Source organism: Musca autumnalis, unplaced genomic scaffold (genome assembly GCF_047663935.1).
Source record: "Musca autumnalis isolate F117 unplaced genomic scaffold, ASM4766393v1 scaffold_1, whole genome shotgun sequence".
Taxonomy (NCBI): Eukaryota; Metazoa; Arthropoda; class Insecta; order Diptera; family Muscidae; genus Musca; species Musca autumnalis.
Window position 1 is genome coordinate 202,710,777 of NW_027411644.1, and position 72,089 is coordinate 202,782,865.

At 36.7% G+C, this 72,089-nt stretch overlaps 1 long non-coding RNA gene across 1 annotated transcript; it reads left to right on the top strand.

Moving 5' to 3' along the window:
- Positions 1-7,519: 7,519 nt before the first annotated feature.
- Positions 7,520-47,141, top strand: LOC141388989 (uncharacterized). Its single transcript, XR_012408964.1, has 2 exons — positions 7,520-7,727; positions 46,797-47,141. It is a non-coding gene; the product is annotated as an uncharacterized lncRNA (long non-coding RNA).
- The last annotated feature ends 24,948 nt before the right edge of the window (positions 47,142-72,089 follow it).

Sequence of the window (72,089 nt, forward strand, 5' to 3'; positions counted from 1 at the left end):
TAACAATAGGTGTCTATTCTGGTCTGAACCCGACCTCCATGTACAATTTCGTGACGATCGGTCCATAATTGCGGCCTGGAGTTTGATTACAATTTATAATGGACAGACGGACGGACACACATCTCAAAATCGTTTTATCTCGTCGAGATATGAAGATTGGTATACCACATTGGGGTCGCCGACGAATATTTCGCGGTTTTACATAGTGGTGTAGGGTATAAATATTGGGAATAATATTTTAACAATAAGTTTTTTCTCTTTTGTTGTTGCTATAATATGCAATTTATAAAGCCAATGTAGCAATTCCGTAGGCCACAATAATAGTCCGATCTGCGCGAAATTTTAAGTAAAGTTTGGATTTACAATAAAGAAGAAGCTTGCAATTTAACACGATTATGCGGTAATATTAAGCGGGTTAAATGGAACGAAACTTTTGTGTGAAAATTGATAAAATTTTTAATATTCATATTATATCTTCATTTCTGGAAGATACTTTCCGTCTCCGTAAGTCATATTCGGAAGACGAATTTTTAACCTTTCCATTGGTGTCAATTATGCTGATGTACGAGGTCAGATTACAGAGATATATCCTAATACATGCAGGAATTCCAAAATTTTAACTGTGTAGTGTAACCATAATCACGCTAGAAGTCGCAATTATAGCTCACGACTGACAAAATTTTGCACAAGGTAAGAGTTTTAGTCAAGGAAAATTCCGATATATTTAGATAATGATAAGATATTATTTTGCGATTGAAATTGACCATAACTTTTGTAGGAAAAATATCCTAATTTAACTTTTGGAACATATTTTCATTTCTGGGTGACATATTCCGGCAAATGACAAATACGAATCTTGAAAATCAATTCTTGACCTCTCCCTTGATGTAAATTGCATCTATGTAGCTGTTAGATAACTAAACTACTGTCTAATATACACTCCGTTTCATGTCAATAGCACATTTCAAATTGTTTTTTGTTACTTCATTTTAGTCGATATCCGTGGAATAACATCGGGAATGTTTATATATCTTGGTTTGTAATCTTATGAACTATCATTCAACAAAAAGTTTGGTTCGACCGTTATAATGTCTTTTTTTCTAAAAGCGGAGTGTATTTGTAAATTTGTTCCTTTATTTTTTTAGGTAGTTTGTAAGGAAATACATTTGCCTTGCATAATACAAAATGTCATGATAGACAATTTTTATGTCTTGATAGAGAAATTCCTAGTTTTTAAATTGAGGTGAACTACAGTTTTGTGTCCCTTTGGGCAAAATTAATATAATACCACCTAATATAGGTCGTTTTTGTATTGGTCGGTTCCGTAAAAATACCCGAAAGCTATTATAAAGGTCTTTTTATTTTATTTTTTAATAAGAAATAAGGGAAATACCATCTTACGTTTCCAGTAATGACGATATATCTCTGGTGTGTTATCATTAGGGTTGTTTTAAAAAATCGATGTCGAATTTGTTAGGTGGCACACCCCTAAAAGTTTGAGCACAAATGGAAGATGTTTACACAAGACACTGAGACCTCAAAATTTCCATAGTAATTTGTATGAGGTCAGGGAGGATTTTACACTAAATTGCTCTAAAGACCACGTTTATTGTCCAATCGATGAATTTTTTTTACAAATTTGACTAATTTTAGGTCACAATCCAACAAAACTAATAATTTTATAGGGTGTCGCCTAAAAAATCCAACATCAATTTCCCTTTGAACTAAAACCAGCCTAGTTATCATGTATGTATAGCCGGAAGGGTAACCCATATCTCAGTCATATAAAATAAATTCCGTGGACAACTAATACCCAGGGTTAGAGGTGTAGGGTATCACATGGTCGGCCCCGCCCGACTATAGCCCTCTCTTACTTGTTAGTGATCGTTGGGGGTATAAAACTTTCCACCTTAAATACCTCGGTATAGGTTCACGTCTTCATATAGCCCCCATAGATCGTACCTCCGGATTTCTGGTATTTAGAAGGTTGTGGCCTCAAAACCCCACCGAAATGGGTGAAAGTTGTTATTAAGTCTTCCTTGGGGGTACAAAACTTTCCACTTGAAATTTGTCGGTATAGGTCCACGTCTTCATGTAGCCCCAATAGTACGGTACCTCCCGATTTCCGGTATTTTGAAGGTTGTGGCCTCAATATCCCACCAAAATGGCTGAAATTTGGTATTAGGTCATACGTGGGGGTCAAAAACTTTCCACCTAAAATTTTTCGGTTTAGGTTCAGGCCTTCATATAGCCCCCATAGAACGATACCTCCCGATCTTCGGTATTTTGAAGGATGAGGCTGTGGTTCTCTATTTTATTGACTTGTTTGAAAAGAATTTTATAAATATTTTTCGCATAAGAAAATATGTAAAATGCATAAATATTGCATATGCAAAAACTAATGCATTTTGCATAATTTTGGGTATGTCAAATTTTTCGATTGCAATTTAATCAGAAGCCAAAAATATTCCCAGTCCCAAAATTTGACATGAATCGGACCAAAAATAGGGGTTGCATAAAATTCCGCTATCTAATTATTAGTGAATAAGTTTCGTGACCACAGGGAACCTCAAATGACAAATTACAGCTAGTTCGGTTAAACATTGTAGGTAAAACCCTCAAGATACGGAAAATCGGGAGGTACCGTTATATAGTAGCTGTACCAAAACCTGGACCTACATTGACGAAATTTGGTGGAGAGGTTTGGCGCTCTTTGAGCACCTCAAATGTCAAACTACACCTAGTTCGGTTAAAAATTATAGCTAAAATCCTCAAAATACCGAAAATAGGGACATACCGTTATATGGGGGCTATACCTAAACATTTCGTGACCACTAAAAACCTCTAATGTTTTTATTTGACGTAGTTTGGTTAACAATTTTAGTTAAAATTCTCAAAATGCCGAAGATCAGGAGGTACCATTCATTATATAGGGGCTATACCAAAACATGTACCTATGCCCATGGGCGTAGCCAGGAATGTTTTTTGATCGATTTTTGATGATTTATACCCTCCACCATATAGAAGGTATAAATTAATTTGTCATTCCGTCTGTAACACTTTGAAATATTCGTCGAAGACCCTATAAAATATATATATTATTGATCGGCATAAAATTCTATGTCGATTTAACCATGTCTGTCCGTCCGTCCTTCTGTCTGTTGAAATCAAGATACAGCTCGCAATTTTAAAGGTAGAGAGTCAATATTTGGTACAGAAGTTTTTATTACTTGCATGATGGTTGGTATTGAAAATGGGATATATCGGTCCACGTTTTGAAATAGCCCCCTCCCGATTCTCGGTATTTTTAAGGTTCTGGCTTCATTATCCTACCAAAATGGCTGAAGTTTGGTACGTTGTCTTCTTTAGGGATATAAAACTTTCCCCCAGAATTTTGTCGGCATCGGCCCACGCTTTCATATAGCCCCCATAGAACGGTACCTGCCGATTTTCGGTATTTTGAATGTTGTTGCCTCCATATTCCACCGAAATGGCTGAAATTTGGTATTTAGTCTTCAATGTGATATAAAACTGTTCGCCAGAAATTTGTCTGTACAGGTCCACGCTTTCATATTGCCCATTTCCGACTAAAATTCGTCGGTATAGGTCCACGTTTCGATATAGCCCCCTTAGAACGGTACCTCCCAATTTTCGTAATACCGAAGATTGTGACGTCAATATCCCACCAAAATAGCTGAAATTCGTTATTTAGTCTTCCAAGAGTTATAAAATATTCCACAAGAGTGTTATCAGTATAGGTCCATTTCTTCCTATATCCCCATAGAAGCGTACTTCTTGATTTTCGGTATTTTTTAAGTTTTAGCCACATTCTCTTACCGAAATATAGGAAATTTGGTATTTAGTCTTCTTTGAGTCTAAAAACTTTCCGTCAGAAATTTGTCGGTCGGACGTTTTGAAATAGCCCCCATAGAACGGTGCCTCACATTGTTTTACCGAAATTGATGAAATTTAGTATTAAGTCTTCTTCATTCACGAAAGGAAACTAATTATTCCATTTTACTGCAATACAACTTGTGTTGGAGGGTATAACAAGTTCGGCCCGGCCGAAGTTAACGCCTTTCTTACTTGTTTTTTTTTTTTTTACATACAAATGAACTGATTTATAGGATCTATGGGGGCAGCTGCCCCTCACTAGCTATTCCTGGATATGCCTATGCCCATAATTTTTGAAATTATAACTTATTCGGTTAGCAAATGTGACAGAAAACGTCAAAATACCTGAAATCGGGCGGTACCGTTATATGGGGGCTACACCAAAACTTGAACCGATATAGCCCATCATCGAACTTGGCCTGCCTGCAAACAAAAGACTCATCTACCAAAAATGTCAGCGTCCTATCGCCATTTTTGTTGATGCTGAGTGATTACCAATGACGGACGGACGGACCTACATGCATAGATCTACTCAGAATTTCACCCTGATTGCGCGGAGTCTCCGGCTCCGACCTAGCAAAATTGATCGACTCCGACACGTAGACTCCGACTCTGGTTTCGAAACCCTGATATGAACATTGACCACATTGTGGCGTTGAATATAATCATGCTGGATTTAAAATACTTGCAAAGATGGTACACAAGAAACATATTTAATTTTCGTTGCACTGTGTAAATTTCATTGTTTAAATTCAGATAGATAATTGCGCATTACCGATTTTGATTCATGCATTTTAACTCAAAATATCAATGAGTTTGGAAAAACAAACAATCAAGTACATGAGAAAAAATCAAATTAAAAAAACAGCATAAACTAAGAGTCAATGGCAGACATCTCTCAACATTCGACAAAAATTTTGCTGAATATAAAATTCTCTCCCAAAGTTTCAAGAGATTCAGTTTAAAAAAAAAAAGAAATATAAAATCAAAATATTTAGAGAGAGATGTTTCAGTTCAAATCAATTTGAAATTGTTTTCAAACAAAATTGAGATTCCCGTGTTATTTGTTTTCTCCTTTCTTTGTAGTACTACATGTATACATCAGTCTTTGGCCTATGTCAGCAGGCATTTCTCCCATTCCTGGTCTTTTTGGTTTGTGTTGACGTCGGCAATTCTAAATTAAACATCACCGATTGTTTATAATTAATTTTATAGATTTTTTTTTCTAATTGTATTCTTTGTGGTGCTGTTCTTTTTATACCCTCCACCATAGTATGGAGGGTATATTAAGTTTGTCATTCCGTTTGTAACACATCGAAGTAATCATTTGCGACCCTATAAAGTATATATATTCTTGATCAGGATAAAATTCTAAGACGATCTAGCCATGTCCGTCTGTCCGTCTGTCTGTCCGTCTGTCCGTCTGTTGTAATCACTCTAGCGTCCGCAATAATTGAGATAGAGTGCTGAAATTTTGCACCCGAGGGTCTTTTTTCCATAGGCAGGTCAAGTTCGAAGATGGGCTATATCGGTCCACTATTGGGTATAGCCCCCATATAACGGTACCTCCGGATTTGAGGTATTTTGACGTTTTTCGCCACATTTGCAGACCGAATTAGCTATAATTTGGCACTTAGGGTTCCTAGTGATCAACAAACTTATATCCCAAAGGATATGGGCATAGGTCCATGTTTTGGTATAGTCCCCATATAACGGTACCTCCCGATTTTCGGTATTTTGAGAATTTTAGCCACAATTTGTAACTGAACTATCTGCAATTGGACATTTGAGGTTCTCAGTGGTCATGAAACATCTCCACGAAACATCGTCAACATAGGTCCATGTTTTGGTATAGCCCCCATATATCGGTACCTCCCGATTTTCGGTATTTTGAGAATTTTAGCTACAAATTTTAACCGAACTAGCTGTAATTTGCCATTTGAGGTTCTCAGTGGCCATGAAATATCTCCACCAAACATCGTCAACATAGGTCCACGTTTTGGTATAGCCCCCATATAACGGTACCTCCCGATTTTCGGTATTTTGAGAATTTTAGCCACAATTTGTATCCGAACTATCTGCAATTTGATATTTGAGGTTCTCAGTGGTCATGAAACATCTCCACCAAACATCGTCAACATAGGACCATGTTTCGGTATGGCCCGCTTATAACCGTACCTCCCGATTTTCGGTATTTTGAGCATTTTAGTTACAATTTTTAACCGAACTATCTTCAATTTGACATTTGAGGTTCTCAGTGGTCAAGAAGCATCTCCACGAAACATCTTAAACATAGGTCCATGTTTTGGTATAGCCCCCATATATCGGTACCTCCCGATTTTCGGTATTTTGAGAATTTTAGCTACAATTTTTAACCGAACTAGCTGTAATTTGCCATTTGAGGTTCTCAGTGGTCATGAAACATATCCACCAAACATCGTCAACATAGGTCCATGTTTTGGTATAGCCCCCATATAACGGTACCCCCCGATTTTCGGTATTTTGAGAATTTTAACTACAGTTTTTTACCGAAATAGCTGTAATTTGACATTTAAAGTTCTCAGTGGTCATAAAACATCTCCAACGAAACATCGTCAACACAGGTCCATGTTTTGGTATAGCCCCCATATAACGGTATATCCCGATTTTCGGTATTTTGAGAATTTTAGCTGAAATATTTAACCGAACTAGCTGTAATGATCGGTATTTTGAGAATTTTAGGTACAATTTTGTCTATTCAAAAATACTCGTCAATATAGGTCCATGTTTTGATATCCCCCCATATAACTGTACCTCCCGATTTTCGGGAATTTTCAGTGGTCATGAAATTTCTTCACTAAAATTCGTCAACATTGGTCCATTTTTGAGGGTCTACATTGTTTTGATGAAACTACCCTCAATTTGACTCTTGAAGTTCCCTGCAGCTATAAAACTTTTCCGCCAACAAAATTTAAAGATATATTGACTCTTTGATATAGCCCCGTTAGTGGTACCTTTCACCTAGCTGAACACATTTTTTAGATTAGATTAGATAACACTGTGCAACAAAATGGAGGTGAAAGTCTGGGGCACGTAAAATTCCTCTTGGGGAAGAAAGGCCTTGGTGAGTATATTATGAACCCCGAAGGACAGATCCGCCGTGAGTCGAACTTCCGCGTTATGGCGTGATGAAATTTTTGTTAGAGACCCTGTGGGCCATCAGGAATTAGCGTTATATCTTTGTTCACTGTTGCTTAAGTGCTCTACAAAATCAACAAACAAAGATATAATGCTAATTCATGATGGCTTACAGGGTCTCTTGTAAAACCTTCATCACGCCATAACGCGGAAGTTCGACTCACGGCGCATCTGTCCTTCGGGGTTTTTAATATACACACACCAAGGGCTTTCATCTTCAAAAGGAAATATCTCTGCCCCAAAACATTTGTGCTCACAGTGTAATTTAAGCAATAGTGGGAGGCAGTAGTAGTCTATCCTTTGTCGAAAAGTTGTTCCACCTAAAATTGTGAAAGGACCCTAATTATTCCATTTTAATTAAGACTATTTTATGGTGGAGGGTATAAAAAGTTCGGCCCGGCCGAACTTAACGACTTTATACTTGTTTCTTTATTAAGTTTATTTTTGCGATTTATTTGAAAGGAAAATAACAGAACACAAGATTGGAAAACAAAGCATTGGCTATTTACATACGAGTACATACATATACGGACATTGGAAGTAATGAGGAGCATATCAAATTTGGATGAAAAGTAATTTATTTACAATGAAAATAAATTGTATACACGTGTTTGGAATCAGTCGCAGGAAAGCGTTCTTTTTTCCGCACAAATATGGTAATATCAAAATGAGTTTTTAGAACAGTGATGTGATCGGTTCTACAGTGTTCCTCTGTAAATACGTAAATGTTGTTTACAATTTATTTTAATATTGATATTAATATTTAAGTTGTTGTAAAACGTTTGCATATAACATAAAATGAATCAAATAAGAAAAGGACTAATGTGAGTGACTCCTTATTGCGGCCATGTGTCCTTTTTGTCTTTCGCTGTAGGCTTTTGTAGGGCTCTTGGACCATTATGTCAGGAAATTTTAAGCTTTTGTGAGTAAGGTACCTGAAGAGGTTGCACGATATAGAGCTTGGTGGATGTTGTCGTACGTTTCGAAGGTATTTTACGGTTTGTAGAGTTTCAGCCAATTTTGATATTCAATTCGTAATTTATCGTTCTCATCGGTTGTTGTTGCTATAGCAACGCAAACATATTTGCTGGTATGTTCGGTAATCTGGTTCCTATTTATCCTGATTCAAAATTCAGCAAACAGGACTGGCTGTGTCCATAAATAACTCTGTGCAGCAGCATTTTTGGGGGGTGGAAAATTTCATTTGGAGATGAAAGCCCTTGATGAATATACTAAGAACCCAAAAGGAAATTTTCGCAATAGGTCAAGTTTCTGAGATATCGCGCGATGAAGTTTTTGATTTTTTCCCTATAATACTTGGGAAAATTGCTCCATATCTCTGCTTGGCGTTGTTGTAGCTCCGGTTTGAGGTACTACGCGATCGGACAATAGATCGTAATTGACGTGATTGAGCAAAGTATCCAACAGTTCAATCAACAGGACTGCTCCAATTGTGTAAGGAACATGTCCATTGAGAATTCTCTAAGCAGCAAATCGTGAACCACTTTATTAGGTAATACAATTAGCGCCTGTTATTATTTGGAATTTTTTAAACCTAAATTCTCTCTTGATGCCAAGAAATGATAAAATGTTTAAGTGCAAGGAAGCAAAACATGCAGCGAGTTACACTTTTATGTCATTACTTAAGATTGGAATTTAAGTCAAAAATTGTTGAAAACCCATATAATTTTTTATTTCTTTCTCTTTTCAAAACAGCCCGGCTTTTTTCTTTCAATAAAAATAAAGGTTTCATTCAATTTGGAAAAGGTTTCATTTGATTTGGAAAAGGTTTCATTTGATTTGGAAAAGGTTTCATTTAATTTGGAAAAGGTTTCATTCAATTTGGAAAAGGTTTCATTCAATTTGGAAAAAGTTTCATTCAATTTGGAAAAGGTTTCATTTAATTTGGAAATGCTATAACAACCAAGTATGTACCGGTAAAATCTTCGCCAACTTATGAAGATGGTCCACTGGTGTCATGATGAGGCATCCTGTTGCAGACCTTAGCGTAGCGCAAACCACACTGTGGCAGCATAGCTTACCATAGACCGGCAACAAAGTTTCTTTGTCAGCACAGCAAGGGCTGCCGGCTAGCAACTTGGGAAGCTTGTCAGATACTTACTTTTGCTGCAACAAGGTGGTGGTCCGAGCCTATGTTTGCTTCTCGAAACGATCTTACATACATCTATCACAACGTGGTCAATTTGATTTCTTGTTTTTGGTCTGGAGACAGGCAGGAGACCTTATGAATGTCGGGATGCTTAAATCTGGTACTGCTAACTACAATGTTTTTTTGCCGCTGCGAAGTCTATCAGCCTCATTTCATGGGCAGATGAAACCACTGTGGTGACTGAATTTTCCGTGTAATGGCCCAAACATATTCTCCTTTCCAATTTTGGCTTTAAAATCACCTAGTATAATTTTAATGTCATGGGCAGGACAACGGTCATATGTTTCTTCTAAGCGCTCGTAAATATATGTTTGGTCCGCTCGTCCTTGTGTTCAGTAGGAGTATGAGCGCAAATAAAGCTGATGCTGAAGGATTTTGCTTTTATCCGTATTGCAACAAGTTCTTTATTCACTGGGGCGAAGCTGATGTTTTAACCTCCGGCCAACTACAAATTCGCAGCAAAACTATGCTTTATGTCATGGCAGCTATAATACAGTGCGTCAACTTTAGGTGTTGTTGTGACGCCTTTCCCAATACTTAGTGTTTACTACATGGCAGTATTATCGGCCTTGTATTTTTCAAGTAAATCTGCCAATGCTTAAACTACACTTTCTTTATGAAGAAAGCGAACATTCCATTCGGAGATAATTTCTTTTAGAGAAATTTGTTTTTTTTCCTTTGTTTTTTATTGTATGTTGTTGCTTATGGGAGAACGCGCGGCATATGTTAGCTCACTACTTTAAATGGGTGTTAAAGGCAGATCCCATGATCCCATACCGAATTTTTTTTGAAATAATTACTTTAGATTTGTTTTTTTATTATTATTACTAGCTGACCCGGTTCCGCGTTGCTGGCCCGTCGTTTTGGATTTCCATGTAAGCCTTAGTAATCTATCAACAATTTATCTATCTAATATTAATACCTCTAGATTTTCGAACTGAATCGACAATGTCGATGTTTTGGTGTAACCCTCATACAATGGTATCTCCAGATGTAGAGTAGAAAGTTACTTAAATTATAGCTTCCACCACACGATGTGTAAGGGTATAATTAACTTTGTGATTCTGTTTGCAACACATCGGAATATTCATCGGAGAACCTATAAAGTATGTATAAATTTGTGATCAACATAAAAAATAAGTCGATATAACGATATCCGTCTATCTGTTGAAATCAATATACAGCTTGCGATATTTAACATAGAACTCTTCAATTTGGTACAGAAGTTTCTTTTTATTACTCGTAGCATGTTTGGTATTGAAAAGTTATTATATCAGTCCACATTTTGATATAGCCGCCATACCACTGACCGCCCGATTTGCAATATTTTCAAGGTTTTATCAGCATTATCTTACTGAAATGACAATAATTTGGTATTTAGTCCCCTTGGAGGCATAAAATATTTCTGGAATAAATTATCGACATAGGTCCACGTTTTGATAGAGCTACTCTAAAACGGTACCTCCCGAGTCTCGATATTTTGAACGTTTTAGTCTCATAATCCCACGGAAATGGCTACAATTTGGTATTAAGTGTTCAGTGCGGGTATAAAATATAGAATATTCGGTACAGGTCCAGGTTTTGTAATTGAACGATACCTTCCGGTTCCCGGTATTTTCAAGGTTTTAGCGGCATTATTCAACATTATTTGGAGGTATCAAATATTTTAGCAGAGAATTGTCGGTAAAATCCACGTTTCCATATAGCCCCCATAAAACGATACCTACCGATTTTTGGGGATTTTTTTTTCAACCGAAATATCTGAAACCTGATTTCAATATAATTTATGCTGGTGGGTAACATCGTTTTTACTTGTATTTAACAAAGTGTTGTTTCATTGAGCACGTTATTATTTTACACTTTTAAACATGAAACTTCAGTGATTCATAAAAAATTACTTCAAAATGCTAGTTGAATTTATCTAGACTCTGCTGTATTTCAAGCCCTAAAGTTAATGTTCACGGCGTGTTTGTTGCCCCTTATTAAATTAGTAAATCTAATCAGAAAGAATAAAGTTATCAAAAATTGGACGCAATCGCGATATTCTGATTCATTATTGACAGAGGCCACAATTACTATTGTTTTTACTGATACGTCTAATAATCTCTGAGTTTCGCGATTTGTTAAAACCTGTTATGGGAGAGGTCCCCCATCCCCTCCATTTTCTGTATTCAACCACCTTATGAACCTGCACACACGGAAGTCTAATTTAGAACATCATGTCAGTCTTAAAGAATTTATATACATTTAGATAGATCATAGCATAGTTTACCCGTCGTTTTAGTGACCATTTCACATTTTTAGACGTTCCAGTTATTTAACCATCATTGAAATTACGTTTTGCCTGATTTCTCAATCAATTTTTTGGAATTTCGCAGCATTTTACATTATCGAGGTTGTACTGTATTCCAAAATGTGGGCTTGATCGTACTTTCCCACTTATTGAAGCCAGTGTTATAGCGTTTTTGTAGTCACGCTTACTATTATTAAGTATATTATCTATAACACATTTTGAAAAATTGGGCTGACCGCGATATACCACTTCCGAGATGACCATTCAGGCTCGAGGCAGTATTTACCATAGTATTGCAAGTAATTTTTAAACAATACGTTCAAAAATATCCTTATTTTCACGCTTTCTTAAAAAAGTTTTGTGGGGGAGGTACCCTGGTCACTCCACTGACCAGTATAAAACATAGCTAAAAACCTATTCTCAGACCTAAAAACTCCACATACAAAATTTCATCGAATTCGGTCCAGCCGTTTCGGAGGAGTTTAATTTCGAACATCATGGCAGACTCGAAGAATTTTATATATATATGGCGAATAACAAAATTCCTTTACAATTCCATTTGAAAAAAATTAAAAAATTTTTTTACGAGCACATCTACGATTTTTGGTACAGAGGTAAAGGAAAAAAATCCGGTTTCAAATCTGCTCGCGTTCACGAAATTGGCCAATGCGCGCAAAAGTTATAGCGGTTTTTATTCTCATATAAAGAAAAAATATTTAAAAATATCTTTTTTGTTGTTATGAGAAAATGTATGCATAAATCGTTAACAGCAGTCCATATCTATTCGTAGATGTTTAAATAGTTATTAAATTTATTATTATTTTCGCGGAAAGTCAACAAATAATAAAAAAATTTTGAAGTAAATCCAAATTATCCTGTCCCAGAATCCGTACAAACCCTCAAAAAATAAATTAAAGAATATATGCGGAATCTAGACAATGCGTAGAAAAATATGATACCAAATTTATAGAGATTGGGTACATAAATTGCATATTATAGCAACAACAAAAGAGAAAAACTTATTGTTGGAAAATATTGTTGCAAATATTTTTTTGGTTTGATTCTAAAAATTAGAACAAAATATTTGGGAGTTCTCCAACTATTTTGCTAAAATCCCATCGAATAATGAATGTATACTGTTAAAACTTCATCAAAAAATATGGTTTACCATCGCGAGAGTTTTACTGATTACTGTGATAACTTATAAGGGTAGGAAATTAAGAGTAATATTGAAATTACAATCATTCAATTAATTTTAAAATTAAAAAGCCTGTTATTCGCGAATTAGTTAAAGTCGGTTGATGCGCATCCGTTTTTGGATACAGCGAATCAATCTCTGTCAAAATTTATGCATATTTCGATGTTTCACTCAGGGGCCATTGTGTGCCACCAGTTGCATCATACACTGGAAAAAACCTTAAAGTTGGTAAAAGTCGCGCAATGTGCATACGATTTTGATGCGCATCCGGTTTCGTCAGCGCCTATCAAAAATACGTCCCAATATACCAATTTTAATTAGATTCTTCAAGAACCGCGGATGTGCCTCCACATTCTATTTTTGGTGAAAAACCCATATTACACGCGAATCTCTGTAATTTATGACACGCGTTTTCGCAAATATTATAATCGCGTATAAAGGATTCCATTTACGTAAAAAAATTTCAAGAAAATCGCGGTTTAGTACGCGGATTTGTCGAAATAATTTTTTGCTGCTTTTCCTATTTTCAGGGTATCTATATCCGCGGTTTTAGTGGATGGATTCGATCGCAGAAGGTCTCATTAGATCCGTCGCGTAAAAAAACTAAATTCACGCGGGGTACAAAGGAATTTGAATGGCACTTGTAAATTTTAAACGCAAAAAAATAGGTTTTTTAAAAAAATCACGCATCAAATATTGGCCTTTAGACTCCAATTACTAGGATGCTGTAAGGAGCACACTCATGAGATATGCATTAAACGACGTAGAATCACGAGTTTTATAATCCTAATGTGAGTTTTGAATATTATCTTGTTGCGCGTCCGAATTATTAAAACAATTCAAAAAACCCCGAAATTCCGGCTTCAAAATGTCAGCATCAATTTTAGGTGGATGCAGTGGATATATCGAAAAATGATACACTAGTATCATATTGCCCATGAAGTATTCTTTGAGTCTTTCTTTGGGCATATGTCTATAAAATGTAAGGTTAAGCCTAAAATCGGAAGGGAGCATAAAAAAACTTGTTGGCTTCAACCCATTTTTACCTATTTTTCTACATTGATGCCAACACAGCTACCACGTAAATTAATTTTAATGGTCGACCTTATGGGATTACTCCTAAAACACTTCAGTTTAAAGAATGTATATCATACTATATAGAATATGTTAACAGTTCGCGAATTCTTAAAGGGTGAAACTCGGATTCATCGATTGTAAAAAATTTTTGTTTTTCGCCATATATAGATTATAACAGTGTTTTTATTATTATTATTACAGTGTTTTATTTAACTTGCTATGGTGTGTGTTTAGTTCAAATCTGGTAACTCATTTTTAACACGGTTGAAGTTGACCAATCGACCTAAAACTTTGCACACTTTTCAGATTTGGATGACCAATATTGGTCCATTTTTACACTGTTTTACAGTTTTTTATCTAATTTGCTTTTCAAATCTGGTAACTAATTTTTCACACAGTTGCAGTTGACCAATCGAACTTAAAATTTTCACACATTTCAGATTTGGATGACAATACATGAATACGAAATCAAAACCAATATTGGTCCATTCTTACGGTGTCTAACTTAACCCCCTTTTCAAATCTGGTAACTGATTTTTAAAACGGTTGCAGTTGACCAATCGAAGTAAAACTTTGCACACTTTTCAGATTTAGCTGACAATACGTGAATATAAAACCAAAATCAATATGGGTCCATTTTCTCCTATAGCCCCCATATAACGGTACCACCCGATTTCCGGTATTTTGCTTTTCAAATCTGGTAAATCATTTTTCACACAGTTGCAGTTGACCAATCGAACTAAAACTTTGCAAATTTTTCAGATTTGGATGACAATACATGAATATGAAATCAAAACCAATATTGGTCCATTTTTACAGTGTTGTACAGTGTTCAATTTTACATGCTTTTCAAATCTGGTAACTCATTTTTAACACAGTTGTAATTGACCAAGCGAACTAAAACTTTGCACACTTTTCAGATATGGATGAAAATACATGAATATGAAATCAAAACCATCCAGCGGTACCACTCGATTTAAGGTACTTTATCGTCAATTTAAGTCCGTATTGGCTGTTTCTGACAACTAGGTTTTCCAATGGTACAGAAACGAACCCATTAAAAATTATAGATAGGTATAGCCCCCATATAGCGGTACCGCCCGATTTCAAGTGTTTTAAGGATTATATCTTCATTTGTAAACCGAATTGCGTGTGGCATTTGGAGATCCCAGTGAAACAGAAATTTCTCCACCAAAAATTGTGACATAGGTCCAAGTATTGGTATAGCCCCCATATTACGGCTCCACCCGATTTCAAGTGTTTTTTGTCTTAATTTTTGGGCCGAAATAGTTGTAACTTTGATATCGAGTTCCCAATTTCTCCACCAAAAATTGTGGACATAGGTACAGGTTTTGATATAACCCTTATAAATGGTACCACCCAATTTCAGCCCCCCTATTCAGTATCTTTTTAACAACTTCACTCATTGTTTATTTTACAACAATTTCATTTGTTTGTTTTGTAGTTGTTACAAAAACAAAAGAAATTTTAACAAATTTTTAATCCATAAAAGTTACAGAATAGGCCTACAGGCATTTTTACAGTGTTTTTATTCTATTTTTATTTATTTAAATATTTATTACAATTAAAATTATAATAAACTTATAGCTAAAAGCACTAGCGACTACGGCTATCGGCTTTAAGTAGATTAAATTAGGCGTTTAATATACACAATCATGATATATAAAAAAAACTAGATTTTATAATGGAGATTTAAAAGACTGAGGAAATTGTAGATGTTGGTGATGTTCTGGTGTGACGGATTTTTCAGTGTTTCCAATGCATTGACAGGTGAAAAGCACCTTGATCGAAGGTTATGAAGGGCTGAACATTCGACGATTAGATTATGGGTCGATAAGGGGGAAATTCTGCAATAACTGCATATTGGTGGTGATTCTTTCTTGAAAAGGTGTGAATGCGTTAAGCAGCTATGCGATAATCTCAATCGTGTATAGCATTTATTTTGATGAATATTCGTGGTTGACGGCAAAAACAGTGGTTTTATGTTGGGATTGATTTCTTTGTAAATATGACTGTATTCCGCCCAAAGATTTTCGGTTTCGGTGTCAATTAGATGATTAGCAGCTTTTATAATATTTTTTTTTTTCGTAGATGGAATAAAAGTATGGGCAGGAAATCTCTGAGGAATTCTTTTGGCAACCGAGTCTGCGGCTTCGTTTCCAGGTATACCAACATGACTGGGTATCCACATCAGCTTTATTTTTGATTTGGCGTTTACAGTGTTTTATTTAACTTGCTTTGGTCCGTTTAGTTCAAATCTGGTAACTCATTTTTAACACAGTTGCAGTTGACCAATCGAACTGAAACTTTACACACTTTTCAGATTTAGATGACAATACATGAATATGGGCCCAATTTTTCCTACAGCCCCCATATAGAGGTACCACCCTATTTCAGGCAGTTTGAGGATTCATTTTTAGCCGGAATTGGCTGTAGCTTGGCTTTTGGAGTCCCCAATGGTACTGAAACTTCCCCACCAAAAATTATGGACATATGTCCAGGTTTTGGTAGAGCCTTTATATAACGGTACTACACGATTTCAGGCATTTTAAAGTTTTTATCTAAATTTTCGGCCTAAATTGACTATAATTTTCTTCTCAGCGGTCAAAAAATGTAATTACTAAAAAGTTAAAAATAAAATATTATTTAAAAACAAGTAAGCAAAGGCTATAGTCGGACGGGGCCGACCATGTGATACCCTACACCACAACCTGTCGGAGTATTTCAGCCATGAAAAACGTCTCTACAAGTGGCAACTTAGGACACTATCAATAACTTAATATGAATCCATTGATATAAGAGAAGCCTCTCTTGTCTTTACTGGGATGTTTGTGGAAAAATATATAAATTATACTTTTCTAAATAATATTCGAAAATTGGAAAATTCACATTGATTAGCCCCTCCTGTTACATCTTCAAATTGTCTTTGAGTATCAGGTTCCTCTTTAGAATACACTTAAAATAAATACATATATACCACGCAATTTGGTATATTTCATAATTGGGAAAAGTTTATTGAAGATCTAGCGTCCAAAATTGTGCACTTGTACCTCACATATGCTTCGAAAGTAGTTCATTGTGGGCATATTTTGTGATATCTGAAATATATTTTATACCGGCAGAAATAACTAACAATGAATAGAAATTCAAAAATTTTGCATGCAAACAAATTTATAAATCCCAAAATTACTCATATTCAATTAAGAGCAAAGAAGGGAGTATAAGTCAGCGGCGCTAATGGTGATATACCTTTAGCCTCTACAAATATATTTATTTTGTAACACGAATTTGCTTCAAAATACGTGGAATCGTAATATGGGGATATACCAAATTAATTTTAGTAAGCTAAATTCTATTAGAATTATTATTATTTATTTTTTCAAATTTGTAATATTAGTTGGAGCCGGCAGGGGTTTTTGGAACTTCTGAATGATTATCTCAGGAAGTATGACTTACCCCGGGAAAGGGACCAGAATACGGAACGTAAAAAGAACCTTCTTCAAAAAGAAAATAATAATCAAATATATCCGATACGGCTCTTCAAACTGCACTTTCCCAAATTTTGTGTGGAAGGTACTCGAAGGACGGACATATATAGTCCATAATCCGACCTGACACATGACTGAATGAAATAATACGATGTGTAAAGTTTCGACCAATCAGAAAATCCCCTTGAGAGTTAACTTGCGGATTTGCGGCGCAAGTACAATCTGCTGAAAAAAATCATAACGATTCAAAAGGACTCTTAAATTTCCCTTTTTCCCGAATTTTGTGTGGGAGGTACCCTAAGCACCGATATAGTCTCTTATCCGATCTATATCTGGAAGGAATAATAATATATGGAAAGTTTTTAGCGAATCGATTGCTCACTTCGCCAGTTATCGTTCACACAAATTTTCGAAAACAATTTTGAACTTTTTTTGGGATAGGTGTGTACCAACATCGCCTACATTCGAACTTAAACAAAGCTTGGGCAAAATATTACGAATTATAAAATTTGGTTCTAATCGGTAGATCCGTCCGAGAGTTATCGTCCGCACTAGCCAGCTAGACATTAAGAGAGACAGATGAACGGACAGGGCTAAATAGACTCCAAATTGTCTGAAACGAATTTCGTCCAAATATACTTGGGGTCTAAAACCTATATTTCGATGAGACACATCTTTGGTCGTATTTTGTTTGTATCCCCTTTACCCTAAATCATGAGGTATAAAATAGGTGGCGAGGCGACCCCATGTTGCAATATTTGTATAAAAATCCAATTTGACAACTGAACTGAAAATTTCTCTGTCATGATAGATAGATAGATAGATAGATAGATAGATAGATAGATAGATAGATAGATAGATAGATAGATAGATAGATAGATAGATAGATAGATAGATAGATAGATAGATAGATAGATAGATAGATAGATAGCTAGATAGATAGATAGATAGATAGATAGATAGATAGATAGATAGATAGATAGATAGATAGATAGATAGATAGATAGATAGATAGATAGATAGATAGATAGATGATAGATAGATAGATAGATAGATAGATAGATAGATAGATAGATAGATAGATAGATAGATAGATATTGTGGTTCTCTACACAAAACACATTATATTCAGGCAGAAGGTGCGATGTCTAGCAGACACATTATTGCAATTTGCATCATTTTTCCATATGTAGGCTCCTTTGCCGGTATATGCCCTCCAGGAATGAAAATATGGACCAAAAATAAAATTTGTATATTTTTCATACAAAAGTAATGGTCTATGTCAACCGCTAAATAATATCAGATAATCATGCAAACTTATAGGCATTTTCTTCAACCTAAACACTTACCGCGTGCAAAATTTCGTGACTATTGAGCTATAGTTGCGACCTCTAGCGGGTTTATGATTACATTACAAACAAAAAATGGATATATTAGGCTGTAACTCTGTTATCTGATCACGTTCATCAGTATAATTGACATCAATTGAAAGGTCAAGAGATCGTCTTCCAAATATAATTCACGAGTGGGGAAGGTGTCTTTCAGGAACAGAGATATAAGCTGTTTATTAAAAATTTTCACAATTTTCACACAAAAGTTGTGGTCCATTTAACCCTCTAAATAGTATCTGATCGCCATCTCAAATTGCAAGCTTCTTCTTTGTCATATACTCTTACCTTATTTAAAATTTTTAGGCGATCGGACTATTATTGCGACCTACAGAGCAGCTACAAAATCTGATAAAAATTATGTTTTTGGTCCATTTCACCCGCTAAATATTTCACGATCATCACCAATCAAAATAGCGATCTGTTCTGATGTGAAGCCGACCTCCATACCAAATTTTGTGACGATCGGTCCATAATTGCGGCCTGGAGTTTGATTACAATTTATAATGGACAGACGGACACACGGACGGACGGACGGACACACATCTCAAAATCGCTTTATCTCGCCGAGATATGAAGATTGGTATACCACATTGGGGGTCTCCGACGAATATTTCGCGGTGTTACATGAATTTTTCCCAAAACAAACTTATAATACCCTTTCCACATAGTGGTGTAGGGTATTATAACAAGTAAAAAAGTATCAGTCGGCTTTGCCGACAGAGATATACCCTCAGCCTGTGTATATTGAAACAATTTTTTTTTCAAAAAACGCATGTATTTAGGGAGTTTTAAAAATTTTGTGCGTTTGAACTGACAAAAATGTTGATTAGGATTTAATATCAAAAGTTTTGCGGAGGAGATACTAAAAAAAATGGATCTCCATCCACCACATATGGTACCATAGGGGTTTTTTAGACCTTCAGGGATGTTTGCTCAAGAAGTATGAATGCAATGCAAGTTGCTTCAACAAAAATCAAAGTGATTCGAAAGCAGGTCTTAAAGTGAACATGTATCCGAAATTTTGAGTGGGAGGTACCGGATGGAGTGGACAAATATAGTCCATATTTGAACCTGATCTATATCTGGTAGATATATTAGGATGTAAAGTACGGACCAATTCGGCCACTCTCTTCAAGGGTTATCGTACGCACAATTTTTCCGAACATTTTTGAACTTTTGTGGGGGAGGTACCTGAAGGAGTGGACCGAAATGGCTTATCTTCGAACTTAAACTATGTTTGGACAAAATATTACTAAGGCCAAACTTTGGACCGAATCGGCAGACCTGTTCGAGAGTTATTTTGCCCTCCAACCTCCTCACACGGTGCATAGGGGTTTTTTGCAACTTTCAGGCTATTTTCTCAGGAAGTATGGACTTGCCCCTGATGAAACTTATACCGTCGTATGGAGGGCAGTGAATACAAGTTGCTAAAGCAAAAATCAAAGCGATTCGAGAGATGTTCCTAAACTGAACTTTTCCAAAATTTTGTGTGGGAGGTACCCGACGGAGTGGACCGATTGAGTCCATATTAAAACCTGATCTAAGTCTGGTACACGCTCCACGATGGGCAAAGTATGAAACAAATCGGTTACACCCTTCAAGAGTTATGGTGCGTACAAATTTTCCGAACATTTTCGAACTTTTGTGGGGGAGGTACCGGAAGGAGTGGACCGATATAGCTCATTTTCGAACTTAAACTAAGTTTGGACAAAATATTACGAAAGCCAAAATTTGAACCGAATCGGTTCATCCCTTCGAGAGTTATCGTGCGCTCCAGCCAGCCAGACAGACAGACAGACGGACGGACAGACGGACGGACATTGCTCAATCGACTCCAAATTGTCTGAAACACATTTCGTCCAAACATACTTGGGGTCTAAAACCATTATTTCGATGAGGCACATTTTGCCCGTATGAAAGTGTATATACCCTTCATAGCCTAAGGGCTGAGGGTATAAAAATTAAGTTTCAGTGTTTTATTTATGAATGCACTTAAAATTAGAAAATAATTTGTAGCTTAACCTCAATAAATATATTCTTTCTCATCATGGAATCTCCCAAATAAAACGCTTGTATTTAAATTATAAATGATGGACAAATTAAACGGCAAGCGTTTTATTTGAGAGATTCCATCATAAAAAAGAATATATTTATTGAGGCTAAGCGACAAATCATTTTCTAATTTTAAGTGCATTTATAAATAAACACTGAAACTTAATTTTTTTTAAATAATATTTTATTCAAATTAAACTTTGATCCGTGAAAAAGCTAAGTCAGTTATATGCGACGTGCATTCTGAAATGTCATTTTATAATATTAAGTTTGATTTACATATTTTTCCATTTAATTTTAACAATAACTGTCATTTTGTTTTTATCAATTAAATAATAATTGAAAATAATACGCGTAGCATACACAACATTTTTCAGACCAGTATGTTTACTATTTTTTTCCCATTATTGTGTATTCTGAAGAGTAATAAATAAAATTTGTTAGAAACACATTTCGGTATATAACAAATAATTATTAAATTCATAAAATTGTGAAACTGTATTGCAAAACACAATGAATACATAAATTGTCATACAATATGCAATGAAAAACAAATTTTAATTTTCCTTTTTCATTTTTTTCGTTGTTAATTTGAAAATAACAAAATTTTATTCATTTCATTTCGGTGCATTAAACCAAAGATGCTACGCAAAAACTTTTCTGGAAGGAAACACCAATGGATTAAGTTTTAGACGGTGCACAGTGGTCGCACTTGTATGGGATGGTGTGGCAGAAATATGTATGTTTATGCATCTGATTTTTATCAGCAGAGGTGATAAATAATATTAAAACCAAATTCCATCCATTTTGGTTGAATAACACTATGTGCAATTATTTGAGTCATGTTTTATTAACCATATTCTGACACCGCAGTGTGATTGAAGACCAAAAAAGAAAAGAAACGTGTCTCGCCGTTTCATATTTCAATATTCAACTACAATAATGTTGTAAATGAATAAACAACTCGATCGATTGCAGTTTTACGATTTCAAATCGCCATATCGAGTTTGTCAAAAGCTTTTATTATTTGGGCAGCATGATGTCGACTGACAACGGCGTAGACGACATGGACAACCGGCTGAAAAAAGCCAGATCAGCATTTGGCCGCTTAAATAAAATCTGAAGAGCAGCACAAATATGCCAGAACACTAAATTAAAATTTTTCAACTCATGTGTAAAGTCAACACTCCTTTATGGTAGTGAAACATGGCTCATATCAAAAAATGTAGCCCAAAAACTTCAAACCTTCATCAACAAATGTCTCCGCATAATCTGTGGCATATTTTGGCCAAACACTATATCAAACGTAGATCTACATATGAAGTCGAGAGAAGAATTTATTATAAAGCAAATCGCTAGACGGAAGTGGAGATGTATTGGACACACTTTATGAAAACCGGTGAGCAGCATTTCTCGTGCGGCCCTAGAATGGAAACCTCAAGGATCTCGACGTCCAGGACGTCCAAAAAACATATGGCGCAGAACAATCCAAAATGAATTACTACGAATAAATAAATCAATCAATGATATAAAAACCATATGTATCGATAAAATAAGATATAATTTTCTTGTAGAAGCCCTATGCTCCCAAGTGGAACAATAAAGGAATAAATAAAAGAAGTGAGCAAAGGCTATAGTCGGGACGGGGCCGACCATGTGTTACCCTACCCCACTACCCCTGTGCATAATCTCCCTTGTTTGGTCACCTTCGTCAACCTACTTTACACAAATTTAAAGGTAATATTTTCTTCTTCTATTGACAGGCTTTGCCGTTGGAATACCCCTTCTAGAAGCCGATATATTTACAAAGAATAAAACTTTGAATTTGTCTCCACATGAGTTTTTCCCCATTACAACCCCTAAATATTATCCAACTATCACCACAATCAATAGGCTTCTTCCTCTGTGGGGCCCGCATCTACCCCCAACATCTCGTGACTATCAGATCAAAATTCCAACCGGTAGCGTGTTTACAAAAAATGAAAAAAATTGATATATTACTGACTTTTGCGATATCTCTACGCCAACATACTTTGCATCAATATAAAGGAGATCTTTTCTTCTACCATTGGCGGGCTTTCTTTTTGGAATACTCCTACCAGAAGCGGAGATATTCGCATAAGAAAAAACATTGACTTTTCTCCACATAAGCTTTTTGCTTATTCCGACTCCTGGATATTATCCGACCATCACCAAACTTAGTAGGCTTCTTCCTCTGTGGGACTCGCATCAACTCCCAAAAAATTCGTGACCATCCGATCAAAACTGCGACCTGTAGCGTGATTACAAAAAAATCGGAAAATGGGATGCATTACCGACTATTGCGATATCTCTGTTGTTTGACCACCTACGACAGCCTACTGTACATCGTTGTAAAGGTGATATTTTCTACTTTCCTTGCCAGGTTTTGTTTTTGATATACCTCTTAAAGAAACAGAGCTATTGGCTTTGAAATAAAACGTTGACCTTTTCTCCAAATAAGTTATTGCCCATTTCGACCCCTGAATATTATCTGACCATCATCAAAATCAATAGGCTTCTTCCTCTGTGGGACCCCCATTAACTCCCAAAATTTCGTGACGATCCGATCGAAAATGCGACCTGTAGCGCGATTTTGAAAAAAAAATTGAAAAATGGGATGTATTACCGACTATTGTTATATCTCCGTTATTTGGCCACCTACGCCAACCCGCTTTGAATCATTGTAAAGGTGGGATATTCTTCTTTCATAGTCAGGCTTTGCTTGTGGAAGATCCCCAACCAAAGCTGTGGCATTCGTCATTATAACTCAAATCGCAAAAATAAAAAGATGGGTTGTATTAGCGACTATTGCGATTTCTTGTTTGTTTCACCTCCTACGACAACCTACTATACATCGTTATAAAGGTGATAATGTATACTTTCATTAGCAGGTTTTGATATACCCATTATAGATGCGGAGATATTAGCTTTGAAACAAAACGTTTCCCCAAATAAGTTTTTTGCCCATTCCGACCCCTGAATATTATCCAACCATCACCAAAATCAATAGGCTTCTTCCCCTCCGGGACCCTCATCAACACCCAAAATTTGGTGACGATCCGATCAAAATTGCGACCTGTAGCGTGATTACAAGGTTTAGATGGACAGACGGACTGACGGACGGTCACACATAGCCAGATCGACTCAGCTCGTCGAGGCATTCATTTTGGTATATATAAGTATGGGTCTACGACCATTATTTCGATGCGTTACAAACTTTTTGGCCAAAACCAACTTATAATACCCTCCCCACATAGTGGTGTAGGGTATAAAAATGTTGCAAAGATATTAGTAAACAACTTTCTGGAACATAAGAACTATCTGTAAAAGGTTCTTAAAGGTCAAGATAGCAAAACATTTTATAAAATATTCGATTTTTATACATTTTCTCCGATTCTGATCTATAAATACCAAACCGTCCAACATTTAAGAATAGAGTCAACTTCAAGCAAAAAAAAAAAAAACAATGTGGTGTACCACTCAGAATTGATCTCCTATGTTGCTATAGCGGAATATTCGCCACAACTCCATTTTTTTGAAGTGCTTCTCCCATGAAAAATTTTTGTTGCATTTGGCTCGCCTTCTACGACCCAGACGATCGACTGCTGTTTTGTCTTGGACTCATAGATCCATGAAGATCTTATAAACGCTTTTTGAAGCACCTCGATCGTATTTTTTCAACATTTCTTTTCACCAACCGACACAACCTTTTTTTGAGCGATTATCAAATTGTGAGTGATCCAAACGAGAAGAAACCTTTTTTACTGGTGTGCAATATCGAATGTATGCTGGTGGAAGAAATTACCAAGGATGCCTCTATCTCACGATACGTCATATGATCCTGCATTATCAGTTCACGCACGGAATCAATGTTTTCTGGTACAACGGCCATTTTCGGACGAGCATTATGACCTTCGTTTTTGAGCGAACTTCGGCCACGATTGAATGCATTAAACCAGTTTTTTCACAGTATTCAGATCGATAGGACGAAAGAAAATTCTATTCTTCTGACGTACACGGGGTTTCTGAGTTTTTTGGTAAATGTTTTCAGAAAGTAAGTAAAAAAATGTACCGTCACACTATGGGCCCAAGGAGAGGGTTTTGAGGCTTAAATCTCCAAAAGGAATTACCTCTGCCCCAAAATTTGTGTTCACAGTGTTATTAGTGTGTAAAGAATACAAAAATCAGTCTTTTTACGTAAAACTTAACTAAAATATAAAAAAATCATCCCTATAAAATTTTTTATTCATTAAACAATCGTCACATTATGCGAATGATTTATAACATTTTATTTCTGTAAAAAAAGCTGTTATATTTTTCGTCGAATATTTTTTTTTTTTGTAAAAATATTTCTTTATAACAATTAATCGCATCACCCATAGCCTATTTTGGATTACTGCTACTATTTTCTGAATCGTTGTCCACAAACAGTTCAATTGCTTTGGTTATAAGTTGATTAGCTTCTGATATTTGAGTGAATTTTAAAAATATTTTTCTGCGGTAATTAGACGCTAGCGATTGTCCCTCTAATACATGTTCCGAGTCAATGTAAAATACAAATCTTTTCGAATTGTTTTATCGTGTGACGTTAAGAACTCATGGATGTTCTCTTCACGATATTCCTAGCCAAATATATTATTTTTTTATGTAACGCAAATCTAATCTGTAACGCAAATCGAAACAAAATCTATTATTTTTTGCTAACGTAAATCGAAACAACGCAAATCGAGGTATTAGTGTATATAGAAAATTATTCAGGTCTGCCATGATGTTCGAAATATAAATCCTCCGAAATGGCTGGACCGAATTTGATAAAATTTTGAATGTAGATTCTTTAGGTCTTAGAATAGATCGTAAGGTAGTTTTTATACCGAAAAATGGAGGGTACGGGGGACCTCCCCCACAACGGGTTTTAGCCAAACGCGAAATCTCATAGATCATTTGACGTATTGGGATACAATAAAACAGTAAATGTGACCTCCATCATTAATTTATGATTTGGAAGTAGAATACCGCGATCGCGCTCAATTTTTGAATACTTTGTAATTGCATGTCAAGATTTTTAAATTTAGTAGGTTTTTGTAGTCCCAATTACTAAATTAAGATATCTTGAGCATAAAAGATTTCAATGCTTGGTATAACTCGATTAAGATAACTATCAAATTTCGCCACTTGTGTCATATTGACAATTCCCACATCAGCCCAGCCCAATACTTAAAAATATCCAAATTTTTAAATGTCACGCTATCTGTAAGTATTTCTACACATACTCACTATTACCTTCTACCACATATATGTAGATTCGCGATTACGTCGAAATACCGAGAGTTCTATTCCAAAAACCATATAAACTACACAAAAAATACACCACAAGTCTACATCAAATATTCCTTACCAAATCTAACTTTTTTAATTCTTAATAAGAATATTAATTTTCATAACTTTACACGTGTTATCCATTAAAAAAACTGTTTATTATGTTAACGATTTTTAATTGTCGCGCGAAACAAATTTGTTCTTCGTTTGATAGATTTTTATAAAATTTTACAATGTAAGATGCAATATCTTTGACAGCGCGGAATGTGGTCATGAAGCGTTGCCAGGTTGAAATGATTTTGTTTCTAAAGGCCTCGGCACATACGGCGCGTTGAGCGTTGCGTTACAAAAACCACATGAAAACTTCAAGAACAAACTTGGCATCACTTACACATTTTTCATGTGGTTGTTGTTTTCAACGCGCAACGCGTCGCACAACGTACCGTATGTGCCGCGGGCTTAAGTGGCTCAAAGTGTTAAGAATCTAATCCCGTTACTATTTTATCCAGTATAGGACTTCAAAAATAGACTTTTTGCCTCAGAAACCTGCCATTGGGCCTATAGTGCGTCATAACTAGGGTTGCGTACTCGTACATAACATGCAGTCCCCAAAAAAAAAAAAAAAAAAAAAAAAAACATTTAAGAACGGCGTTAAGTTAGGACGGGCCGAACTTGTTATACCCTCCACCACGAGAAGTGTTGCTGTAAAATGTAACAATTAGTTTCATTTCGTTTATGAGGAAGACTAAATACCAAATTTTAGCAATTTAGGTAAAACAATGTGGCTAACCTTCAAAATACCGAAATTCGGGAGGTACCGTCCTATGCGGGCTTTATCACAACGCCGATTTATACCGACAAATTTGTGGCGGAAAGAAGACTAAATGCCAAATTTCGGATATTTCGGTAAGATAATGGCCTAAAACCATTAATATACCGAAAATCAAGAGGTACGCTTTTATGGAGGATAATGGAAGATGTGAATATATACGGATAATTCTCTTCTGGAATATTTTATAACCCCATGCAAGACTAAATACAAAATTGCAGTAATCTAAATACTAATTTTCAGTAATTTCTGTCGAATATTGAGGCCATAACATTCATAATACCGAATATGGGAGCTGCATGAAGGCGAGGACCTATACCGAGAAATATCTTGGGGAATGTTGAATACCCCCCCAGAAGACCTTTCAGCCATTTCGGTGGGTTATTGTGGCCACAACTTTCAAAATACCGAAAATCGGGGGTACCGAAAGTTGTCTACCCACAACAAAGACTTAATACTAAATTTCAGCCATTTCGATGGTTTATTGTGGCCACAACCATCAAATTACCGAAAATCGGAAGGTACCGTTTTATTGGGGCTATATTAATGCGTGGACCTGTACGGACAAATTTCTGAGGGTAAGTTTTATACCCCAAATGAAGACTAAATACCAAATTTGAGCCATTTTGGGAGAATATTGTAGCCAAAACCTTTAAAATACCGAAAATCTGGTGGACCTATATAGCTCATTTGCAATACCAAACATCCTAGGAGTAGTAGAAACTTCTATGCCAAATTACAAAGCTCTATCTTAAAAATTGCGAGCTGTATCTTGTTTTCAACAGACGGACGGACACGGACAGACGGACATGGTTATATAGACTTCGAATTTTACCTCTATCAAGAATATATATCACGAATATTGTCAATTATTTCATATTCCATTTCAGAAAAAAAGGATACATTTTTTTTGGGTTACATCAACGATTTTTGATATGTAGGTTAAGAAAAAAATTCCCAGTACGAATCTGGTCGCGAGCGAATTTTTGGTTGTTGCGGACAAAAGTTATGGCGCTTTTATTTCGCTTTTTAAGAAAAAAATATTATAAAAACGCTAATTGTTTTAATGAGCACCATTGTTACAAAAAAGTTCTCTCGAAGTGTCTTCAGCGAGTAGATTGCATAATACCTGCAAAATATTACACAGAATTCGCGGAATGTACATAAAATTGATAAATTATTGAATATAACTCAACTTTTTCCAAAATTGAGGCCCATTTAGTAGTCATAAAATTAACTAAAAATTTGTTGTGGATCAAAACTTCACGGCGAATCAAATGAGACTACAATCGTACAGATTGGTGTTATAGTTTTGATGTTACAGCCAAAATAAGCACATATTTTGGTCAAAAAAGAATTTTTTACTTGACAAAATATTTTTTCACATGCATTATGTAGTAGAAAATATTGGAAAAATCCACAGGAATACTTCCTTCATTTTGCTTAAATCCCCCAATAAAATAGACGGATTTTTCTTTATTGACATTCATATTAAAACTTTCCCACTAGGGAAGGTAATTGGCTTGATGAGGATATATCTCAAAGCTTCTGAAATGGAAATAGAGGTGAAATAACCCATTTTAATTTATATGCATTTTAAAATACGTGTAAATCACGTAATTATCAAAATCATTTTGTCCGCATGTGATTTTCATGTACAGCAGGACTATATCTTTTAATTTATATATATTTTTCGAAATTTACACTGGAGGCTAAGATGTAGCATCGGCTGCATCCTAGCATTAAAAAACCTATAAAATATCGCTATTTTGCGCAAAGTGCATACAATTTTTGTCCGCATCCGATTTCAGCGTTGACCATGAACATCTATGTATATCGATATATATTTATTTCAAGGCGATCAATCAAGAACCGTGGATGTAGCATCACACACTATTTTTTGGGATAAAATGAATGTAGCTCCCTTATCAGTGAAGTTTTCAAATCTCTGTTGCCGCTAAAACGAAGATGCTGCACTAGTTTTTTCATTGCAGTGGAAACGAACCGTAGAAAACGCGATAAAATGCGCGATATTTCCAAAAACAATTTTAGATGATTTTTCTACTTTGGAATTTATTGTAACTCGCGTTTTAGTAGATGGATTTTTACGGGGAATGATTTATTGGATCAGGAACGTAAAAACCAAAAATGTGCAATCAAGTACGAAGAAATGGAATGACAATTTTTAAAATAAGGCCCGAAAAATACGATTTTTAGAAAAATGTTCACACAAAATTTTCGCATTTGGATGCAGATTTCTATGAATCTGTACAGACTACATTCACAATATTTATATCAAATAACTCAGAATCAAAAGTACTACAATCCTATATATGGTTTTTTGAAAAACCTGTTTGCGGAATGAAATTAGAAGAAAGTTTCAAAAAACACTGTAAATCTGGCTTCAAAATGTCAGCATCATTTAATGGTAGAAGCAGACGAAATTTTGAAAAGTACTACACTAGTGAGATGATCCTTTTTTAGTTTGGTTCTGCTTTTACTTTGACAGGAAACTCGAGAGAAGTGTGGTTTACTCACAAATCGAGAGAAAACAAAAAAAAACATGGTGGCTTCAACCCATTTTCACCAATTTTTTAACATAAATATAGCCACAGCTTCCAAGCAAATTATCTTTTAAGGCCAATATTTTTTGCCACGTCCAAAAACATTTCATTTTATCCAAAAGTATTTAATTTGTATAATATACAATCACGAGTCGCGGGTTATAAAAGGGTAAACCTTGGCTTCAGCTATGTTAAATTTTCAAAAATATTGGTGATATACTTTATAGGGTCTCCGATGAATATTTCGATGACAGAATGACAAATTTAATTATACCATCCATAGTATGTTGGAGGGTATAAAAATTGCGTCGCCTGTTACATCCGCAAGAAGAAAGAAATTTAAAAAATATTGTTTGGGAGGTACAGGAAGCAGTATACCGATTTAGACACAGGCGGATTTCGTACGAACATACTTGTGTCTTAAAACATTATTTCGATGAGGCACAATTTTCGTAGTATCAATGTGTATTTACCCTCTATAGCCTAAACGCTGATGGTATAATAAAATATTTAGTCTTCTTTGGGTAAAACATATTTCTGCTGAGAATTGTTGATACAGATACACGTTTTCTTATAGCCCCAATAAAATTGTACCGCTCGATTTTTAGTATTTTGAAGGTTTTAGACACATTATCCCAGCAAAATGTTCGATGCCAAAGATGACATTCAATCATGGGTGCAAGTGATCTAGCATGTCATCTTTTTAGCATCTTCATCGATGAATTTTATATGAGCGTGGACCCCAAAAGATGACGTTCTTTTCTGGATCCTAAGCATGTCATTTTAACCAATGCGTTGACATATCATTTCCACCAATGCTTTGGCATGTCATTTCCACCAATGATTTGACATGTCATTTTCACCAATGCTTTGACACGTCATTTTCACCCATGCTTTGACATGTCATTTTAACCAATGCTTTGGCATGTCATTTTCACCAACCCCTTGGCATGAAATTTTCATGTCTTGTTTGGAAAATGGAAATGCTGTATTGAAATATGGTTTTCATGAAAAACAAAGCTCTTTATTAATTCAAACGAATTCATGAAATAGCTACAATTAATTTATCAGTTTAGTTTTTCAAAAGTTTACATCCAAAATTGCAATGTAATCACCACCGCTGCAACGCAAAAGATTGCTTCCTCCGTTCTCCGCAACTGATATTCTTTCATCTTACAAAAGGTTTTTTCAATTATCTTCCCATCACCAGTTCAGATTTCAACATGGACTCCAAATGCACTCCTTTAAGTATTTTTATTTCGTAAATTACTTTTATTTTATAATTTTGTTATTTTATAACAACATTTTGGTAATTTATACTCTTTTGTTTAGTGACGGAAATATGTAGGGATCTACAACCCGGCTTGCTTTGGGGATCTCTAAAAACAAAATGTAACGAACGGGGAGGAGAGACTTTTTATGGAAAATACCATTTATGCTTAATTAATTTATTTATTTATTTATTTAAACGTTGCGACAGAAGCCTATTGGCCAATTGGCATCGCAACACAGCAAGAAACTACAACATAATTTCATATTACAAAATGACTTATAGATAAGAGATAAGAAAATATAGATATATATTACACAATGTAAGTTAAAATTATTAAAAACAACATTTATTTTTAATTGTTTCTTTCCAAAAGTAGTTTCTTCTTTATTTTCAGATTCTTGTTCCTTTTCGTTTCGGACTTTTTTTTCAAATTCCAAGAAGCGAGATTTGATTGATTTCATTCTATGTCAGATTTAGAACAGACAAGGGAACTTTTAAAATAGCAATGTGTGCAGTCCGATTCCAGTTTTAGCTCGATGGTTGGGACTTCATATAATACCAATTGTTTAGAATTTTTAGTTGTTTGATATGCAGGAAATGTAAGACAACATCACGACGACAGTTCTAATAACTTTGGTCTGTTCCAGAAACTGCAAGAATCTACTTATTTTTACTACGATAACAATTTTTCCTTTATGTTATCGGAAAAAATAGTAAAAATTAGTAGATTTTTGCAGTACTGGAACATACCAAAATGAAAATAAACAGGTGTGTAAATAAAAACACAAACATCATCTCTATTGGTTCGATGGAATGGGTACAAATGCTGATGAAAAGATCGGATCTTTCACGACTTCCTTTGCATTGGTTCAAATCCTAATGAAAAGATCGGATCTTTCACGACTTCCTTTGAACCAATGCAAAAGATGACATGAAATCACGTCATCGCAAAGAACCCCTTCCGTCAAATTTTGCTGGGATACAATAAAGAATTGTCGGTATAGGTAAACTTTTTGATATTGCCCCAATTTTATGGATTTTACCAAATTATTGAACCGAATATAAGTCCATGTTTTGTTTGAGATAACTGTAATTTCGGATTCTCATTGGTTACAAAAAATCGTAGTCTCATTGATTTTATACACACGAATAGAAGCAGATGAGTGATTTCAGAAACGAAAGGAAACTATTTATTCCATTTTCCTTCAATATTCGCGGAAGGGTATAAAAAGTTCTGTCCGGGCGAATTTAACAGCGTTTTTATTTGTTTTGTTATATTCTAGATTAGAGTTGTACAATCTAGTTCATTTGAAAGATCTAGTTCAATAGCTCAGCTCTTTTAACTGAACTAGTTCAGTAATCTAGTTCATAGTTCACTATCCAGTTCAATCATTCGGATCAGAATCGTTCACGAGCTCTTAATCCTTCTCTTGATGAAAACACATACACACATACATCAAATAGGAACAAACATTAGAATAGTATAATTAAACTACAAAAATATTACATTTAGATATTTTTATTTCATTTATAAAGAAAGATTAAGTTTAGGAAAAAACATCTTTCGAAAAAAATGTAATTACAATTTCATTTAAATGGCTGGCAAAAAAATCGTACATTGTGTGTTTGTAGAAATTATCACTGTATGTATGTTTCTTTTTATTTTTTCCTTTTTTCTATCCAAAACAAGGCACATTGAATAGGTAATGGATTCGATATATTGGGATATGATGTGTTTAAAATGCTCTTAAAATTTATTTTTATTACAATGGGGGATGACACTTCACATTGATCCAAAACATAAACAAAACTTATTACATTACGAAGGCGTCACTTAGCACAGAGGACGGCGTCACTTGATGTGAATGACATGCTGAACTAGATTGTGAATCGTTCGTTCGTTGATCGTTCTTTGTGGATCTTTCGGTCGGCGCTCAGTGAGCTATTGAACTATAATGAACTATATCGACTGATCTAGTTCATACGCTCTTTTCAATGAATCGTTCAATTGAACTAGTTCGTTCATGAACTATGCAACTCTATTCTAGATTAGTTAGTATTGTTTTATTCATCTCATGGCTAATTTGTTTGTTAAAAGAAAAAATATTATGTGCACTTATAAATGTCTACTTATACTCTTAAACCAAATACAAGATATTCTGTGCTAACCACTGTATCTTTGTTGTGGCTATTTATTAATTCATTTTGTTTCGGTGTCCGCTGTCCACCACCACCTGTAAGTTTGCTTATATTTGTGAAAGCTGTGGGGAAACTATTTGCTATCCTTAATGCTACACTTCCGTTATGTTGATCACATTTTAAAAAGAGAAGCAGCTGTTATGACTTCTGAGGATACCTCGTAAGCGGCAGATGTTGAGCTCCAAAGCGGTAAATGGACACACCTCAATGAAAACAGGGAAAAAAGCAAACAAATAAAAATATATTTTAAACCAAACAAACAAGACAACCCACTAAACAAGTGCATATTCAACCAACGACGACAACAGCTATCCTTGAACATTTTTTCAACTAGTCATATGCAACGACACACACACCGTAAACCTCCTGCTAGGAGATATCACAAAAGTTTTGCAATTTCCACATTTTCATTTTTGCAGTGTTTTTGTTTTTTTTTTTTTTTTTTTTGGTGGTGTGCATTTTATTTATTTTTTTGTTTTTCTACTTGAGGTTCCCGTGCTTGGTACTTTTTCCATTATTTCTTAGCTTTTCTTGGTTGTCGTTTCATATATTTTATAAAAATTCAGAGAAAATTACATCAGTGCTTATAATATGTTTATTTTTACGCAGTTGCCATCTATAGTTGCCTGCCTTCTACTTGGATCTTGGCATTTGCATTTGCTGCAGCATATTCTTCCGTTCGTTTGCTTCTTTTTGTTCATTGTCATGGGAGGGTATTAAACGGAAAAGTGCGATTTTACTACTTCTGCTGCTGCTACTGCAAGAAAAAGTTATTCCTAAGGTGGCTTTGCTGTTCATTTTGGTATTTTTCCGTAACTATCTTCAGCTTTCTAAATAGGAAATGTATGGATAATGTTCTTTGTTTCATAAGTAGCATCTTAGTTTTCTTGATGCTTGTTGGCATCATGCAGTTCAGCTGTATTATGGCAACTCCTAGGAGAATTACACTGGGAGTCAAAACTAGGGTAAATTTTCATTGGATATAAGAGTTTACTTACTTACTTACTTAGCTGGCCCATTACAGAACATTTGTTCCATAAGCCGAACTAAGAAAAGATCTCCATTTCTCTCTGTTTGTTGCTTCGCTTTTTGGAATACCGCGTCCTTCCACCTCTTTTTTCACTTGTTTGCTCCATCAAAGCATTGGCCTGCCAGTTCTGCGTGTACCGCCATGTGGCCCGTATTTATACGGCTTTTTAGCATGGCCTAGCCAATGCAATGTCATCTTAACTAATTCCCTAGAATAGCATTTTCGCTAATCTTTGGCATGTCATTTTCACCAACCCTTTGGCATGAATTTTTCACGTCTTGTTCGGAAACTGCTGTATTGAAATATGATTTTCATGGTTTTTTTATTTATTCAAAGCAATTTATGGAATAACTATAAGTTAATTATCATCAAAATTATAATTGCAGTTTGTTGTTGTAACAGTAGTTTATATGTTAATTTTTCTGCTTAATGAATGTGGCTACATATTGAAGATTGTTAGTAGATTTGATGCTGAGCAGATGTTTTGTGTCATGAAACCTTGCCCTATAGAAATTTAGACGGCAGCACCATCCCGAGCGTATTGAGCCAAAAATACTCTGCTTTGTCCTGACAGTTGACGCTCCTCAGCTGAAATAAATGGTGGATATTCTCCGAGGACCGCATGCAGACGATAGATAGTTATTTATTGAGTGTGCGACTGCATTCATGTGAATACTTATTAAACCTACTTGATAGGCTTTTTGATCCTGGTTCTGCTCTCATCGACCATGACATTCAACTCTATTTTTCTCAACTCTGCTGCCCAAGTGGTGAACAAAGTGGGCGTAGATTTATTGGCTGATATTTGTTTATTCCTCGCGTGGAAAAGGGTGGTAATGAGTTCAGCCATTCACAAATGTCATCAGGGAAAGCACCTGGCATCAAGATTGTACAATCATCCGCATACGTTATATGTTAGACAGTTCCTGCAATATCACCTCTGACAACTCCAAGTTTCACTCTACGGGTCTCTGACATCTTGATCCTAAATTCTACGCACGACATGCGGCCAACCATATAATTTATTATCCAACGTTTCAAACTTGACCGGAGCGTAGTCTGCTCGATGAACTCAAACAGCGTGGAGTGCTTGACAGTCTCAAAGGGTTACTATCACTGTTCTATCGCACGGCTTACTTTGATTGAGCCCTCGACTAATATGTGTGAAGATTGCGTGCAGGGCAGTTGTTGTGCTGCTGGCGGATCCCATGTTATTGATCGGTAACTAGACAGTTACTTCTGATGCTTGGAAGAACTAAAGCCCCAAGGGTTTTTGCTACGGGTGACTAAAGCGAAATTGGTCTGCACAATTCACCTTTGCTGGCATCCTTGCTAGGCTTCAGTAGCTGCTATATTCTCAAGACTTCGGGAACGATGTGTGTGGCTAGCGACAGGTTGAGAACTTTATTGAGATACTTAACATTCGGCCGTGCAGCTGTTGCAGTTTAAGCACCGTCGCTACTCGCAACATAGTTTAATTCCTCCGCAACTGATTGATTGACTCATCTTACAAAAGGTTTGTTAGTTCCCATCACCAGTACAGATTTCGACATGGCTCTAACTGCAAATTACTATTTCGTGAATTTTAATTTACGAACATTTTGGAAATTTACACTCTTTTGTTTTGTAGGGATCTACAAATCGACTTGTAGAGCAGGGCTCTCTATAGAAGCCAAGGAAACTTTTATAATACCAAAGATTGCAGTCCGACTCTATTTTTGCTCAATGATTGGAACTTCCTAGCGTAATAAATCCTACATAGCTTTAATAAAACTTAGATTAGTAAAAGAAAATATATGTACATGTGTATAAATAAAAACACAAAATTCATCTCTATTGGATCGATGGAATGGGTTCGAATGCTGATGAAAAGATCGGATCTATCACGACTTCCTTTGAATTGGTTTAAATGCTGATAAAAAGATCGGATCTATCACGACTTCCTTTGAATGGGTTCAAATGCTGATGAAGAGATCTGATCTTCCACGACTTCATTTGAACCAATGCAAAAGATCCAGTGAAATCATGGCATCTCATGGAACCACTTCCATAAAATTTTGCTGGGCAGGCTTCGGAGTCATGCATCAGCACGGGTAATATCAGTGTTTTGTAAAGCGTATTAGCATCTGTTGGCCAATACAATACTTCTCTTTATTTCACAACTGATGTTGTTTGTTGTGTTTATGAAGGTGCCGAGGTAGACTAAAGGCCTGGGTACATAAGCTGCTTCGCCTGGTTGCCTTGCTTTCCTGCTTCAATTCTGACATAATAAAAATAAAAGAATAAATAAGGCCGAGCAAATTTCGAACTGGGTTGCCCTTTTCTTTTTTATTCTTTTATCAGAATTAAGCAAGGTAAGCAGGCAAGGAAGCTTATGTACGCAAGCCTTAAGTCTTCTACTACCTCAGAATTATAGGAACCATCTTCCACTGTTGGTCCGAGCCGTTTCTTTTCGCCGTTTACCGCCAGGCTCACTTTTGCTGATTCTCCTCCGACCTTTTTAAAGTTATAAGGTACTTCCTTTACTGATCGTCCCATGATGTTACTGTCGTCAGCATAAGCAATTAACATATGACTGTTGCTGTAAATTGTTTCATTTCTATTGACATTTGCATCTCTAATAACCTTTTTACACGAAAGGCTGTCTCCTTGTCTGAAACCTCTTTTGGTACTAAACTCTTCTGAGAGGTTATTTCCTATTACAACTGAGGACCGATTTAAATACCATTGAACGTGTGGGCTGTTGAAGGCTGCTTTATAATCGACAAAAAGTTGGTAGGTGTCGATCTGCATCTCTTGGGTCATCTCTGGAATATGCCACAGGATGAATATCTGGTCAATGGAGGATTTGCCAGGTCTAAAGCCGCATTGGTATGGCCCAATTACTTCGTTGACCACAGGCTTTAGTCGTCCGCACAATATCCATGACACTACCTTGTAGGAAGAGGACAGGGCACAAATGCTGAGGTTCCAATCGTCCAGTACGAGTTCTTCCTGCCGATTGTGCAAACTAGTTGATGCATACACTTTATCAGCGTGTCGCCTCCGGGTTTGAACAGCTCGGCTGGTAAGCCATCGGCTCCTGATGCCTTATCATTCTTCAGCCAGTTTATTGCTGCCTTTACCTCATCTTGGCTGGGCGGTATACATTCAATACCATCTTGTGGGATAGGATCTGCGGCTTCTTCGCCGTCTTTGCTACTATTGGATACCAACAGTTTGGAAAAACATTAGTAGCCCTATATGCCGCATTATAACTAGTGTTGGGCAATCTCGTTCGTTGAGCGGATCGATCTTTTTTATTCCGTTCACCAAAAAGATCCGGATCTTTCACTTCGTTCTTTGGCTCTTTTTCGTTCAATAAAACATTTCAGTCTATCATTTTTTGTGAATATCGTTAGTTATCTGCATCAATATTCAATAGTCGGTTTATTAGTCTTAAAAATCAGCCAAAAATGTTTCTTTCCATTCAATATAGAAAAACTAATTTTTATTTGAATATAATTTCAATATATTTTTAGTTTATACATATAAATTAAAAAAAAAACACTGTATTCGACACACAAGATATTTATTTTTTAATTCACCAACGCGTAATGATGTTAACAAGAAAAAAAACGAAATGTTTTCATCGTAAGGGGTAGATAGAGCGAAAATTAACACACGTTCAACTTAAAAACTAGAAAAAACAAGAGCTTTAAGAACGAGAACAGTAAAAAAACGAGATAAGCAAAAAAGAACGAGCGAAGCCAACTGAACGAGATGATTCAGCTCAGAACTTAAACGTACGATGTAAAAGAACGACACAACTCAGCAACCATATGCATTTGTTTTTCTTGCTTGCTTGTGTGTGTGCAAAGCTAATGGTGGTGGTTTTGTTTTGTAAGCAGACATTGCTGGCCATTAGAGATCTAAATGAACGATATAAACGATTGAGCTGGATACGGATCCGTTCGTTCTTTTCACCGAGTCGTTCCTTTGAGCCGGTTCGTTCATGAACGACACAACTCTAATTATAACTCTCGAACGGATCAACCGATTTGGTCCACGTTTTGGATCTCGTAAAATTCTGCCCAAATTAAATTTAATTCGTATCGGTACCTCCGCCATAAAAGTTAAAAATTTTTCGCTAAAATTATGATCGTATTGGTACAAAGTATATGGGAGCTTAACTTTGGAAATATTTAAATTCTAGTTCCAATAAGTTGTAAGAGCTGAGCCCAAAAATGTGTTTAATGTCATCGAGTCCAAAAACATCTATTCGTACAATTAAGAAAAAAACGCTTCTTTTGTAACATTAGTAGAGAACACAGACGGAACAACATTAATAGAATTTTTCCGACTTATAGCATTTTGTCAGGTTTTAGATCAGAGATTGCCGATTGGTTTCTGAGTTCCACCATTTGGCAAAGCCCAAACATTAAGTTTGTAGTCTTAAACAGTACTACAAGAAGGATTCGTAGTCTATGAGTCGTAGTCTGCATCGTCCGTTTTTAAATATCTGATGTTTTTAATTGGTAAAGAAGTAAATTTTTACCATTTTAATGACATAAAAAATATTATATTCTTAAGTTATCGACACAATAGCTGGATATAGAAGTCCAATCGGCACTCGCGGATTCGAGTTATCCTTCTTTTTGGAGTTATTTAATTCATAGAAGTCGCGTTATGTTTGGGTCGAACTGTACCCTCCAACACATTAAACCCCTGTATGACTTTATTCGACCTACTCGCGAAAAGAGTTATATAGGGATTGGATTAAAACGTGAATATATATTAAGCACGTTCTGTATGGAGGTTCTTCAACTAAAAGGAATCCCAAAATCAGTATTACAGTCGGTATTCTTAAACATTAGGCTAAGATCTTCGAAATACTGAAAACCTTGCAATAGCAAAAACAATGGCAATTCTTTGTAGTTGAAAATTCTGCGATATACCACAACATATGAAAAACTTCAAAATACTGAAAACGGGGCGTAAATTTTACATATCGACTATACCAAACGTGGCCCGATATTGCTTATTTTCAATTCTAAATATACTACTCTCTAAATATTTAAAAGTGTATCCTAAATATTGTAAACTTTCTCTATTGAATTTATATAATTTGTACCAATATTACATATAAAATCTACTAACAACAATTTTAAAAAATCTAAATTTATTTTATTGGCTCATTTTAAAGTACAAAATTTCGAGTCGATCGGACAAAAATTGACTGAGATATGAGTGTTGGAAAGGAAACATTTATTGTGTTTTGTATATAGCATAGAAACTAAAAACGTCTTTTCTTCGAAGTGCCACTTTTGAAAGCGGTGCCCCCTGTATCTCGAAAAACTGTGCACCGACCTTCATATGTATTGTGGGACTATTACACACATAAATCTTGTGCATAACCGAGAGACTTTAAATAAACTGTTGGCCGAGGCAAAAAACTATCAATTTGTTTGGTTAACAGAAATTTTGATTTTAAAAGTTCACATTTTTTTTAAATAGATATTTAATAATTCACTTTTGCTTGAGGACAAGATTATTAGGTTCGTAATGATCCCACAAAAATATATGCTGATCGGTTTATTCGTATTAGCACTACAGTGGTGCTTTGTAGGAGGGCATTTGTCGGAAAACTATGGACGATTTTTTTTAACAGAAAATATTTGATACCATAACGGCACTGGTCGTCATAGCATGGATTCCTTGGTGTAGGCATCTGGTATCCAATACTTTGCCACTGTACTGATATGTTATCGAGACGATATTAAGCAATTATCAATTAAGTGGAATATGCTGTGAATATCTACCTGTTGTGTGACGGTGTCCAACTTCCGTGTTGTGTCTGCTCATACTCTATTTGCTACGTTTAGTCGGGCACGTACATATGTTGAAACAAGGTGGTGGTCCGAGCTTATGCTTGCTCCTCGGAATTATCGTACATCCAACATGCTCGAAGATTGTCTTCGATCTACCATAACGTGATCAATTGTATTTCTTGTTTTTTTTTTAATCTGGTGAAAGCCAGGTGCGCTTATGAATATCGAGATGTTTAAATCTAGTACTGCTATTTTCCATTATTTTGTCGCTGCGAAGCCTGTCAGCCTCATTCCATTGTCAGACGTTTCACTGTGGAGACTGAATTTCCCTAATGTTGGGCCATAGACATTCTCATTTCCAATTTTTATCTAGAAGAATTTTAATGTCATGGGGAGGACAACGGTCATATGTTCCTTCTAAGCGGCCATCATTAATCTGTCCGTCCTTCTATTCAGTGAAAGCATGAGCGCAAATAAAACATATTGAAAATTTTTTGCTTTTATTCGAATTGTAGCAAGTCTTCCATTTACCGGGTAAAGATGGAGTCCAGATGTTTTAACCTCCGACTCACTACAAATCAGCAACCAAACTCATGCTTAAAGTCATGGCACCTACAATACAGTTAATTACTTTTAGATGTTGTTACGAGGGCCTTCCTAATCCATTGAATTTTCTGTATGACAGTAATATTGGCCTTGTACTTTGCAAGTACTTTTGCCAGTGCGTAAACTGGAATTTATCTATAAAAAATCCGTACATTACAGGTGTATATTCACAGATCATGGTCCATAAAACGTTTGGGGGGTCGTCAACTTTAGAGGGGTTGCTTTTCTGTTACTTTGTTTTTGTTGTTCCATAGTATGCTGCTTATTGGAGGTATGGATTGCTAACCCAACGCCCCACTATGTCGCTAGTTCATATAAAATGCGACCAATACTGGAAGCAGTGGGCGTAGGTGGATAAATTTTGGTTAAAAAGCTTATTGTTGGCCGACAATGTCGGGAGCAAAAATTGGGAAGGTTGGTCCACGTTGTGGTATAGCCCCCCTTATAACGGTACCTCCCGATTTTCGGTATTTTTAAGGTTTTGGCCACATTATCCAACCGAAATAGTTTGGTGTTTAGCCTTCGCCACGGCTGCGAAATATTCCTAATGAGAATTATGGGTATTGGTCCACGTTTTCATACAGCCCCAATGGAACGGTACCGCCCGGTGTTCGGTATTTTGAAGGTTTTAGCCACATTATCCACCCGAAATGACAGAAATTTTGTATTTCGTCTGGTCTTATTAAATATATTAAAATGTTGTCTTAAAAGAAGAGAATTTTCCTTAAAAAAACTTTTTTTGACCAATTAATGGTCAACAGCACGGTCCATTTTTTTGTTACAAATCGAAATTTCGACATTGACTGTCTACATTTTTGTTTAAATTGAGATTTTTAAAATTCCCTTGTTAAAAACAGGATAATTAGGTACCGAAAAAGCCCTCAAAAAATATGATGATCGGTTCATTCGATTTGGAGCTTTAGTCGACACCGCAAATCGCTTTGTTTAACAAGTAAAAAAGTATCAGTCGACATTGCCGACATAGATATAACCTCAGCCTGTGTGGATTGAAATACTTTTTTTCCAACAAAACTTACGTATTTAGTGGGGTTTTCAAAACTATGTGGATAGGATTAAAGCGCAAAAATTTGAGGGGAGTACCATTTAAGCGAATATTTTCAAACTTTTGTGGGAGAGGTATCGGAAGGTCCACTCCTTCCACCTTCGAATTTCATCTAATATTCGAAGAAATATTACGATATCCAAAGTGTGGACGAACGCAGTATTCGGTTCGAGCTCTCCAGTCACAACATATGGTGCCATAGGGGGTTTTTACAACTTTCGGGCTTTTTTCTCAAGAAGTATGGATTTGCCCTTGAAAAAACTTTTAGTCCCAATTTACATTAGGCGAGTTTACTTGCGGCAATTGTCAGTTTGTCAAAGGGTTACCATATGCCTCACCTCTCTCTCCTACAAAATGACAATTGCCGCAAGTAAACTCGCCCAATGTAAATTGGGACTTACTGTCGTAATTGAGGCAGCAAGTTGCTTCAACAAAAATCAAACTGATCCGAGAGCAGGTCTTAAAGTGAATTTATCCAAAAATGTGTGGGACGTACCCGACGGAGTGGACAAATCTAGTCCATATTCGAACCTGACCTATACCTGGTAGATATATTAGGATGTGTAAAGTATGGACCAAATCTGTCACTCCCATCAAGAGTTATCGTGCGCACAAATTTTCCGAACATTTTTTAACTTTTGTGGGGTGGTACCTGAGGGAGTGGACCGATATGGCTTATCTTAAAACTTAAACTAAGTTTGCACAAAATATTACGAACGCCAAATTTTGGACCGTTCGAGAGTAATATTGCGTTCCAACCACTACACACGGTGTCATAGAGGCTATTTTCTCAGGAAGTATATACTTGCCCCTGATGAAACTTGTACCGTCGTATGGGGGCAGTGAATATAAGTCGCTACAACAAAAATCAAGGCGATTCGAGAGCAGGCCCTAAACTGAACTTTTCTGAAATTTTGTGTGGGAGGTACACGAAGAAGAGTACCGATTGAGTCCATATTGTAACCATATCTAAGTCTGGTACACATTTCACTATGTGCAAAGTATGGACCAAATCGGTCCACAAATTTTCGGGCATTTTCGAACTCTTGTGGGGGAGGTACCTGAAGGAGTAAACCGATATGGCCCATCTTCGAACTTAAACTAAGCTTGGACAAAATATTACGATAGCGAAATTTTGGACCAAATCGGCTCATCCGTTTGAGAGTTATCGTGCGCACCAGCCAGACAGACTTTCTTTCCCACTCCACTAATTTTAAAATTTGCTTTACAAAATTGATGAAGTAAGAACTACAGGCCTGGGTAACTGTAAACACCATATGAGCACTATTTGCTTTAAATAAAAGTTAAGCCAAGTTTATTATATTCAAGTCAATTTAAACAAGTAAAAAAGTATCAGTCGGCTTTGCCGACAGAGATATACCCTCAGCCTGTGTATATTGAAACAATTTTTTTTTTCCAAAAAACGCATGTATTTAGGGAGTTTTAAAAATTTTGGGCGTTTGAACTGACAAAAATGTTGATTAGGATTAAATATCAAAAGTTTTGCGGAGGAGATACTAAAAAGAATGGATCTCCAGCCAGTACATATGGTACCATAGGGGTTTTTTAGAACTTCAGGCATGTTTGCTCAAGAAGTATGAACTTGCCCCTGAAACAACTTTTACCATCGCCATTGAGGCAGCAATGCAAGTTGCTTCAACAAAAATCAAAGTGATTCGAAAGCAGGTCTTAAAGTGAACATGTATCCGAAATTTTGAGTGGGAGGTACCGGATGGAGTGGACAAATATAGTCCATATTTGAACCTGATCTATATCTGGTAGATATATTAGGATGTGTAAAGTATGGACCAATTCGGCCACTCTCTTCAAGAGTTATCGTACGCACAATTTTTCCGAACATTTTTGGACTTTTGTGGGGGAGGTACCTGAAGGAGTGGACCGATATGGCTTATCTTCGAACTTAAACTATGTTTGGACAAAATATTACTAAGGACAAACTTTGGACCGAATCGGCAGACCTGTTCGAGAGTTATTTTGCCCTCCAACCTCCTCACACGGTGTCGTAGGGGTTTTTTGCAACTTTCAGGCTCCTTTCTCAGGAAGTATGGACTTGCCCCTGATGAAACTTATACCGTCGTATGGAGGGCAGTGAATACAAGTAGCTAAAGCAAAAATCAAAGCTATTCGAGAGATGTTCCTAAACTGAACTTTTCCAAAATTTTGTGTGGGAGGTACCCGACGGAGTGGACCGATTGAGTCCATATTAAAACCTGATCTAAGTCTGGTACACGCTCCACGATGGGCCAAGTATGGACCAAATCGGTTACAACCTTCAAGAGTTATCGTGCGTACAAATTTTCCGAACATTTTCGAACTTTTGTGGGGGAGGTACCGGAAGGAGTGGACCGATATAGCTCATCTTCGAACTTAAACTAACTTTGGACAAAATATTACGAAAGCCAAAATTTGAACCGAATCGGTTCATCCCTTCGAGAGTTATCGTGCGCTCCAGCCAGCCAGCCAGACAGACAGACAGACGGACGGACATTGCTCAATCGACTCCAAATTGTCTGAAACACATTTCGTCCAAACATACTTGGGGTATAAAACCATTATTTCGATGAGGCACATTTTGCCCGTATGAAAGTGTATATACCCTTCATAGCCTAAAGGCTGAGGGTATAAAAATCCGGTTTATAACGACCGTTACATTTAATATTCAAATGTTTGAAGCAAACAAATATTGTTCATTTTGGGAAAATATGGAGGAAAATGCACATTGCCAACAATTATCGGATTTGAACCCTCAAATAGACAAAACTACTTGAAGTATCAATACCAAAACTAAAAACCCTTAAAATTGGAATGTTTTCTATCGACTCCATCCACATATTTGTACTCCGCTGTCGTGGCACTGTGCGCCCCACCCAAGTTGGTGACGTTCTTACCGCCGAACGCGCGGCTCATGTTGGCTTAATACCTTTAACGGTTCAGTGTCCACTGAAAGAAAGAGGGAACAAGAAAATTCCTGGGCTTTACCATGTTTTAAAAATTTCTCCTGAGAAATGTCGGTATAGCTCAACGGTTGATATTGCCTCACAGAAAGATACCGACCAAATTTGTGGTAATTTGAAGTTTTTTTCCCATTATCGAACACAAATGGCTTTAATTTTGAATAGTCTTCGCCAGGAATATTTTTTATTAAGATATATTGGTCCATATTTTGGTATGAAATTACGCCCCTTTAACTTATTTTTAAGCTCTGACACTGGAATGTCTTTAATTTCGGAATTTCATTGGATAGGAATCATCGAGGTCTCATTGACGTGGTGAATGAGCTTAATACTGTCATAAGCGAAAGGAAAATAATTATTCCATTTAACTTCAATACAAACCGTGGTGGAGGTATAAAAGGTTTGGCCCGGTCCAACATAAAGTCTTTTCTTTCTTGCATTTTTGAATGTGGTTTACTGACCCACCTCCTTAACATCTGACTTTTAACTCCACCAAAGGTAGACGTGTAATTGGATGTTCAAATAGCGCCAAAGACTCGAACATAGATAAATAAATAAATTACAATGTTGTTATTATGTATGTAACTCGAAACGTGATGCTCAGAACTCAAATTGAATCAAAACAAATTTATATCGGCTTATGTAATTAGTAGCAAATTTTCCATCTTTCATCGTCCGAGTTTTGTCCACCATTGTAATCTTATAAAGAAAACATCTAGTGTGGATTTCACATTTTACTTTGCATTTGAAGTAAAATTCACTTAAATGTAGTTTCATAAATAAATTTATGGTTGTATTTAGAAAAAGGCACAACATCACTACCACCCTCTGCTATTTGTCGTTACGCACATTTCTCTTGGTACATTTTTTTTCCATTTGTTGTGATTGTCATTTGATTATAGCTCTTCGTGGTTACGCAAAAACATGAATATTTGCTTTCTGAATATGAGCTAAGAGATCTGTGTGTCCACATCGTCTTACTTGCAGGTGGGAACATCTTTATAGTTATATGTTATTTTTCTTTTAAATCTGCTCACAGGTATTTTTTACGCCAGCATAAATATGACAATTCTGTTTACATTCTAATGTCCATTAGAGTATCAGATTTGTTTACTGTTACCGCTTCCTATTTTGTTGTTTTGAAAATAAAAAATATCAACAAAACTTTTAAACTGTATAACTGCGTAAAATATATATATATATATATGTTGCCCGATGATGCGAAATGTTAACTTGTCAACATTGACAAACGAATTTATAAATGTTATTACATTAGCGATATCATTATAGGTCGTTGTTATTGGAAATGCTCAAAGGAACATTTCAACAATTTGGAACATTTCAACAGTAGGCGGCACCGAGTGATATCGCTGAGTTAAATCAGTAACTGTTCTAACGCAACCCTTGCCAAATTCATGGATGTTGGGACTTATGTGTCATCTATATTCTCATTACACTATAACTGTAGACCTCTTACGCATTTTTTCGTACAAAATATTGTTTTGCGTTTTCTATATATATATATATATATGATTTATTTTCCAAACAAAATATCTAAGAAAAGAGTTACGATATAAAAATATCCGTCTGACTTTCTACCCGTCCGTCCACCGTTAAAATCAAAATACAAATCGCAATTTATAGGATACTAGTCGACCCGGTCCGCGTTGCTGGCCCTTGAAACAGTTTTATGTTACATTTTCTTTAGTCAATTATATTTAGTCGGGATCTGCAACTGACTATAAATAACAAATCTTCAGAAATGTTGGTGTCGGTATGCATTTTTAACATACCGCCAAAGAACTTGTAACGTAACGTAACGTGACCATTACATTTATTTCTTTTTATTTAACTTTGTGGTCAACCCGCCTCATTAGATGTCCCACCTTAATGTACATACATACATATTTCTATGAGTCCCGCTATTTATGAATTTACCATTGGTTATTACATACTCTGCAACCTTCATTAAATTCCATCAGTTCATAACATGCATTGTAGTGGAATTATTTTACTTCAGTGTATAACAATTACAATCAATTCGTAAGTGTGGGAAAAAAAATCTCATTCGTTTCCTTTTGCTTCCCCGAAAGTATTTCGGGTTTCGACACCAGAAGTGTGAAGTTAGACCACAGTCGACCTGGTACCCAACATAGCCGAAGCTTCCTGTCATTCGTTGGCTTCCGCCACTCCTTCGCTTCCGCGATTCGTTCACTTCCGCGATTCGTTCGCATCCGCGATTCGTTCACTTCCGCGATTCGTTTGCTTCCGCAATACGTTCGCTTCCGCGACTCGTTCGCTTCCGCGATTCGTTCGCTTCCCTCTTCATATTAAAGTCTTCTCATTTCAGACTGAATAAACCAAAGGGCCCCAACGAGAATTACATACCCGACTGCTACACCCAAAGACACCAGCCGAGGGTCACAACATGATCACACCAAGCCGATGACACTCAGCGATCATCATAAGCCCGAGCCGAGGGTCATAAACACGATCGCACCAAGCCGACGACACTTAGGCGAACGAATACACTAAGCCGAGTCGCTTCAACCCGAATACACCAAGCCGACTGTCATCATTCCGAATACAACCAGCAGAGTCGAATTAACCCGAATACAACAAGCTGGGTCCCTTCAACACGACTACACCAAGCCTAGTACTATCAACACGAATACTACAAACCGAGTCGTTTCAATACGACTACACTAAGCCGAGTATCATCAACCCGAATAGAACAAGCCGAGGGTCACAACACGAATACACTAAGCCGAGTATCATCAAGCCGACTTTCTTCAACACGACTACACCAAGCCGAGTATCATTAACCCGAATGCAACAAGCCGAGTCGTTTCAACACGACTACACCAAGCCGAGTCGCTTCAATATGACTACACTAAACCAAGTATCATCAACGCGAACAACAAGCCGAGGGTCACAACACGAATACACTAAACCGAGTATCATCAAGCCGAGTCGCTTTAACACGATTACACCAAGCCGAGTATCAACAACCCGAATACAACGAGACAAGTAGCTTCGTACAAGTACTACAGCCGAGTACCAACACATCAACCACTACCGTTCGAGTATCGCCGAACCTTTACCACAACTTTATCAACATACCTATTTCTCCTGTCACCCGAAGACGATTGTCTGCGTGCCCACAATAAGATTCCACCCAGCTGAGACGAACAATCAACATATTTAAGTATATCACCATATCACGTAAATATCCACATGTTTCTCATACTTTAAGCACCAAGAGTTGATAATAAAGAAGGCTTTGTGGGTCTTTGAGTTGACCCTATTGACCTATTTTCACCATCGGTCATCCCTGTACATTCTCTGAAGTGTTCAAGAAAATCGATTCAGTAGTTTTGTTCTCATTTTCTTATTGCATATACTAAAATTGTGTTTTAATATAAAATCGAATACAGACTCATCTCATGTATTTATGTCGCTGCTACCTCAGTGGAAATGGAGAACATTGGTATCACACCCTAAAAACATGAGGTATGTGTTCCCCATTTATTTTACGAGGTCTTTTAAATGACATGGATGGGAAGATGGTGGCTCTGTAAGACCTGTCTTCCATACTTGCCGCCGTAATATATCCTCCGCTGAAGTTCGAAATGTTAGTTTAAGATTGCTTTTGGCAACTATACACGTTTTTACCATATCCTCTTAGATGTGCCGAAGATGCTACAGTTGCCATCCCCTATCCCAGCAAGCCTATTTTTGTACCAATAAAGCTCCTAGATTAAGACAATGCTAACTTCAGAATTATGCAGCCGCTTTGCAGTGATGCAGGAGCCACTTTGCAGTGATGCAGATTAATCTGCATTATGCGAAGAGATTGCTGCTTCCATTCTTCCATTATGTTTTTGCTAGATGAAACCTTAATCATCGTAGGTGTTCTTGGTTCTGAGTTTCTATCGACACCCTAATAACAAGGCTTCCATTCTCCGGACTGTGTCTAACCAGTTTCCCTGTGCTGATCTAGAGATTGGGATTCTACTAAGCAAGTATTTTCAGTATGTGTGCTTGGTCCACAGGGGGAGGTGGTACCCATGCCGACAAAACCCATCTAGAGGTCATCTTGTTCGCGCTAACAACCGTTTATTGGCACCCTACTCAGAATGCGCCAAGGTCTTCTATGTAAGAAATTTCATGAACTCCTTATTTTTACAAGAGATGACCTTACCTTCTCTGTAGAGGGCAGCGTTACCAAATTGCGTGTGTTTGGGAAATTCCTCTTCGCCCGAGAACGCAATGTCGCGCAGACGATTAAGACGATCTGTAGTGCGATTCTCTAACTTATTTTTTGAGTTACCGACAAAAATCGGTAACATTAAAACGCAAAATTATGAATGAAATGTTCAACTAAATGTTGACAACACTGTTGCTAACGGTAGAACTTTACTACTACTTGTTATTGGTCGCTAACTTACCGAATAATATCATTAATTGCCGAAATTATAAACATTTTAATTTTTCCGACATTTGTCGGTAACTCACAAAAATGTGTTAGAGAATCGCACTACTGATCATCAAGATCAGAACTGCCGATGACTTTTACTCGAAGCTCCTCTAGTACCATTAGTCTACTTGTTTCCTTTTCAGCGCTGTAACCCGTGAGAAGGGAACCGGAAGTTGCCTTGTGGCTCATACTAACTTGTGAGGCTAACTTGTCAGTGGCATCTTCCCTGCTTGCAGTCGAAGCTCCTCTGGTACCATTAGTCTACTTGTTTTCTTTTCAGCGCTATTACCCGTGAGAATGGAACCGGAAGATGCCTTGTGGCTCATACTAACTTGTGAGGCTAACTTGACAGTCGCAGAGGTTTGGGTTCAAGGCTTTGATTAAGTTTCTGAGTCTTGGGATGTGGTTTCTTCATTGACCTAACTATCTTCACCATAGTTTTTGATTTAAAAGGGTTTTGGTAGAAACCACGCCACCAGGTACAGAGGCAGGTTCATGTTTGATTCGTCTCCTTTTACTCGGCATCCTTGGCATCAGGGCCTCCCTTTGGATAATATGCTATGGTCGAAAGAAGTAAATTGTTTATAGATACAAGTCAACATTGCTCCTGGTTTGGCCTTTGGGAGTCGATATTGTCATTGATCTCGATTTTGCCTCTTCGGTCATCGAGATGAGAGAAAGCTTATTTAGTTCAGGATTTCTCTTGAGGAAGAGAGAAGTTGAACTTGGTGAAACAAAGTTTTCGTCGCAGTTCCATCTTCAATAGTATCCAGTTCTATCGACTTCGGTCAATGTTCAGGCCTTTCGTGCTTCTTAGCTTCTAGGAGTTGTTTGCTTCCACAGAGGCCGAGGCCAGATTATCGACGACTGCAGTCGCTGACAGTGGATCGAGTTCGTCATCTGATAAACTGTCACCGAACTCAACAGAAGCACGACCATGGCTGAGGCTTAGCCTCCGGTAGGGCTAAAAGTAGTCGGCTTTGTTCAGCCAGACTGTCCTTCACAACTTCAAAACTGTTAAAATCGAAGAAAACACGCCCACGGTAAAACCACGCCTGGGAAACCTAGCCTACATTTGACTTGACGGTAGTTTCGGAAGGGGACGGACAATGTTCAGTCCGTCCCTTTACGAATGGTCAGATCTTTGCGTGATAGATTATTGGGGAAATAGATGAGGACTTGATAACTATTTCTGTGCTAGGTATCAACTATGTAACCGAAGCTCCAAACCTTAGAACACCGAAATCTGAGCTTGAGAATGGGTTTTTCCTATTGTATATAACCGATTGCAATACTTCAATTTGCATTAAATTTTCGACTTTTGAGTTAACAGAATTTAAACAACACCAATATTATTTTAATTCAGCTCGAGCTTAAAACATTCATGTGGGCTAATTTAAAAAAAGACATTTCGTGTTACATTGTAATTAATCTTTAAATGTTTTACCATGTAGTAGGAAACACCCCAGTTTTATAAAAATGTTACTTTGTTCGTGGCTAAATTATAGTTAATCTGCATTGCAAAATATACAAAAAGAAAACAACAACAACATGCAAACGCATATCCACAAACTATGTAGTTAACTAGTAGTTAGCTTTTTTTTTGCTTTAACAGAGAATTTTCTATATGAAACCGCATAAAAACCTATGAATAATGCAGACAAAAACAACACCATTGCCTGTTCCAGCAACAACAACAAGTACACTTTTCCATGGCAGTCTCTGGCCTACTTATTATTAACAAGCAATTACAGGATTTAATTGTGGATACGGTTACTACTAACACAGGTACATGTGTGTGTATATATGTATGTAAGTGAATTAATGAATAGTAAGTATCTACATATACATATATACAATTTAACATATATGAGAAAATTATGGGACTTTACATTCGTTTATAAAGATTATAAATGAAAGCAGCTCTTGTGTGTGACCAATTATGTATTTTTAGGAATCGTTATCACCATTTCTATATTAGTTTTATGTAAGTTAGAATGTTCATCTGTATAGGGTTGGCATATTACAGCCTTATGTGTTTTGTAATTTTATTAAAATAGGCATCACAACAAGACTTAAAGGATACATATAATTTATTTGATACGTACTTCTGATCAATAACTACATTGTTTGAGCCAAATTTCTTTCCGTCGAACGATTTCTTTGGCTTTAAATAATGGAAAAGGTCATTGCGGGTTAAAATAGGGAGAACATAGTGGCTGAGGCGTCAATTCGTAACCCAATTCATGTATTTGATATATATTCTTGATCAGGGTAAAATTCTAAGTCGATATAACCATGTCCGTCCGATCGTCCGTCTGTTGAAATCAAGATACTACTCGCATTTTTTAAGATAGAGCTTTGTAATTTGGTATAAAACTTTCTAGTGCTCCTAGGATGTTTGGTATTGCAAATGGGCTATATCGGTCCACGTTTTGATATAGCCCCCATATAACGGTGCAACCCGATTTTCGGTATTTTTAAGGTTTTAGCTTCATTACTACACCGAAATGACTGAAATTTGGTACTTAGTCTCCGTTGGGGGTATATAACTTTCTCACAGAATTGTGTCGGTATAGGTCCACGATTTCATGTAGCCCCCATAGAATGGCACCTCCCAATTTTGAAGGTTGTGGCCTCAATTTTCCACCGAAATGAATGAAATTATGTATTTAGTCTTCGTTTGGGGTATAAAACTGTCCATATGAAATTTGTCGGTATAGGTCCACGTCTTTATATAGTTCCCATAGAACAGTACCTCCCGACTTTTCGTATTTTGAAGGTTGTGGCCTCAATATTCCTCCGAAATGACGGAAATTTGGTATTTGGTCTTCACTGGAGGTATAAAACTTTTCCACTGATTTTTGTCGGTATAGGTCCACGCCTTCATTTAGCCCCTGAAGAACTGTACCTCCCGATTTTCGGTATTTTGAAGGTTGTGATCTAAATATTTCAATGAAATCGTTGAAATTTGGTATTTAGTCTTAATTTGGGGTATACAACTTTCCCTCTGAATATTGTCGGTATAGGTCCACGCCTTCATTTAGCCCCCATAGAATTGTACCTCCCGATTTTCGGTATTTTGAAGGTTGTGATCTGAATATTCCACTGAAATCGTTGAAATTTGGTATTTAGTCTTCATTTTGGGTATAAAACTTTCCCTCTGAATATTGTCGGTATAGGTCCACGCCTTCATTTAGCCCCCATAGAACTGTACCTCCCGATTTTCGGTATTTTGAAGGTTGTGGTCTGAATATTCCACTGAAATCGTTGAAATTTGGTATTTAGTCTTCATTTGGGGTATAAAACTATCCCCCAGAATTTTGTTGGTATGGGGCGACGCCTTCATATAGCCCCCATAGAACGGTACCTCCAGATTTTCTTCATTTTGAATGTTGTGGCCTCAATATTCCACCGAAATTGCTGAAATTGGGTATTTAGTCTTCTTTTGGGGTATAAAATTTTCACCCAGAAATTTGTCGATACATATTCACGCCTTAATATAGCCCCCATAGAACAGTACATCCTGATTTACGGTATTTTGAAGGATACGGCCACAATAATCCATCCAAGTGGTTGAATTTTGGTATTTGGTGGTCGGTGGGGGTATTTAACTTTTCCCTCTAATTTTGTTGGTATAGGTCAACGCCTTCATATAGCCCCCATTGAACGGTACCTCCCGGTTTTCGGTATTTTGAAGGTTGTTCCCTCAATATTCCACCGAACTCGCCGAAATTTGGTGTTTTGTCTTCCATATGAAAACTTTCCATATGAAATTTGTAGGTATGGGTCCACGCCTTTATATAGCCCCCATTCTGAAGGTTGTGACGTTAGAATCCCACCGAAATGACTGAAATTTTTAATTTAGTCTTCCATGGGGTTATAACATATTTCAGAAAAGAATTATAAGTATAGCTCCACGTCTTCCTATATCCCCCATAGAAGCATACCTCTTGACTTTTGGTATTTTTTTTGGATTTAGCACATTATCTTACCGAAATATCGTAAATTGGGTATTTAGTCTTCTTTGAGTCTAAAAACTTTCTGCAGAAATATGTCGGTATATATCGACGAAATTTCATAAACGAAAGGAAACTAATTGTTACATTTTACTTCAATACAACTCGGGGTGGAGGGTATAACAGGGAGGGTATTCAGCTCGGCCGAACTTAATGCCGTTCTTACTTGTTTTTTTTTTCGTTTTTACTGGATAAAGCGAAATAGCATAAGCAATTTCTCGGAACAGAACTCTTAAAATTTGAGTCTGGGTCTCTAACAAATGGTACTGGATGCAACTGGTTTTGTTTTTCAAATAACTATGTGGAAAATAGGAAATCAGGGAAACATTGATCGACCCTCGTACTTTAAAAATTTCAATGGAAATCCCGGATTCCCGGTAATGGCAATTTGTAATTCCCGTTTCCCGTGAACGATATATACCGGGAAAACCCAAAACCCTACATAGATGTCAGGACTTTATCAAGAGTGTTGGAGAAAAAAAAATTGACTACGATCATTTCTTTGTTGCAAAGGTACTGATTAAACGTAACAAATAAAGTACGAACAGACACAACATGTATGTTGGACATCAGTAAGCTGCAATTACAGCAGATAGCCACAGAATATTCCAAATTGCTTGACCAAAGCTTTCCTCGTTCCATATAAGCTCAGAGGGGAATTATTACACATATTAGGATACCAGAGGCGTCAACCAGGAAGACTCATCAGGGGTGTCGTGCTGCTACGGAAGAGAAGAATGCAGAATGGTGATACTCTACAATCAGAAGCAATGCGTAGCACACAAGATAGGTATGTGGAGAAAAGGGGGGGCAAACGTATTTTCCCCACGAAAAATGAGAAATGGAAAAGCCGAAGAGCTGTTTGTGGGACGACAGTTTTATGTTTGGTACAGGAGACAGAATGAAGTACGAAAATGAAAAGAAAAAACTGTGGAATTTACAAATATTAATTAAAACGCGTTTGCTTTAATAAAAAAATTAACAAGTGTATATGGTAAAAACCACAAATGTTTTACAATCGATGAATCCGAGTTTCACCTTTTCAGAATTCGCGAACTGTTAACATATTCTATATAGTATGACTGCAATTCGTTAAAATGATGTGTTTTAGGACGGATCCCATAATGTCGACCATTAAAATTAATTTACGTGAAAGCTCTATTGGCATCAATGTAGAAAAATGGGTTGAAGCCAACAAGTTTTTTTATGTTCCCTTCCGATTTATGGCTTAAACATACATTCTATAGATCTATGCCCTAAGAAAGACTCAAAGAATACTCCATGGGCATTATGATACTGGTGAATCCATCTAAAATTGATGCTGACATTTTGAAGCCGGAATTTCGGGGTTTTTTTTTAATATTTTTAATAATCCGGACGCGCAGCTTGATATTATTCAAAACTTATAATAGGATTATAGAACTCGTGATTTTACATCGTTAAGTGTATATCTCATGAGTGTGTTTCATACAGCACCCTAGTAATTGAAGTCCAAAGTCGAAAATTAATTAAAAAACATATTTTTTGCTTGTAAAATTTCGAAGTGCCAAGGAAAGATATTACAATCATAATAGAGGAATTCCAAGTTTTTTAATTGATTCAATACGATGCTGTACGGAGTTTTAAAGTTTTTATGCTACCTTCGATTAGAAGTAATGTAATACTTCAAAATATTGATCGAATCGGATAAAGTCACCAAAAGCTATTTCTAAATACGTATTTTTTTCTTTTTAATTATTTTCAAGAAATACACTCCACGTCAGTAGAATAGAACACCTACATTTTTGTTAATGTTCGCTTATTTATCCCAAAATGAATGAATCTTCGTTCCTAATTTTGTGGGGATTTAAAGTCTATGATGTTCGGTATCAAACACAGAAAAAATTATGTTTCTAGCTTTTCGCGAAATGATTTTCTGATCTATTTTCAGATAGTACTATGAAAAATAGACATTTATTTTTGGTCATCAGGATAGAACAGTCACTTTATTTTCGCGAATATTAACGCCGAAATTTCTTTCAGTCGATAAAATAAGGCTTTCTAATCATTTCTATAAATTATTCCGCGGACACCGAAATAACAGCGTTAAAGGGTTTAAATTGACAGATATTTTAAACATCTCGGAGTATCAATAGGATTCGCGCAGTTATGTCATATTTCATCACAATAAGATAGAATGTGAAACAGACAAGCTCGACGGATACAATCGAGTGCTTCGGATGCTGATAAGAGGGAACATTTTCAAAATAATTATGAAAACGTAAAAATTTCTCATAAAAACCATGATATTTTGATCAATAAAACGGGTTTTCCACGAACAAGTCTGCCGTTTAAAGATTTGGAAATATGCTCCACATTAAGAGGAAAATAATCTGATATGAAAACAACCGCTATTATAATACACTGAGGGAAATTTTAGCTCATTTTCAAATTGAACACACCCTTTGGACTTTGAATTTTATATGCGTTCTTATTTCGGTGTCCGCGACTGTTCTCAACAGTGTTATGCTCCAATATAAATGGACCAGGTTATGCTCTCCATACCGGATTTTAGTAGTTTTTTAACTGAACTCGCAAATGTAAAAGACCCGTTTTCGCGGAAAAACACAGTCATTGAAATTGAGGCTTTAGGTTTCGTATGTTGTTTTAAAAAGTACTTAAATTTCTCTCAATGTATGAAAATAACGGTTGTTTTCGTATCAGATTATCTTCCTTCAAATCTGGAGCATATTTCCAAACCGTTGAACGGCAGACTTGTTCGCGGAAAACCCGTTTTATTGAACAAAACGTTATGGTTTTTATGAGAAATTTTGACGCTTTTCATAATTATTTTGAAAATGTTCCATCTTATCAGCATCCGAATCACTAGATTGTATCCGTCGAGCTTGTCTGTGTCATATTCTATCTTATTGTGAAGAAATATGACATAACTGCGCGACTCCTATTGATATTCCGAGATGTTTCAAATATCTGTCAATTTTAACCCTTTAACGCTGTTATTTCGGTGTCCGCGGAATAATTTATAGGTTTTCTTTGATGGAAAATGATTAGAAAGCCTTGTTTTATCGACTGAAAGAAATTTCGGCGTTAATATCTCAAAAATTCGCGAAAATAAAGTGACTGTTCTATCCTGATGACCAAAAATAAATGTCTATTTTTCATAGTACTATCTGAAAATTGATCAGAAAATCATTTCGCGAAAAGCTAGAAACATAATGTTTTCTGTGTTTGATACGGAACATAATAGACTTTAAATCCCCACAAAATTAAAAACGAAGATTCATTCGTTTTGGGATAAATAAGCTAACATTAACAAAAATTTAGGTGTTCTATTCTACTGACGTGGAGTGTATGTATGTATAGATTTGTAGCCAAAATGGTTCATCTGTCCATTACGAAATAACTAAAATAATATATAACGAGTCGTAATCATTCATATATACATATATTCATCCAACATACCCGAAGTAAAAACGGGGACTTCGCAGTCATATTAATAAATTCCGCGGAAAATTAATGCCCAGGGGAAGTGGTGTAAGGTATCACATGGTCGGACACGTCCGACTATAGCCCTCTTTTACTTGTTTTCTAACTGTAAAGGAATCCCGCTGTCGATTTGTTCTTTTGTTTCGGTCATTTGAGTTCCATTTTATGCCCTAAAAACACAATAAAGTGAAAACTTAAATATGTTTCTACAATCTTCCGCAGGTATAAGATTAAACTCCCTTTCAATTTCAATAAATTTTCCGAAATAAAAACGTACAGGAATTAGAACACCTTTGTTAATTTTTTGCATTCTATGTGTCCAGCGGTTTTTCTTCTGAGCATTACAATTTTTTAATATATTTTAAATTTTTATTGCATTACCCCATATTTGTAGGTACCCAGTCAGCATTTTTCGAAAATTTTAATCAAATTCGAGTCTTTTTTGATCCGACTGCACGATTAAAAAGCTAGAATATGAGCTCATTTTCTGATCATAAATGACTCCTTTGTCGGTAGGAAAACATAACCTCAGGCGACTCTTCTAAACAAATCACAAATGAGTCTTTTTCGAGTCGTATTTCAATCATTTATTGGTGTTTTGTTGATTAATTTGGGACCCTTTTTCGAGTCTTTTTAGAGACATGTTTATAATCATTTATGAGTCTTTAGGGAGTCATTTATGAGTCTTTTTGTTAGACGAAATAAATTAAAAAAATTTTCTTTTTATTCTTCTTTGTTTCTTTCCTTTGTTTTATAGTCTTTTCTGCTTCGTTATGTCTTTTAATTATCCTTTATGTTGCTTGGTGGTTAGTATACTGCTTCTTCATTTCACTTGGCAAAACCTGTTGTGTTGTGTTTGTCTGTACCTTTAATATTATACGTTACATTTATATCAAAATTTTGTAGAAAGTGTATATGAGAATTTTATTTTTTTATTTACAACCAAATAAAAATAAAACAAAGCAATCAGTTTTTAATCACCTAACTGTTCAAAATATGATCAGAAGGTACATAATTATAATCACTTTTCAAACACCTGCATGACCCTTTTTTAATTAAGCACTTTTCAATCTTCCAGATGATCAAAATGTGACAATAAATAACAAAAAATGGTCACATTTTAAACACTTCAATGGCTAATTTGTGATTGCTACACATTTATTGTTGTTTTTTTAATTAAACTCTTTTTAATCACTACAGGGAGTCACTTTCGAGTCCCTTTCTGATCATACAAGCGACTTAATCAGTTTTTGATCACCAAAAGGACTCTAAAAAGACTCCTCAATGTGATTTTTGAAAAAACAGTCTTCCAAATGCTAGCTGGGTATATTTAAATATTTGTTTACATTAACTTATTGTATGTCTGTAATTTATTTTGCCTTTTACAAGAATTCGCTTTTCATGCGTGTTAATACAAATAAATACGAAATTACACGAGAGATAAAAGTCTGACTCTTTTGTTTTAACAAAACATCCACAATCCTTTTTGTAATCCTTTTGTGTTAAGTGATTGAAATGTGATAACACGATGACTAAAGCGATGCAATAAAGAAACAAAACCAGGAGGAGGGTGCAAATCTCATTAAATGAGAATGTGAATTAATACAAAGGTCGGGAACAATCAAACAGTCAAGCAGCCAGGCAGTCATTCAACGAATCGACCGACCACATTCACAACGTGAAACAGTTTAACTCATTACAATTAATGAGGTCGCGACAACAAACAAAAACGAACTTACAGCAAAGCCAGGCATTCAACTGGTTATTCAGGCAGGCAGTCCGTAGTAGCAGGCATGGTATTTCCGGTTTGTCATGACAGTATACAAATAAAAAGTACCGTTAAGAAGTCTTTTCTTTATAACATCCTTACTTAAAAATCTAAATAAACACTGAAACTTAAGAAGTCTGTCTGGCATTCTTCGTATTCTTTTTTCTGTAAATTTTCTAAGAATGATGTGGTACACCACCACAAATTCTTAAGAAACAGAAGTATCATTCTACTAGAATAAGAGCGGGGATAGCAAAGATTTGTAGAATGATAAATTTTATGAATACAAAGTCTTTAAAGCAAATCTGAGGACAATTTTCTGAATTGTTTTGTTATTTTATGTGATTTTTTAGTCTTGCAGATAATTATATGTATATGGTATTTAACTTTTATATGAGTCATGAATATGACTCATGTGGATCAAAGGTATTGTCTAGGGCTTCCCGCTATAAGATGAACGACTACCAGGAATCCACTTTAGAGCAAACAAATAGAACATCCAATATGTGATTTACAGACAGCGGAATTTTATGTCCGATTCATGTCAAATTTTGGGACTGGGCATATTTTTGGCTTATGATTAAATTGCAATCGAAACATATAGCATATGCAAAATGCATAAATTTTGTATATGCAAAAATAATATGCAAAATTTATGCATTTTACATATTTTCTTATGCAACAAATATTTCACTAATAGGTACAAACATGTTTGTGTGTACCATTTTTATACCCTCAGTATTTATGCTAACGAGGGTATATACACTTTCATACGGCTAAAATGTGCCTCATCGAAATAATGGTTTTAGACCCAAAGTATGTTTGGAGTAAATGTGTTTCAGACAATTTGGAGTTGGTTTACCCATGTCCGCCCGTCTGGCTGGCTGGAGCGCACGATAACTCTCGAACGGATCAACCGATTCGGTCCAAATTTTGGCTTTCGTAATATTTTGTCCAAACTTAGTTTAAGTTCGAAGATGGGTTATATCGGTCCACTCCTTCCGGTTCCTCTCCCAAAAAAGTTCGGAAAATTTGTGCGCACCATAAATCTTGAAGAAAGTAACCGATTTGTTCCATACTGTGCACATCGTGACATTTCTACCAGACTCAGATGAGGTTCCAATATGGACTCAATCGGTCCACTCCTTCGGGTACCTCCCACACAAAATTTCGGAAAAGTTGAGTTTAGGACCTGCTCTCGCATCGCTTACCAAGTTGTATTCACTGCCCCCCATACGAAGGTATAAGTTTTATCAGAGGCAAGTCCATACTTCCTGAGAAAATAGCCTGAAAGGTACAAAAAAAACCTCTATGATACCGTGTGTAGTGGTTGGAGTGCAAGATAACTCTCGAACGGATCTGCCGATTCGGTCAAAAATGTGGCCTTCGTAATATTTTGTGCAAACTTAGTTTAAGTTCGAAGATAAGCCATATCGGTCCACTCCTTCAGGTACCTTCCCAAAAAAGTTCAAAAATGTTCTGAAAAATTGTGCGAACGATAACTCTTGATGGGAGTGACCGATTTGGTCCATACTTTACACATCCTAATATATCTACCAGATATAGATCAGGTTCGAATATGGACTATATTTGTCCACTCTTCGAATATTAGATGAAATTCGAAGGTGGTGTTTATAGGTCCACTCCTTCCGGGACCTCCCCACAAAAGTTCGAAAATATTCGCTAAAATGGTACGCGCTATTTCTCGTAGACGTAGCAACCGATTTGGTCTAAACTTTGGATCTCTAAATATTGTCGAAACTTAGTTTATGTTCAAATTGGGTCTTATCTGTCCAATCCTTATGGTACCACCCATACAAATGTTCAACATTTTTGTGTGGTTAAGGGTCCTAAATACATAAGTTGTTTTTTTGGGAAAAAAGGATTTCAATCCACACAGGCTGAGGATATATCTCTGTCGGCAAAGCCGATTGATACTTTTTTACTTGTTATTAGAGAAATTTGCTGACTACTTGGGGCAATAAATGTCAAATAACAGCTATTTGCGATCGAACATTTAGAGAACTAGTAAAAATAGCGTTATGTGCGGGTCAAACTTTTTATACCATCCACCACGAACTGTATTGATCTAAAACGGACAATTAGCGTTCTTTTGTTTATAAAAGTTAAGAATATCTTAACTGATAATACTCCCTGATATGGGCCGTCATTATTTTTCTTTCCAAAACATGGACAATTATTTACAATTTTCCGAATTTAGCTTTTGTATCCTTTGGCAACATAAAATATTAAATTATAGCAATCTCGGTTTAAAAACATGACAAAAAGTACTCGAAATACATGAAATTGGGCAACACGGGTTAGACAAAATCCTTGATATATATGGATGCCTTTTTTCTAGTATGTTTTCTATCTTCCGGGAACACAAAATTCCAATTAACCACTATTTCAGTAGAACAAGTAAAAAAGTATCAGTCAAAAGTGTTGCGGTGTAGGTACATGAAGGAATGGACCGACATAGTCCATTATGAAAATGGATCTTATTTTGGGAGTCATATCTTTTCGATAGATATCGCACCCACTAGTCATTTCAGTGGGTCATCGTGTAACATTTGGAAACATAAACTTGTCCACGGAAAACAGAATATCGCTGTAAAAATGACCACAACGAATAGCATCGGCATACATTTCCAAAGGATCTTCGAACAGACCCTAAACTGCCCCATATGGGCTACTTTAGAAGTTAAACTAAATTTGGACAAAATATTAGAAGATCCAAAGTTTGGACTAATTTGGTTACCCCGTTTAAGAAAGTGTATCGTGCATACCATTTCAGTGACATTTTTAAGTTTTGTGGGGAAGTACTCGAAGTTGTGGACCGGTATTGCCCAGCTTCGAACTGAAAATACAAAATTTAACGAAGGCTAAATTTCGGATCAAATTGGTTGACTAGTTTGAGTACTTTAGTGCGCTCCAGCCACTACACATGGTACCATATGGATTTTTACAACTTTCGGCCTGTTTTCTTCGGAAGTATTTAATTGTCCCTGAAAAAACTTGTGCTATCGTAAAGGGGGTCAGTATATGCAAGTTGCTTTAACAAAAATCAAAGTGATTCGAGAGCAGGTTTTAAAGTGAACTTATCCGAAATTTTGTGTGGGAGGTACCCGAAGTAGTGGACCGATTGATTTAATATTGGTACCTCATCTAAGTCTGGCAGAAATATCACGATGTGCAAAGTATGGACTAAATCGGTTACTCCGTTTAAGAGTTATCGTGCGCACAAATTTTCCGAACATTTTCGAACTTTTGTGGGTGAGGTACATGAGGGAGTGGACCGATATGTCCCAGACCGACAGACAGATGGACGGACATTGCCAAATCGACTCCAAATAGTCTGAAACTGATTTCGTCCAAACATACTTGGGGTCTAAAACCATTATTTCGATAAGGCACATTTTGCCCGTATGAAAATGTATATACCCTCGTTAGCATAAATGCTGAGGGTATAAAAAAGTAACTAAAATCGTCAAAAAATTTAACGGGGCTTCTTATATGGGTGCTATACCAAAACGTGAACCTATACTATCTGATGTTTTGCAAGGAATGTTTCGTATCTGTAATAATGTTTTGTATGTTTAGGAAAGAAAATCGACAGTACCGTTCGGTGAGGTGCTGATGCCGCAACCTTCAAAATAACAAAATCGGTAGGGACCGTTCTATGGGGAAGTATTTACCTCCAACGAAGGCAAAATATTAAATTTCAACACTTTTGTGTGGGATATTGGGACAACAATCTTAAAAATACCGAAAATCAGGCGGCACCTTTCCATTAGGGCTGTATAAAGGCGTCAATCTATACCAACAAATTTCAGGTAGAAAGTTGTATACCCCCAACTAAAAATAAATACCAAATTTCAGCCATTTCGGTGGGCTGTTGAGGCCACAACCTTCAAAATACCGAAAATCGGACAATAGGCCGAGCAATTTCTGGTGGAAAGGTTTATACCCCCAACGACTACGTTCCAAATTTCAGCCATTTCGGTGGGATATCGAGGCCACAACCTTAAATACCCAACATCGGGTGGAACCTTTACATGGGGGCTATATGAAGACGTGAACCTATACCAACAAATTTCAGGTGGAAAGTTGTGTACCCCCAACAAAGAATAAATACCAAATTTCAGTGGGATATTGTAGCCACAACATTCAACATGCCGAAAACTTGAGCTACCGTTCTACGAGGGTTATATGAAGGCGTGGAGCTTACCGACTATTTTCAGGTGGAAAGTTTTATACCCACAACGATGACTTAGTACCAAATTTTAGCCACTTCGGTGGGATATTGAGGTCTTCGCCTTCAAAATGCCGAAAATCGGGTGGTACCGTTCCATGGGGGCTACAGGAAGACCAACGAAGCCTGAATACCATATTAGTGAGATAATAAGGCCACAACCTTCAAAATACCGAAAATTGGGAAGTATCGCTCTATGGGGCCTATGTGAAGGCGTAGACCTATACCTACAATTTTCAGGTGGAAAGTTGTATACCCCTTAGTACTTATTATTGGCTGACAATGTCGAGGGCAAAAAATTGAAAAGGTCGGTCAACGTTTTAACATAGGCCCCATATGACTTTACCTCCCCATTTTCGATATTTTGAAAAGTTACCTAAGTTTTGAATGAATTTTTGCATTGAGGTTCCCAGAGGAAAACAAAATGTTCTGATAAAAATTATGAGCATAGGTCCACATTACGATATAGCCTTCATATAACGGTACCTCCCAATTTTCGGTACTTTGAAGATTTTACCTAAGTTTCTCGATCAAATTGGCTGAATTTTTGTAATTAGAAGGTTTCAGCCTCATTATCCACCCGTAACGACTGACATTTGACGTTCAGTCTTCATATATTTTTGTGGGAATATTGAATACATCAAAATCTGTTTTTTAATTAAGAGAATTTTCATTAAAAATAGGTTTTTTTACCAATTAATGGTCAAAAACGACTCATTTTTTACTAAAAATTGGCATTTTGACTTTGACAGTTCACACTTTTAAAACGGATGTTTTTAAAATTCCCTCGTTTGAAGACAATATTAGTAGGTACCTAATAAGCCCATAAATATAAATTACTAGCTGACCCGGTCCGCGTTGCTGGCCCGTTGTTTGGGTTCTCCGTGTAAACTTTAGTTATCTATCCAGCATTGATACAGCCATAATTAGGCATCCCTCTAGAAACTTCATAATATAAATCAATGTTTTGACATAAATTCCATGTAATGGTATCCCCCAAATTTAATATATAAAATCTCTTTTGTGACCCACATATAATGATCGGTGCACGTCAATTAACATTGCTATATATTGGATTGTTGGTCTCGTTTGGGGTCGTAATTATTACTGCAGAGAATTGCCAGTATAGGTCCACGTTTTGATATAGCTCCCATAGAACGGTAACGGCTGATTTTCGCTATTTTTGAGGATTTAACATCATTATCACACCGAAATGGCTCAAATTTGGTTTTAATGTAATTTAAAGAGGAGAGCATAAATATTCGTATCGACCGAAAGACACGCCTTTTTATTTGCGCTCGGTGTGCAACAGTTATAGGTTCAAGTTTTGATACCTCCCGATTTTCGATAGTTTGGAGATATAGTCACTTTTGGGGGTCGTAAACAGTCTTGCAGAGAATTTTCAGTATACGTCCTCGTTTTGATATAGCTCCCATAGAAGGGTGGCGCCCGATTTTCGCTATTTTTGGTGGATTTAACCTCATTCAGCCCGATCGAACGTAACGTCTTTTTTCTTCGCGCTCTATATGCAATTGTGGTAAAATACCCCTCACCGAAATGTATGTTCCTTCGGGATATGTAAACCATCTACATATCAGTAATCTTAATCAGTCAGTAATCTTAATTCTAAATTTCAGATTTCCAGCTCCATTCTTTCACCCAAATTCAAATTGTACTAAATTTAGTACGATTTAGTACTTTTCGTACACATGAGAACGAATTTCACAAACGATTTGCTTTTATAAACACCACTTCCCAACCTTCATTTCCATAACAAATTTCAAGTTTCTAGCTACATCCGTTCAAAATATACAATTGGTTCTAAATTTGGTACTTTTCGTACACGTATAGGTCGATTTTCCAGAAATCCTTTGGTACATCTTTCTAACTACACATTAGTTACCCTAGTTCCAAATTTCAAAATTGTAGCTCTGCCCCCATATCTCAATCCTATACTCCGTCAGCAATCTTAATTCCAAATATCAGGTTTCCAGCTCTATCCTTTCACCCAAATCCAAATTGCACTAAATTTAGTACCATTTAGTACTTTTCGTACAGATGAGTACGAATTTCACCAACTATTTCCATTTATAAACACCACTTCCCAACCTTCATTTCCATAACAAATTCCAAGTTTCTAGCTAAATCCGTTCAAAATATACAATTGGTACTAAATTTAGTACTTTTCGTACACTTATAGGTCGAATTTCCAAATACCCTTCGGTACATCTTTCTAACTCTCCATCTGTTACCCTCGTTCCAAATTTCAGAAATGTAGCTCTTTCCGTTTGCCTAATACAAAGGGTAGGGATATTTAGTACCTTTTAGTACTTTTCGTACCCTTCTAGTTCGAATTTCCAAAAACCCACCCCTACACACCAACTGCAACCCACAGTCAAAATTTCAACTTTCTAGCTTCAGCGGTTTCGTCTGTGCGATGATATACATGTCACTCGCTCACTAAGTCATCACTAAGCTCTTTTATATATATAGATTTTTCCCACTTCACTAATTTTAAAATTTGGTTCACAAAACCGATGTACTAACTACTACAGACTTGGGTAATTGTAAACACCCTATGCTCATTATTTACCTCCAAACAAAAATAAAACACAGCTTTTGTATCGATTCACTTTATAATTAAGATTTTATGCAATCTAAGGTAAAAACTCATCAAAATATCATACAGTGATACGAGGTTGTAAAAAAGTCATAACCCCAATGTAGATATTGCTTATTTAAAGGCCCTTCAGTTTACCAATGTGAAACTTGCGGGCTCTAACTGTTCAAGGATCTTAGTCTCAACTCTGCAATTACGAGGTGGTGATATCCTTCTGATATCCATTATGCTCCACATCCACATGCGATTGATACAAAAACGGTAGATGTGGTTCTTTGTTGAACCATCAGGCGAAACCCATTTGTGTCGGTCTTATGCGGAAATGCACTCCCAACGCAAGATTTTCTCGACAACGGGCTCAAAAAGCTATGCCATATGCATAGCATTGGGACATGGGGCAAATTTTTTTCTCGCATTCCGGAAAAAATTAGAAATATAAGAAATTAGTTTTTGCTCGCTGAAGTTAGTCCATCTTGCCTCAGATATACCCAGAATAGTAAGATGTAGGCGCTAGAATTCTCTTTCTAGTTGGGCTAGCTTATTGAATGTTAAAAATGAGAAAACAGACGCCAATTATAGCCGCTCTACTAAAATACCGACGCTACGATGATAACTCTTCTCAGATGTAGTGCTCACCCTCAAACATACCGACCCTAGGCCGACCGAGGCCCTACCAGTAGCTACTCTACCGCCGACATCGCTCTTAGGTCATTGCACTTCTGGGCCCCTTCATGAAGGTGACAGTCCCAGAGGGGGGTTAGCGTACTTTATTTTTCCTAATTAATATTTCGATTTAATCTAGTATGTGTTTTAAAATTGAAGGTAATATTTACTTTATCAAAAGACACTGAAAATATAATAAATCAAACTACAGTTTCCCCACAAGAATTTTAATTCAGCCATTTTACAAATTAAAAAAGAGGGAAATAATTAATTCACAAGTTTCATTTAACAAACCAACCCTTTTAAATAAGGCGGCGAGTGACAATTACGTTGCCCACAACCCACCTTACCACCTTTTGTCGTCTTCAGTAAACAACGCTTAATTGTAGTAAAACAAATAAACGAAGCGAAAACAATGCCAACAAATGCCATCATCTTTTAATTTTGCTGTTAAGATAGCAGCGTCTGCAAGTCAGCCCTTAATGACAATGTTTCTTTCATTAATTTAGTGGTATGACAAAAGTTAAGGGCGGCAGAAGCGGTAGTGGTGGTGACTACCGCTAGCATTGATGCTCCGATGATATTTGGAAATCTTTAAAATCTCAAGTGATTCAGAATGTCATACGCATTATAAAGGACACACTTGTCGTTTGCCCATACAAACAAGCAACACACCAGCAATATAAATTTTCGGTATGACAATGACAATTGCGATAAAGCTACATAAAGAAATTGGATAAGATTCGTGAATTGGAGCTTGTTTTTTGTTAACAAAGAGTAAAGGCGAAATGTTAAATAATTTTTGTTTTCTGTCTTTTAACGTGGCCGCTTCAATCGTCGTTTGAAGACAGATATGCTGGATACCGCTGGTGAATGAGTTTCAGGCAATCTTCTAAAGACAGCGTAAATCGACGTTTTCACGCATCGCTGATAACATCAAAGCTGCGTAGAGGATTGCCAGCAGAGAATGTGATAGTCTATAAGAAGACAGTGGATTCAAATGGGAAATAATTAAACAAATAATGAAACAAACACACAATTCAAGATGAACTATACTCGATATTAACTTAATCCTCCACCAGGAGGAGATATGAGTGATATAGACAAGCTAAAGCAAATCTTTTTATAGGCGAGCTAGAGGTCGTTCTTATAGACGTCCTTAGAGGTCGTCTTTATAGACATGCCTAAAGGTCGTCTTAATAGACGAACTAAAGGTCGTCTTAATAGACGAGCTAAAGGTCGTCTTTATGGACGAGACAGAGGTCGTCTTTATGGACGAGACAGAGGTCGTCTTTATAAACGAGCCAGAGGTAGTATTTATAAACGAGCCAGAGGTAGTATTTATAGACGAGCCATAAGTCGTCTTTATAGACGAGCCAGAAGTCGTCTTTATAGACGATCCGGAAGTCGTCTTTATAGACGATCCGGAGGTCGTCTTTATAGACGATCCGGAGGTCGTCTTTATAGACGATCCGGAGGTCGTCTTTATAGACGATCCGGAGGTCGTCTTTATAGACGATCCGGAGGTCGTCTTTATAGACGATCCGGAGGTCGTCTTTATAGACGAGGTCGTCTTTATAGACGAGGTCGTCTTTATAGACGAGCCAGAGGTCGTCTTTATAGACGATCCGGAGGTCGTCTTTACAGACGAGCCAGAGGTCGTCTTTATAGACGAGCCAGAGGTCGTCTTTATAGACGAGCCAGAGGTCGTCTTTATAGACGAGCCAGAGGTCGTCTTTATAGACGAGCCAGAGGTCGTCTTTATAGACGAGCCGGAGGTCGTCTTTATAGACGAGCCAGAGGTCGCCTTTATAGAAGAGCCAGAGGTCATCTTTACAGACGAGCCAGAGGTCATCCTTATAGACGAGCCAGAGGTCATCTTTATAGACATGCCTAAAGGGCGCTCCAAACAAGCACAGGTCGAATTTATATATAGACGATCCAAAGGTTGTCTCTTATAGACGAGCCAGAGGTCGTCTTTATAGACGAGCCAGAGATCATATTTATAGACGAGCCAGGGATCATCTTTATAGACGAGCCAGAGGTCGTCTTTATAAACATGGCAGAGGTCGTCTTTATAGATGAGCCAGAGGTCGTCTTTATAGACGAGCCAGATATCGTCTTTATAGACGAGCCAGAGATCGTCTTTATAGACGAGCCAGAGATCATCTTTATAGACGAGCCAGAGCTCGTCTTTGTAGACGAGCTGGAGGTAGTCTTTATAGACGAGCTGGAGGTCGTCTTTATAGACGAGCTGGAGGTCGTCTTTATAGACGAGCTGGAGGTCGTCTTTATAGACGAGCTGGCGGTCGTCTTTATAGACGAGCTGGAGGTCGTCTTTATAGACGAGCTGGAGGTCGTCTTTATAGACGAGCTGGCGGTCGTCTTTATAGACGAGCTGGAGGTCGTCTTTATAGACGAGCTGGCGGTCATCTTTATAGACGAGCTGGAGGTCATCTTTATAGACGAGCTGGAGGTCGTCTTTATAGACGAGCTGGCGGTCGTCTTTATAGACGAGCTGGATGTCGTCTTTATAGACGAGCTGGCGGTCGTCTTTATAGACGAGCTGGCGGTCGTCTTTATAGACGAGCTGGAGGTCGTCTTTATAGACGAGCTGGCGGTCGTCTTTATAGACGAGCTGGCGGTCGTCTTTATAGACGAGCTGGAGGTCGTCTTTATAGACATAGACGAGCTGGAGGTCGTCTTTATAGACATAGACGAGCTGGAGGTCGTCTTTATAGACATAGACGAGCTGGAGGTCGTCTTTATAGACATAGACGAGCTGGAGGTCGTCTTTATAGACATAGACGAGCTGGAGGTCGTCTTTATAGACATAGACGAGCTGGAGGTCGTCTTTAGAGACATAGACGAGCTGGAGGTCGTCTTTATAGACGAGCTGGAGGTCGTCTTTATAGACGAGCTGGAGGTCGTCTTTATAGACGAGCTGGAGGTCGTCTTTATAGACGAGCTGGAGGTCGTCTTTATAGACGAGCTGGAGGTCGTCTTTATAGACGAGCTGGAGGTCGTCTTTATAGACGAGCTGGAGGTCGTCTTTATAGACGAGCTGGAGGTCGTCTTTATAGACGAGCTGGAGGTCGTCTTTATAGACGAGCTGGAGGTCGTCTTTATAGACGAGCTGGAGGTCGTCTTTATAGACGAGCTGGAGGTCGTCTTTATAGACGAGCTGGAGGTCGTCTTTATAGACGAGTAAGGTGGTCGTCTGATATAGCCTAACGCGAAGCCTAACCATTGCCAATATGCAGGTAAGTCGTCTCAAAAACCCACTGTCCTCCACAACAGTAGCAAAACATTACGGCAACAATGGCAATATAAGTACGAGTGGAGGAAGCATCAAAGTTAAGACTTATTGGCGAACGTCATCTTGGGAGCAATTGAATATTACGCACACTTTCTGCTTACAAACAGACAAGACAAACCCCGCCAAATGCTTTGGAATATCGTATCTCCGTTTCTTTTTTCTTTCTGTAAAACAAGTGAAACAATCTTCCGTTTGAGTTTGGGTCGACATGGCTGGAATAAAGTTCAAAATAACGAAAAAAAACATTGTAAAGCTAGAGAATGGGATATTTTACTTGTGGCCGTTGTTGTTTTTGTTGTTCTTGTTATATCCAATTCATAGTAATTCAATGTTGAATGAACGCTTCACTTATTTCAATTATTTTTCGTTGTTGCCTGTGTTTTAAATATTTATCAATCACTACGGGTTTGTTAACTTTATGCCACCACACTCCCATTTGCGAGCTGTAGTGTTCTACGCATTTGCCAGCAGCAGAAGGCAGTAACTGTTGATACTCCCGAAGGAATGGGGACATGGTCTGTAATAAGTTTCTAGCGTGTGTTCAGATTTCTCCCCATTCCTCACATGAATGTTGTTTTCCACCTCATAATTCATGTTGAACAGGAGCTACGACCCCATAATACCTCTTGTGTACCTTGTTTCAGACAACAGCAGCATTTGTTGCCTGAATGAATGAGCCCGCCTCTCAGCTAACTTGTCTTTCCCTGTTGTATAAACATTTGCAAAATTAGTTTCTTTTGTTTTCATTGTTGTTTGTCTGGATGGCGGTAGTATGGCTGTGTATATTTTATTTATTGTTATTGTTGTTGTCGTTACTGTCCTTGTTGTTGTGGGATCGGAATTTGTTCAAAAAATATGTTGAAAATATTCAAAGCATCTAATATTTTGTTAGCAATTCAATTTGCACTTTTAACGTACGGCAGGCAGGCAGCCAGCGTATGAAAACTAGAGATAGACGTAACGTGTTTGAGGGTAAACTGACAAAGGTGAAATACTTTCGTCTTTATTACTTGTAGGTTATGAATTTTACAGTAGTAGTTGTAAAAAAAATGAAACTGAAGCAAACCAGGACAAACGAGGACACACATTGATTGAATGATGTGTCTGAGCAAAAACATGGCTGCATATTGTTTCAAAATTATGATGAATGGAATTACACTGTGCAACATTTTTAAGGTGATCTTGTGCAAACAATTCGAACTGTGGATTTTTTGAAAGTACAGACCCAAACGACAAGAAACCCTAGTTGGGTTTTGTTGTGTCAGATCCAGCTCGGATTTTATGGCCCCATCTAAACATGGTTAAAAATTGAGTTTTTAAAGAAATTCGGGGCTATATCTCTGAAACCAATGCGAATCTTCTTCTGACCTCTGAAGCAAATTTGCAGACAAGGACAAGAATAAAATATTTGGAGAAATAATGAACTCGAAAAACAACATTTATTGCCTCAAATTTCAAAATATATGCAAAAATTCCACAGTTTTTATACATTTCGCACCGTTGATTTATTAAATCAACGACGATTTAATAAAAATGTCAATAATGTAGTGAAATCCGAAATGCGAGAATAAACTGTTGGTGTGAACTGTGTTTGAAATACGTGTTGTAAAAGATGTGATGAAAAATACCGCTGAAACAACATCTAGTAAGCACTTTAGAGTTTCAGAATGTTCTACAGAATTATTGAGAACTTTATTTGGAAGATTTCTGCAAAAGGTTACTTGGTTCAACTCCCAATAGTTTAGCCGATACTGAGCAGAATTTCAGCAATTATGTAAAATTTTCTATATTTTATAGATTTTGATGCCCTAGATGGAGTTTTTCTTGTGTGGTTTCTTCAAAATATAAGTTCTACTAGTTTAGGGCTACAATATTGCGAAAGACGGCAAGGCCAATTTCCTATTCGTTTCTGAGATAAAGACCAGCTAAACGCAAAAAAGTGTAGATTTAGCCCGGTTTAGATGAGGCCATAAAATCCGAACTGGATCTGACAGAACAAAACCCTACTAGGGTTTTTGTAGTCTAAATATGTACTTTCTAAAAATGCATATTAGAAGTTGTTTGCATTTTCAGTGTTGCATAGTGTTATACTGTACACTGAGGAAAATTAGTGATTCCCAAATATTTGCGGCAGGGGATGAAATATGCCAAGCAAAGGGCCCCAACCGATCCATCTTTCGTCTCAAGCGGTCATTGACCTCCCCGTGGTGATAACTGGATAGCTGCTGGAGAGCTGTTTTACCTTATTTATTGCATCATGGTTTAGAAGGAACATATGGCGTTGTTAAATTATTCTAGGAGATTTTAAAGTCAAACTTGGAAAGAAGAATATCTTTCGTCCAAAAGTGAAACGTGTGACAATAGAATGAGGCTGATAGATAGAGCAGCGGTTGATCACTTTGTGATAGATGGAAGACACTTATCGATCAGACACAGCATGGAAGTTGGACATCACTGAGCTGTAATCCCAACAGATATTCACAGCACATTCCACTCAACTCGCCCAATTGCCTAACGAAAGCATATTCACTTAGTGTTAAAATGTTGCACACTCCTGGCAAAGAACTGTAAAATCCAGACTTGGATACCGGAGACCTCCAGCAAGGAACGCGGAGTGTCGTACTGCTACCGAAGAAGCGACATATAATATACTCTATCTATCAGTAGCATAACGAAGCGCATAAAAGTGCTATAGGGTAAGGAGAGAGGATATATATCTTTTCCGCAGAAAGAAGAGAGATATTGAAAAGCGGGAATGTGAAAAAAGAAGTAAGAAAGTATCACTCGGCTTTGCCAACAGAGATATACCCTCAGTCTATGTGAATTGAAACTTTAATCTATGGGCAGATAAAATACCAGCTACACAAATATAATTCGTTTCCCAAAAATTATGTATTTATGCTACTTTCCGAATTTTGTGGCCATTTTTGAAGATTTGATTTTGCCAAAAAAGATACTTGCAGGAATGGGCCGAAATTGTCAATTTTGGAAGTGAATCATATATTGGATTTCATTCCTTCCGATAGTTATTGC